Source organism: Bidens hawaiensis, unplaced genomic scaffold, assembly GCF_021521415.1.
Source record: "Bidens hawaiensis isolate Kalapana, Puna unplaced genomic scaffold, B.hawaiensis_p1.1 tig00002186_1, whole genome shotgun sequence".
NCBI classification, from domain to species: domain Eukaryota; kingdom Viridiplantae; phylum Streptophyta; class Magnoliopsida; order Asterales; family Asteraceae; genus Bidens; species Bidens hawaiensis.
In genome coordinates, this window is record NW_027491117.1 from 1,875,598 (window position 1) to 1,947,686 (window position 72,089).

General features: G+C 34.1%; 1 protein-coding gene across 1 annotated transcript; it reads right to left on the reverse strand.

The window, feature by feature from the left end:
- Positions 1–30,031: 30,031 nt before the first annotated feature.
- Positions 30,032–30,841, reverse strand: LOC143609900 (uncharacterized). Its single transcript, XM_077084526.1, has one exon. The coding sequence runs from the start codon at positions 30,839–30,841 to the stop codon at positions 30,032–30,034; it is 810 nt and encodes a 269-aa protein (XP_076940641.1).
- Positions 30,842–72,089: the final 41,248 nt, after the last annotated feature.

Consider the following 72,089-nt stretch of genomic DNA (forward strand, 5'->3'; position numbering starts at 1 on the left):
GACGTGATCATCATTTTGGCGGGTCAAATATATTACTCGGGTTTTAAAATCCCGTGATGAAGAGGCCCGTTGGATGTTGAGCCGCAATCGGGTCAAATATATTACTCGGGTTGTACCCGTGGTGGAGAGGCCCATATCACGTGCTTGGATGTGTGAGCCGAGACCGGGTCAAATATATTACTCGGGTTGTACACGTGGTGGAGAGGCCCGTATCTCGTGCGTGGATGTGTAAGCTGTGACCGAGTCAAATATATTACTCGGGTTTGACCCGTGGTGGAGAGGCTCGTGTCACATGCTTAAGTCTTACCGCGTCCGGGTCAAATATATTACTCGAGTCTTGACTCATGGTGGAGAGGCCCGTGTAAGTGTGTTCGACGATGAATGTATTACTTGGTAAATTATATTATTTATTTTATTTTATCCTCTCTATTGTTATAACTATAACTTTGAAAACAAGTATGAATTATTGTTTATGAAAACTTGAACTCACTCAGCTCAAGCTGACTTTGTGTGTATGTTAGATTGACTTTCAGGTTAAGAAGTGGATGCTACCGCTTGGACGTACTGGAGACTACTCGGAAGGTTGAAGGCATTTCTGGTCAAGGATTTCAAATAAAACGAATATTTTATTTACAATTGATTTTGGACACCTGTACCCGTGTTTTGGGATTTTTAATACTTAAACTTTTCCGCTGTTATTTACTCTGAACTGGTTTTAAATAAAATGAATTGTTTGGTTTTAAATTTTTGTGAAATTGTGGATGTGATTACCAACTGTAGGATTCCCAGGATTCGGGGTCTTACAATTGTGGTGATTTGGGTGAGAATGAGTTGGATGAGAATGATTTGGTTTGTGATGAGTTGGTTGAGATTTTGGGTTTGCCCGAAATTATGGAAGTAAATGAGATTAGTTGTGAGACTGAGGCGGGTTCTGTGGAGAAACCCACTCTGTTGGAGTTGAAAGTTCTCCCGTCGCACTTGGAGTATGCTTATCTTGATGAGGGCTTGAATTTTCCCGTTATTGTGTCTTCCAAGTTGACGGAGGAACAAAAGTCGAAGTTGACAGAAGTGTTGAAGTTACATAAGGGGGTGATTGCATAGAGACTTTCCGATATTCAAGTTATTAGTCCCGCTTATTGTACACACCAAATTCTTGTGGAGGATGAGTACAAACTGGTGGTGCAACCACAAAGGCGACTTAATCAGAATATGCAAGAGGTGGCAAAGAAAGAGGTACTAAAGTTGATGGATGTCAGGATGATCTACCCGATTTCTGATACTCTATGGGTGAGCCCGACCCAAGTTGTCCCGAAGAAAGGAGGTATGACTATGGTGATGAATGAGAAAAATGAAATTATCCTTTCGCGTACGATTACTAGTTTGCGTGTTTTTTATAACTACTTTCATCAAGTTTTTAGTAGTTTTAGTTAAGTTAAAAGTCTAGAATTTATTACTCAATGCCTAGGTTAGCGTGCTTTTATATAACTACTTTTAGCACATCAAGGGGTGTTTTACATATCTTGATAGTTAGAGTATTTTATATAAAAAAACCAAGACTAAATCGAGCGTCTTGAAATAAAATTAATGATCGATAATAAATTTATTAATTTGATTTAAAAACAACATACCGAAAAATAATATTTTAAATGGGTCAGGTTTTAGGGTCCGAAATTTAACGAATGTTACAGAGATGATAGGAGAAGTAGTTATAGAGGCGGCAGGGGCAGTATTAGGAGCGATGGTAGAGGTGGTGGTGTGATAATTGAGGAATTTTTTTAGTACTGTGTAGCCTTTCTTGACAGATGATTTGTGGGTGGAAGTGGTGTTTCAGACGAGTTTAGAGAAGATTTTAATGAGGCGACATGTGTGGATCGATTTGTTTATCGAGGATGTAACACCCCTAGCTTAAGCAGAAACGCCTAAGTGTGACATACAGATTGTTGAAAACACATGTGACACTATTAAGCGATAATATTATCATTAATTCATTTGTACTTCAATTACACAAGTTCAAACAAAGAAAATACATTCAATAAAAGAAAAACAGAAGCAACTTGTCCATTATTTTTGTAACCTAATTCTAGTGTCTTCTTTGTACTTCAACCTCTAATGATTAAACCTGTAACATGTTGTCACACCCCGTTAACCGATTTGCGTAAGCGTAAAACGGAATTTAACAGACACCTCTCGTATCAACCACATTGTTTATAAAGAACAATATAAACTAGTTTACAATATTTTACATCGATCTAACTTTGTTTACAACTAGATGATACGAACTAAATCCAGCCCGTTAAGCGGCTTTACTTCTTACTAGCACACTTGCATCAATTCACCGAGCATTGATCGCAAGTCAAACACGTAGCACATTGACTTTCTAATCCAAGTCTGGTATACCTGAAAAACATGTTAAAACGGGTCAACTATAAATAGTTGGTGAGTTTCACGAGTTTAAGTAATTAGTTGTGCGTACAACAATCACAGTTTGTAAATACGCAAGTATGTATGTATGTACGATCACAAGTACTTTTATGATGTAATTATGCTAAGCTATAGTGAAGCCTTGACTGTTTGTGCTGCGTGCATCCATTTCCCACGCTCAATCAACCACTGTGGCCCCCTTTCCGCCCACAACATGCCCCGAGTAGCTATGTCTAACACTACATAGCGTGTTTGTATAATTATGGTCATGTGCAAATGGGATAATGTCTTAACAAACCGTGCTGGCCCCGCCTGGGTTTGTCAAACTAATAGTACTATTCACAAGCCACCGACTCGAAGTTAATCACTGTGTTAGTGGGGACTTTTGTTGTTAGCACTTAGATAATTTCCATCATCAAATAGTTCAGAGTATCTATAGATATGTATCGACATGTTTTTCATCCCAAAAGTCGGTAAAAGCACTTTAAAAGTGGTGTCGTGAAACTCACGGTTTAATAGGATTCAGTATAGCGTCAGCTTGTAGCTCGTTTGACTCGTATCACTAACCACTTTAATCAATATTATAATAATATTAATATTTTAATATTATTATAATCATTATGCTAGACTGGGCTGTATAACTAATCTGAGTATAGCTGGTACGCCCAGAAATTGTCAATAGGCTTAGATTGTGATGTTGTTCAATGTCTAATACTTAAAACCGAACTTGGCCCAGTTTCCCTGTTTTCCCAGCTTGGCCAAGTTGTTCGTTTACGCGTTCAGAAAACAGTTATGGGGAGTTAAAATGATTAAGTTATAAAGAAAGATCACATATTGGGGTTCTGGATTCGCCACGGGGCTCGTTTCTGTTTAATCAGTTTGATTTGAAGAAAAATGCGCACAATTTATCCAAATTGTCCACGTTTCTCATAAAAAGTTCGTTTTCACTTAATTAATTCAAAAAAATGATTTTTGATCATTCTTGGTATTCTGATATTCCAACAGGTTCGTTAATCACAAACTCGTCGGTTTTTATCAGAATTGAATTTGTTTAATCTTTAAATTAGCACAATTAATTATCCGTTAATCCTTAAATTATGAAAATTTAGCCACTTATCAATTAAAATATGTATATTTTTAGAAAAATATTTTTGTAATTATTTACTGATTTATTAATTTATAAAAATTTATTTTATCTGCTATATTTAGCCCGAAAACCGTCCGTTTATACCAAATGATCACCGAAAAATCCGCCAAACTTTTTGAGTGACCAAAATATATCCCAAAACAACCTGGGAAAATACCAATCTCTAAAAATCTTGATAAATATCATTTCCAAGCCAAAAACAACTATGAAAATTCAAATAAACGTAAATGCATAAAACATACTTTAGTTTTCCAAATGACCCCAAATTTCATATGTGATCATAATATACCAAATCTTAGTTCTCCATAAACTTTCATAATTTTTCAAGCATATTAACTATTTTTCCCAAATAAACGCCCTAATTCGGTAATAAATTCGCCAAATATTCTCGGATGGTCGAAAAATTACCAAATTTAAACAGGGACTCAATGATATGGTTCCTGATGACCCTGCAAAATTTCATGACCTAACAATATTCACATCATAATCGAATCCTAAACAGCCCGTAATCGAGCAATTCGGCATTACATTTGCGGTTTTCGTCCGTTTTCGCTCTCCTAATCCAATTTCCGGGTTCTAGTGCTCCTATATAAGCTAAGTACAGGTCCTATATCATAAAACAAGCTTGTTTCATCAACATGGCAGCCTTGGAACTTAGGGTTTCGGCTAGGGTATTAAACCGAACTTTTGAACCGTAAAAACGTCGTTTAAACCCTATAATCCGTGTTTATGGCCAAAAAAACTATTAAATGAGGTTCCTAACCATGTATAAGATCAAAGTATACTCTTAGACCATTTTTAAAGTTTTTACACGGATAGAAGTAATATTTGGAAATCAAGTTTATATAAATTCAAACATGTTTAAATATGTATAATTTGATCAAAATAGGACCTTACCTTATTTTTGTGAAAATGGATAATAAAAAGCAGAAGGTTCATGTATTTTTTCTAGAAAATTTTATCAAGAACAAATATCTACACATCTTATATATATTTTATATATATTAAGTAGTATAATGATAATAATAAACTAAAGGTGGCGGCCGGAATTTTCATGGGCCACCCCTTTTGCCCAATTTTAACCCATTTCATCATTTAGCGTGCCCGGACATGAAATGCCAAGTCAAAATTTATTTCGGGTTCGGTTTTTTGCGCGAAAAATATATCGGGTACGACCAACAGCGCGAAAACGAGTGTTGTTCGGTCATTTTTGTGTAAATTTATAAAAACATAATATTTGTTTGTAAAAATCGAAAATATTTTTATGGATCGCTTAAAACATTTCAAATAAGTGTTTGGCAGGTCTTTTTCGGCTTAATAGATGATACAATGCTTGTTTTGTAACTATCTTTCGCATTTAAATCTATAGTGGGTAGTTAAACAAGGATGTTTTCGTTTAACTTGTTTGCTATCATACTAAGGCTATAATACTAAAATCAAGTGTGAACTCGATTCTTTAGATAGTTTATTCATTATGATACGGGTTTAATTTTCGAGACAATCTCGTACAGTTCTATGTATGTTGATGTCAACGTATCAGTTTTCTCAACTTAAATAACAGTTTTCAAAGGTCAACAATTCATTACGTACGTCGGTATAGTTCTTTTATGAGTCTTATACGGCTTTTATTTTGTTTTTGAATTCTACGAGTTTTATCTGTGGTTTCTGGAATCAAATTGGATTTTGCATTTTGAGTGTTGCTAACTTTTGGCATATTACGGTAACGATTTATATTCTTTCTCATATCGTACCAGTTATAGAGTCGCTCATATAATATCATGGTAAGGATTAGTATACGAGGATTAGACTAGTGGAAAATTTTAACCTTAATTTCCTCCAAGATTTAATATACCGTTGTAATGTAATTATCCCAATGTTTGTATAGTTCGCCCAGGTCGATCTTTTATTTGGGAATAACAGGTCGTGCTTAAGCCGATTCGGTTTCTTAAGTTTGTTAGGAAATAAGAGGCGAAATGACTATCTCGGTCCGAAGTAATCGAATTAGACATACCATGACAAGATATGATTTGCGCGCCTTTCAGTTGTGTAATTGTTATGGGTTGGGAGAAAATATGCAATTTAAGTTAGCCGCCCAATTAGTACCGGGCCATACTATGTTCTCGGAATGATTTACGAAAGTGTGTTGTGAAGCTCATTATAATATATCCCCACTCCTACTGGGAGTTTCCGGTTGTTATAACATCACTGAGGGTTTTTGATACTCTGCTTTAATTCTAGCATGATTCAGACATTCTGATCACCAATAATATTTATTTGAATGTTTGTGCATATTATCAGCACCTATAGGAATAGAATCTTTGGACTTATGTGCTTCGTCCATGATCAGGTCACTTAGTTAAACAAAAGTTGGAATCTAAACTCGGTTTGTTGGAGGTATAGAATTTCATCGGTTTTCCTTTCCAAAGTTCTTATCGTCCTCGTACAAAATTTTGTTTTCTAAATGTTATGATTTTAGGGCTTTCTTTTGGGCGATATGAATATGCCCGATAATGTTTGTCTAAACAATTATTTCAAATACCCGTACTTTCCAATGTTTAACTTTATCCCTTCATCTTGAGGCATCGGTTTTCACAATTTCAAATTGTTCCACAACTCTACTCGTCTTCCTTACCCCATATCTAGTTTTGTTCGTTAAATTCTAGGTCATAGGCTTTTGTGATTCCTGTAAATTGTGCATTTAATGGCATATAAGTAGTATTCCTATGCCTTAGGTGTAAAAGCAATCAGCCTGTACTTCGGGTCAAGGATAGTATAATTCTTTTCGTGCACTTTTAACTGTCGAGAAACATACGCTATAACCTTTTTTCTATGCGTTAGTACGTATTCCAAATCTTTTCGGGATATATCACAATAGATTACAAGTTCATCAGTCCTTTCTGGGAGACTTAGCATAGGGGATTGACAAAGTTTCTATTTCAGCAATTGAAAAGTCATCTCTCATTCCCCCCCCCCCCCCCCCAATTATAAACATGGTCTTTTAGGGTTAAAAGGGTTAAAGGTTAGGCTATACTGGAAAAGTTTGCAATAAAGCACCGGTAATACGCAACGAATTCCCAAAATTTGGCAATTTTCTCTTGTTGACTCTGGTGTTTTCCAGTTTTGGCTTGGGTGTATGTGAATTCCGTGTCAACTAATAACGTGTCCTAAGAATCATACTCCTTGTAGCCAAAATTCTCCTTTGGACAACTAGATATACTATTTATCCTGTCTCAACATGTCAAAGATTGTTTATAAATGTTGCTCGTGTTCCTTCTTGGTTTTTGAATATATCAGGATGTCATCAATAATGTTATAATGAATCTGTCGAGGTACGTTTTACTAACTCGGTTCGTAAGATCCATGAAAATTACAGGTGTGTTAATCAGTCCGAAAGTCAGAACTAAGGTTCATAGTGATCATACCGAGCTCAAAACACCAATTTAGAAACATTTTCCACTTTGATCTTAACTTGAAGATAGCCGAATCGGAGGTCAATTTTTGAGAAGTACTTCGCTCCCTGGAGTTGATTGATCAATTCGTCAAATCATGAGAGGGGATATTAGTTTTTGATAGTGATTTTTGTTTAGTGTTCCAATAATCAACACACATCCTAAGCCTCCCTATTTTTTTTTCCAACACCACCGGTGCTTCCCAATGAGGATAGCTAGGTCCCATAAAGCCCTTATCTAATAATTCTTGTATCTGTGTAATTAGTTCTTATATTTTGGAGATTACTAGACGATAAGGTGCCTTGGCATTAGGAGTTGCCCTTAGGATTAGGTCAATTCGGAATTCAACTCGTCGGATAGTGATATTCCAGGTAGTTAACATTAGAGTATTTGAGTACTACAGGGATATCTCCTATATGTTTCATTGGGGGTTTTATGGTTGCATTTTCCAGAAATGCCATACACCCTTGGCGTAAACGCTTTAATACTTTAAGATGAGACCTTAGAGGTGATATTGCACCAAACTTCTCTCCTTATATCATAATAGCTTCATCATCCAAGAGAGAAATTTTAGCTATTTAGTCATCACACACAATTTCCACCTTGTATTAAGCTAACCAGTCCGTACTGACAATTACATCGATGCTTCTTAACTAGACCGGGAGTAGGTCAATAAAATGGTTGGTTGCTTAGGATAGTAAGAAAGTTTTGGAGTATTTGGTTAACATTTCTAGGTTTACCGCTAGTGAAGTCTATAGCATAAGGATCTATTAATTAACTAACCAGTACATTTCCCAGGGATAAGAAGTTAGTGGGAATAAGTCTTCTATATGTATCTATATCAAACAAAATTGAAGCATATTAATCAGAAAATACAGATGTATCCTTTACCACATTTAAGTCTTGTCGTGTTTTATCTGGCCCAATTATTAAACGAGGCCTCCATCTGACTTAGACATCGATGTTTTTTCTTGGTTAAACTTGGGACAGTTCCTTTTGGAGCGTTTCGTACTTCTATAATCATAACAAGCATGAGGGTTTGTCATAGGTTGTGAGCGAATTGGTTACGATTGGGTTAACTGGGAAGGGTGAGGTTTGAACGGTTGGTTTACAGTGCTCGTAATGGTTCTACAGCTACAAGCATAGTGTCCAATCTTCCCGCTTTTATGATATACCTATGTTAGACATTCCCTCATAATAATTACATAACCACACTTTGGCGAAGGTTCATTATATACTTTTCTTTCGCAACTAAAATTGATCGCAGTATCGTTTTGAGTTGTAGGGCGCGTACGTTTAAATTGTAGTACCTCTTGTACCCCTGTTTCTCGATCGGTTCATTTTGTACTAGATAATTCCTTGGGCATTCTCAACGTACCATTTCAGCCCAATTCAAAAGCTACCACACCGGCTGGTGTCACGGCATTTTTAAAGATTTAGTGGTAAACTGAATTAACTAAAGTTCCTACTTCTGAGGCTACTAACTATGGCACCAGTCGAGCCAGATCGTTAGACGGTTCGTGCATCCCAATTAGTCCGCACTTTTGTTTTAAGTTTCCCCGAGTTCGTATTCTAATTTCTAGATTTCATTTCTTGGACGAAGATGTTTTAATAAAAGGGTTTTAAGTTTTGTCCAAGTCATACGGTTGGTTGCCTCTTGTTTCCGAATTTGTACAATCATTATCTATCACATATGTGATGATCAATTTCTGGTATTGATAACAGATTTTATAGCTTCAATTCATTTTGCTAACCCATTTACTCATTTAGCACCACTAGAATTTATAGGTTTGCACAACGTAATTTATTTAGACAAGTATTCCCGTTGTGAACGATCACCGTTGTTACGACTAGTATTCGTGTTCGGTAAAAGATTTTTTTTTATTGCCAATGGCATTTAGTGGGAGAAATTATCATTATCGGTAGTAGCATTAGTTCTCAGTTGGGGAGTATTATTAGTGACAATGTTCGTATTAATCAAGAAAATAGCATTTATAACTGCATTAGTATTGGGCGGCGAAATAATATTCGCGGTTGTACTATGTTTGGCATTTGATTTGTATTCATTATCGTATTAATTCCGGAAGCGAATCGCGCTGCGATTGTCAGAGTTACTATCTGCAGTTGCTGAACAATCATTTCGGCCACAATTGCCTCAAATCACGTGTTTGTTTTCTTCGGGCCATTCTATAATGATAAACAACTAAACTTCACATAATAATAATTTTCGCTATAACTAATTGAGCAGGGAATCACATTCGCTAACATTCAGGTAATTCAAATAGCAGACACGTATTACACATACCAAATCTCAGGATAGCACATAGATTTAGCCTAACAAGGCCATTTTATGAATATATACATCGAAAATTGTCATCCCGTGACAAGTAAGTCTAACCTAGTAAGGGTCAATGTTTATACTAATAGATCCAAATCGTCTCCCATATCAGCATAGCACGCTAGCAAATGCTTGCATGGGGTATCGAAATTATACACAACAGTGTCATACTATCCTTGTCTATCCGAGCACATATTATAACAATCACGAATAATTCACAACTTGTACAACAATTATTCGGATGTAATCCCACCATTGGATAATTGTTTTATCATGTCTCTCCCGTAAGTAGGCATTTGTTCATTATGAGTTTAAATAGTATGTTGTAGTCGAGAGGCATTTGTATACTTGTCTTGACCTTTGGGTGCTATTAAGTATAATTACAGAATATTCTTTCATCGAGTCATTCAGTATGCGCAAGTGTGCGGGGTCTACTAAAAGTGGTAATCTATTAATTGAGAGTAAGTATGTACTCAGCCAAGACACATCATCGGTATGCAAGCGTGAGGGTTCTCCTTTATGATAAACTGATCGGAGTGGCAATAATATGGGAGTGGTTAGAGATACTCATGCACAGATGATTTGATTAATTTATTAGTTAAGAAGGCTCATTAAGGTCGGTGGTACTGGTGAGGTATGGAGGAGTTATTATTTTCATAACTGGTGTATGATATGTGTAGATGGTCACGGTTTATTATATTATTAAAAATTTAATAGGATAGCTGTTATATTTATAATTTGATAAACCATTCTCTTTCCTAAGTATTTTCTTGAGAGTAGTGTTTATTTTTTTAAACAACGGAAGTGGAAAGATAAATAAAAAGCAATTCACTTTACTGTTAGAAACTGGTATACGAGATAAAGATTCGGCCCAAATCGAGAAGTGTTGTGTTCCCTTGAGATGGACGTACGTATATCATACCTTCCACCGTTCCTTTCTAGGCCTTGAATTTACGCTCGATCTGTGATTTAATCATACAACAAGGTTTAGTTTGGACTTTCTAAAACGTCCTTGCATTTCCATTTACAGGCAACATCAATTCTCATCCGATATGAGACTACCGATTTCAACATCTTTCGTTTTCACAATTTGTCATAAAAATAATATTTTTCAATAATAGGAATCAGAGTAGAGAATATTATTACTTAAGGCCAAATAAAATATTTTATTTGTTATGGTCAGGTAAAATATTAATTATGATAAAATATAATATTATTTTTAATAAAATAAAATTTTAAATAAATATTGAGAATATAATATTCGTTACACAGCGACTTAATATTATCAACAGTACAGTACGTACACGTATTTGTACACCTTGTTCCAGATAAGCTCGTATGCGTGTTATATATACATACATACATATATATATATATATATATATATATATACACGTACATACTCAGCATTACCTTTTATACACATATGTTGCCATTTTTACCTACCCGTACGTTCCGCGACTTCTCCCCGAATTCTATCGTACAAGCAAGTCTGTTATTATGTTCCGGACCACAATAACTCACTTGCCCTACAAGTTCATCTCGGCATCTATCAGTATATAATATTAAATTATTATTTATTTCCTAGAGTTAATCGAGCCTATGGTTATATTTTAGGTACCCTAAGGGATAACCTAATCCTTTATAACCAATGGCTCTGATACCAACATCTGTCACATCCCGTTAAGCGATTTGCGGAAACGTAAAACGGAATTTAACAGACACCTCTCGTATCAACCACAGAAAGAACAATATAAACTAGTTTACAATATTTTACATCGATATAACTTTGTTTACAACTAGATGATACGAACTAAATCCAGCCTATTAAGCGGCTTTACTTCTTACTAGCACACTTGCATCAATTCACCCAGCATTGATCGCAAGTCAAACACGTAGCACATTGACTTTCTAATCCAAGTCTTGTATACTTGAAAAACATATTAAAACGGGTCAAATATAAATAGTTGATGAGTTTCATGAGTTTCAAGAAATCAGTTTTGCGTACAACAATCACAGTTTGTAAATACGCAAGTATGTAAGTAAGTACGTTCACAAGTACGTTTATGATGTAATTATACTAAGCTACAGTGAAGCCTTGACTATTTTTGATGCGTGCATCCATTTCCCACGCTCAATCAACCATTGTGACCCCCTTTCCGCCCACAACATGCCCCGAGTAATTAGGTCTAACACTACATAGCGTGTTTGTATATTTATGGTCATGTGCAAACGGGATAATGTCTTAACAAACCGTGCTGGCCCCGCCTGGGTTTGTCAAACCAATAGTACTATTCACAAGCCATCGACTCGAAGTTAATCACTGTGTTAGTGGGGACTTTTGTTGTTAGCACTTAGATAATTTCCATCATCAAATAGTTCAGAGTATCTATAGATATGTATCGACATGTTTTTCATCCCAAAAGTCGGTAAAAGCACTTTAAAAGTGGTGTCGTGAAACTCACCGTTTAGTAGGATTCAGTATAGCGTCAGCTTGTAGCTCGTTTGACTCGTATCACTAACCACTTTAATCAATATTATAATAATATTAATATTTTAATATTATTATAATCATTATGCTAGTCTGGGTTGTATAACTAATCTGGGTATAGCTGGTATGCCCAGAAAGTGTCAATAGGCTTAGATTGTGATGTTGTTCAATGTCTAATACTTAAAACCGAACTTGGCTCAGTTTCCCCGTTTTCCCAGCTTGGCCAAGTTATTCGTTTACACGTTCAGAAAACACTTATGGGGGAATAAGCTTGGGTAATTGTGTTGGTCGATAAAATGATTAAGTTATAAAGAAAGATCACATATTGGGGTTCTGGATTCGCCACGGGGCTCGTTTCTGTTTATTCAGTTTGATTTGAAGAAAAATGCGCACAATTTATCCAAATTGTCCAAGTTTCTCATAAAAAGTTCGTTTTCACTTAATTAATCCAAAAATATGATTTTTGATCACTTTTGGTGTTCTGATATTCCAACAGATTCGTTAATCACAATCTCGTCGGTTTTTATCAGAATTGAATTTGTTTAATCTTTAAATTAGCACAATTAATTATCCGTTAATCCTTAAATTATGAAAATTTAGCCACTTATCAATTAAAATATGTATATTTTTAGAAAAATATTTTTGTAATTATTTACTAATTTATTAATTTATAAAAATTCATTTTATCTGCTATATTTAGCCCGAAAACCGTCTGTTTATACCAACTGATCACCGAAAAATCCGCCAAACTTTTTGAGTGACCAAAATATGTCCCAAAACAACTTGGGAAAATACCAATCTCTAAAAATCTTGATAAATATCAATTCCAAGCCAAAAACGACTATGAAAATTCAAATAAACGTAAATGCATAAAACATACTTTAGGTTTTCCAAATGACCCCAAATTTCATATGTGATCATAATATACCAAATCTTAGTTCCCCATAAACTTTCATAATTTTTCAAGCATTTTAACTATTTTTCTCAAATAAACGCCCCATTTCGATAATAAATTCGCCAAATATTCTCGGGTGATCGAAAAATTACCAAATTTAAACAGGGACTCAATGATATGGTTCCTGATGACCCTGCAAAATTTCATGACCTAACAATGTTCACATCACAATCGATTTCTAAACAGCCCGTAATCGAGCAATTCGGCATTTCCTTTGCGGTTTTCGTCCGTTTTCGCTCTCCTAATCCAATTTCTGGGTTCTCGTGCTCCTCTATAAGCTAAGTACAGGTCCTATATCACAAAACAAGCTTGTTTATCAACATGGTAGCCTTGGAACTTAGGGTTTCGGCTAGGGTATTAAACCGAACTTTTGAACCGTAAAAACGTCGTTTAAACCCTAAAATATGTGTTTATGGCCAAAAAAAACTATTAAATGAGGTTCCTAACCATGTATAAGATCAAAGTATACTCTTAGACCATTTTTAAAGTTTTTACACGGATAGAAATAATTTTTAGCAATCAAACTACGTTTATATGAATTCAAACATGTTTAAATATGTATAATTTGATCAAAATAGGACCTTACCTTATTTTTTGAAAATGGATAATAAAGAGCAGAAGGTTCATGTATTTTTTCTGGAAAATTTTATCAAGAACAAATATCTACATATCTTATATATATTATATATATTAAGTAGTATAATGATAATAATAAACTAGGGGTGGCGGCCGGAATTTTCATGGGCCACCCCTTTTGCCCAATTTTAACCCATTTCATCATTTAGCGTGCCCGGACATGAAATGCCGAGTCTAAATTTATTTCGGGTTCGGTTTTTGGCGCGAAAAATATATCGGGTACGACCAATAGCGCGAAAACGAGTGTTTTTCGGTCATTTTTGTGTAAATTTATAAAAACATACTTCTTTTTTGTAAAAATCGAAAATATTTTTATGGATCGCTTAAAACATTTCAAGTAAGTGTTTGGTAGGTTTTTTTCGGCTTAATAGATGATACAATGCTTGTTTTGTAACTATCTTTTGCGTTTAAATCTATAGTGGGTAGTTAAACGAGCATGTTTTCGTTTAACCTGTTTGCTATCATACTAAGGCTATAATACTAATATGTTAGCTTATATTAATCGTATATCACTTATAGATGGCCCCTCCGAGATATCTGGGTCATAACCAGACCCGTTTGGCTAATCATTTGTTCGATTAGCAATAAGCGGTTAATCGCTTATTCGGTTTGTAAATATTGAGGTGTAACCGATTTTGTCATGAATATCACACATTTATATAAAATAAAAGGTCAACTAACAAGTAGTTGGTGAGAATCACACAGTTTGATATAAATACGTAAAGAAATCTTACAATTCGACGAACATGTGTAAGAACGCAAGTAAGGTCCCTTCCAGTCGGTAATAACCAACGTATTTAGATAAACGAACAATGCAAGTAAGGTCCTTTCGAATTGGTAACAACCAACGTACTCAGATAAACGCACAACGCAAAAAAGGTCCTTTCGAGATGATAACAACCAACGTACTCAGATAAACGCACAACACAAGCAAGGTCCTTTCCAGTTGGGACAACCAACGTACTCGGATAAACGCACAGCGCAAGCAAGCAAATAAACACACAAGTCCATAATATGAATTGTGGTTTGAATAACGAATAACTAAGTAAACGTTTGAATACGATATACATGCTACCACCAAAAATATAAAAACGTTAAAAAGGGGGTGTAAGAAACTCACCTTTGAAATAGATGAACAAGAAACGAAATCCGAAAGCGCATTAACGAAACCGAGCTGATCGAACTTCATGAACTAACTTTAAAACAAAACAAAGTCTAACTAACGGGATTATAAAAGTTCAATAGTTTGGTTTTAGGGATTTCCATTATTTTAATTTATTTTATAAGCATTTTATGGCATTTTATAGTATAATATTATTTTTTAAGATTTTAACCAAATTTTAACGATCTTATATTATTTTAATATTATTTAATTAAGAGTTTTTACTAAATGAGAAATATGTTATTTACGAAGCACGGGTTTTATCGGAATTTTATCTTGAAAATCATCAATTTAGCCTATTACAAAGTTAACGAAATAGAATTATAATATTGTCATGCAAATTATTTAAGTATTATTTCAACTGATAATTTATTATTTTATAAGAGAAATATGATATTAATGAAATACGGATTTTAAGGGTATAGTTTTTATCTCGCAACCAAATACATTAGCATTTTATAAATACTAACGAAAAGGAATTATAAAGTCAACGGAATTGAGTTATAAAATAATATTATCGGGTCTAACAAAACTTTAACGGCTATGAAAGAGTTGGGTTTTTGGATGGAAAGAAAAAAATATAATTTATAATTGATTTTTATTAATTTTAAATTATTTTGGTTTCATTTATAATGATTTTTAATAATTTATTTTGATTTAATATAAAAAGATAAAGGTTAAAAAAATACAAAAAAATAATGCTATGACCCGGGTTCAAACTCGGATCCTCATAGTTGCAAGCTAAAGACCTAACCATTGGATCAAGTTGGTTTTTTGTTTAAAAAACAAAGACAATAATATATATACAAAATAACCATGTTCATCTTTCACATAAAAACCATAGATTTCAAGTTCTTAAATTCATTCCATGTTTGAAGAAATTAGTTTAGGGGTTTAATTAGCAGGCTAAAAATGATTAAAAACCATATAAAGTTTACCTGTAAACATGATGATTTGATGGCGAACGAGGTTTGGCCGAAAAACTATATAGATGATTAATTTACTGATTTAGGGAGTGTTTCAGATGAAAAAGATTATTGTAGTGAGTTTAGTTGAAGATTATAGTCCTATTTATAGGGCCAATTGCAACGTTTGATGAACAAATGATCATTATTGGGTTTTAAACAAATTTTCGGCGGTTCTGGAGGTAGCAGAATTAAGAATGCGCTAATTAGTTGTTAAAACGTATTATTGATGATGATTATACGTTTTGCCGTTATAGTCTAAGAGTTTTACGAGATTTAATTAAATTAATACGCGTTTTCTAATGTTTAATTGGACTCGCCGGAATTTTCTTCGCCAGAAACGGCATACTGGAAAAATGGCCTGGAGGTTAGAGTGACGACAGGGATGATTTTAATATATTACAATTTAAAACAAGTTTACATGATAGGACCTCTAGGTTTCAAGATATGGGTTAGGTTATAATAGGAAGTATGATTTTTCTAGAAAAGATAAGAACTAATCTAGTCTATTGATTTTGAACATGGAGGGTTGAGATTAGTTTAGGGGGAAATTAAGTGTGAAAAGAAGAGGAAGAGCATAAAAGGAATAAGAGCATTCTCATCCCACTCCCTATCCCTAAACCAAAAATTACACTAAAACTCATTACATTTTCTCTCTCTATTTCAATTAAATAATATTTTTTATAACTTTTATCATCACATTTTCTCTTTCCTTCACTTACAACCACTTTCAAAATATATTAAAAAATTATATGGGGTGAACAGTAGCTTTTTAAATATACAGAAAAATCACTACTTTTTCTAAAATATAAAAAGTCTCCACTCACAACACCCTGAATCACTCTCTAAATTATAAAAACACCCCTCAAATTAAATGAGGGATTGGATGAGAATGCTCTAAGAGCATTCTCAATCTGGTCCCTAAAATTATGTGAAGGGGATTTGCAAATTATATAGTATGGTTATAAGTGGTGAGTAGAGAAGAGAGAATTTATATGAGAAAGTTAAATTTGGGGTTTCACTGTAGATACTGTATAATTTTGTAATATTTTCAAAAAGTAGTTCTGAGTGAAAAAGAGAGAAAATATGATGATAAAGGTATAAAAAATATTATTTAATTAAACAGGAGAGAGAGAAAATACAATGTTTTTATTGTAATTATATGATATATATGGATATAGGGTAGGGAAGGGGCTGGGAATGCTCTAACACATTTGTTGACTTTCTCTCTCCACATGCAATGCACATGCCCAATTCTCTCATCATTTTAAAATGTCCGTAATTTTTTTTACGACATTTTTATTGAAAAACAAATTAACCATAATAACGACTGTCTTTTTATCTTTTATATGAGTACCATATTGCTATATAAAAATTAAAAAATATTAGTGGGGTTTTTTACGTATTGTGTTTTACCAAAATTGTGTTTTACAAAATTGTTTTATACAATTGTATTTTTCATTATGTTTTTTCTATTGTTTTTTCCATTGTGTTTTTTACATTGTGTCATATAATTGTGCTTTTGATTGTGTTTTTGTCATTGTGTTTTTTTCATAGTGCTTTATTCGTTGTGTTTTTTTTTCATAGTGTTTTCCATTGTGTTTTTTCGGCGACCTTTTTCCGATGATCTTTTCTAGCAATTTTTTTCGGTGAAATTTTCAGCGATATTTCCAAGGAAATTTCTCGGGGATTGTTTTCCGATGACTTTCCGACGACTTTTTCGGTGAAATTTTCTGGTGAAATTTCCATAGCTTTTCCGGCGACGTGGCGGCAGTGGGTGACGGTTGTGGTGGCAGTGGAGTGGTGGACTAGTGGTAGTTGTAGGAGATAAAAGAAGATGTAAGTGGGTTTTTAAAATTAATATAAGTGAGTTTTGAGATTAAAGTAAGTGGGTTTTAATTTTAAAGTATTAGACTAAAATACCATCCTTTCTAGCCTTCTTAGGAAAATCAAACTTCTTATTTGAACCTAACCCTTCAAGATATATTAAAACAGATTTTAAAATAAATTACCAAATGAACCTTGTACTTTGAAATGTTTTAAGATAAAAAAGATTAAAATTAGTTACACATTGGATCCCGAACTTTGAAATGTGTTATAACCGAAATAATAAGTTATGAAGCTTGGATGCTAATTATATTATACTCGGATAGTTTGCATATAGATTAACTTAATAAAACTCTAAATCTCGGAGGTTTGTTAATCGAACAAAATGAACATAAAACGAATGAACAATAACTTAAAATCCTCGGGAATATTATATTAACGATGAACGTCAAACACGAATACAATGAAACGACGAAACGGTTTGGTTTAACGAATACGAATAAATAAAGATACCAAAATGACAATTTCACATAGAAAACGTGCAACGAAAATTAATTAATAACATTATAATGTGTGTGTGTGTGTATAAACAAAACCGAAAATTCAAAATGGGTTGAGTTTTCGGGTTTGAAAAGTAACGAAAATTAATTAATAACATTAGAAGCTGTTGTATCTTTCTTTGTTCCTAGGTTTTTGCGAACGGACTTTTCTTTGTTAGGCTGTTTTGCTTTTATTCATTAAACATTATTCTTTATTTCTAAATATTAAGCTGGTTGTCTTTAATTTTCTATATGTATGTTATAATCTTGTTAGTATCTCAAGCTAAGAAAAGTAGAAAACTATATCTCCTACCCTTTGTCCTGTTTCCTGTAGCCAAACTACATATTCTTCCATACTTTGTATACGTTATATCTATTTTAAATTGAAAATTGTGCATTGGTGGTAACATAAATGTCTTGGACGTTATATTTAGAGCAAAACATATAACCCGAACTATTCACCATCCGAAAGTTCGCCAGCGCCATACTGGAATAGATTTCGCGGTTTATATAGTTTGTTAGTAATCAAGAACAAATCCCAATTCAATTGAATAGAACAAGAACAAGAAGATGATACACAAGCAAATTCTTGAATTAAAAATACTGAATGTGATTGTTAATAAGGAAATACGTTAACATTATTTGCGTAACATCATTTCCTATTTATAGAATAAATAATTACATATTAACCCTACTAAATACAATAATTACAATAAGACCCCTATACCTAATATTAATATTAATAAATTTAGTTTATATACTAATACTCCCCCTTAAACTAAACTTAGTTTAAGTGAGGACTTCATTTCTTCAAGATCCGGTTGCCATCACAGTAGCGTTAGTTCGTCATTTTCCTCCCGGATCAGGTTTGCTTCCACTCTTTTCTCCCCTTTTGGACATTCATGTTTGAAATGTCCAAGTTCATTGCAATTAAAGCATCTTATGTGATCTTTGTTTTGATAACCGTGCTTCCCACCTTTATTTTTCCATGACTTCCAATTTTTGCCTTGACCACGTTCTTTGTTTTCCAGCTTTGAACTTTCGTAACCACAACCTTAACATTTATGGTCATTGGCTTTTTTCTTTCCGTCTTCTTTGGAGAATAAGAGCTTGTCATGCATGTCTTCCTCCTTGATTTTCTTCTTGGTGCGTTCCTCGAAAGCCTTCAATCTTCCAACGGCTTTTTGGAATGGCATTGCACCAAGATCAACAAACTGCTTGATTGCAGCAACAATCTGAATGAACTTTTCTGGCACCGAACTAAGTAGTTTTCGAACCAGTTTCTTGTCATTCATAGTATGCCCAAGATTGCTTGCTTGTGATGCAATCTCACTAATTTTTTCGGCATAAACATCGAGCGACTCGTCTACACCCATTTTTAGAGACTCAAAATCTGACTCGAGTGTTTCTAAACGCGCTTCTTTAACTCTGTCAACTCCAACATGCCGAACCTTTAATGCGTCCCAAATTTCTTTGGCCGAAATAAAAATAGCAATTTGTAATACCATATTTTGGTTCGACGGCTTCCCAAATTCCATGGATATTAAAGATCGATCTGATTTTTATAGCCCAAATGGTGTAATTTGTGGAGTTTAACACAGAGCATTAAAATTCATGGGTGTCCCTCCTTCCTTTGAAGTTACAACTTCTTTATCTTTGGACCCAACCTTTTTCTGAGTTTTCTTTTTCCCAATCTTGACAAATTGACTACCACCGATTTCGGATCGACTTTGATTTCAACTTTACTAGTATCGGATCAAATCGATATCAACCTTTAATAACAACAGTTCACCGGTTTTTTGGTTTCCTTACTACTTAAGACAAATCAAAACCAACTGTTAGTTCTACAAACAGTATCCGGTTTATAAAACCAACTGTTTCAACAACGGTTTACGGGTTTTTCGGTCACAAAATGAATCAAAACCAACCGTTTTATACCGAGAGTAGTAAACGGGTTCCCCAAGGCAAATCAAAACGAATTGTTCGTCTCAACCGACAACAATACACGGGTTTTTCGGTTGCCAAAATAACTCAAACCAACTACTCTAAAACACAACGGTGTTCGGGTTTATCGGTCACCAAGTGAATCAAAACCAACCGTTTCGACCAAGAATAGTATCCGGGTTTTCGGTTGCGAGGCAAATCAAAACCAATTGTTCATCTCCACCGACAACAATACGCGGGTTTTTCGGTTGCCAAACAAATCAAACCAACTATTCTTAAAACCTTTTTTTTTTGTTTTTCCAAAACAAAAACAGCCCCTTCTTGAAACAATATTTCCAATAACCGCAATTTCCTTTAAATACCTTCGGATTTTGTCCGAACACAACACAATATTTTGTATTACCAATTGAGATCCCAAATCAATAATCTAGTGGGCTTTCAATTTTCGATTATGATTTCTTAAAAATCAAGAAAGAATACCCCCTTGCTATCTAATTTGCAATGTAACATGGAACCAAAAACCCAATTTGGTTCTTAATTAAATAGCACAACCAAACAAATTGACAACCACTTGATCAATTTGACGATCAAATTTAATCTGTGTAATTGATTTCTGTAGTCCCTTTGTTGGGTCAATTAAAAGAAATCCTTCGTTCTTTTCCTTTTGCTTCTGAACCAACAAAAAAGGATGCAAGACAAATTCCATTTTTAATTTTGATTCCTTCATTCTTTTCCTTTAGATTCTGAACCAACAAAAGATGCAAGACAGATTCCAATTTTGAATTTTGATTAAAAGATTTCGCCTTCTGTATGGGGTGTTCACAAACAGATTCCCTTGATCGATTCAACTAATCACACAGATTCTCAACTTATCGATTAAAACCTGGGACGCCCACAAACAAAATTCCCAAATCGATTAAAACCTTGGCTTTGATACCATTGTTAGTAATCAAGAACAAATCCCAATTCAATTGAATAGAACAAGAACAAGAAGATGATACACAAACAAATTCTTGAATTAAAAATACTGAATGTGATTGTTAATATGGAAATACGTTAACATTATTTGCCTAACATCATTCCCTATCTATAATCTATATAAATGAAAACCCTAAAATCTTACGTGTCGCGATGTGGTCGCTCCCCCCTTTATGGAAGCCACCAGATTGCTTGATTTTTAAATAGAGACCTCTCATTGATTTAACTCAAATTCATGGGTATGGGTCTTACCAAAACCAGATAGCTTTTAAATGGGTTATAACATCTCATTAAATTAAAAATTAATCTTACCAATTATTTGATATGAAAATCCTATAAAATAGGGATATACTAAAATTTAATATCCAATTTAAAAAGAAAAAGATATTATTATAATTAGTTAACAATTTTATAGTAAAAAACATAAGCGGGTCATGGGTCACCAAATCCAGATAGCTTTTAAACGGGTTATAACATATCATTTATTTATGAAACCTTTTCATCATCAAGCCCTAAGTATATTGTTAACTTTCTTACAATAAAGAAAATTAAAATCCAAAAATAAATATTAAAAAACGAAAAATGTAAAACAAAAGGCTTCTCACGCATTTGACCCGAATTCACGGGTAAAGGTCTCACCAAACTCAGATAGCTCTTAAACGGGTTATAACATCTCATTATATTAAATATTAATTTTATCAAATATTTGATATGAAAATCCTATAAAATAGGGATATACTAAAAATTAATATCCTATTTTATTTAAAAAAAAAGATATTATAATTAAGAAACAATTTTATAATAAAGAAAATAAACAGGTAATGGGTATCACTAAACCCAGATAGCTTTTAAACCGGATTATAACATATCATTTATTTGTGAAAACATTTTATTATCAAACCTCAAGTATATTAATTATTAATTTTTTGTACAATAAATAAAATTAAAATCCAAATATATATATATATATATATATATATATATATAAATATTAAAAACAAATAATGTAAAACAACGCCCGTAATACGGGGGATAAAATCTAGTTTATATAATAAATAATTACATATTAACTCTACTAAATATACAATAAAACCCCTATACCTAATATTAATATTAATAAGTTTAGTTTATATACTAATATAGTTCTCATGGGTTTTTATTTAAATTTGGTTCTAAAATGAAAGTGTCATATATACAACGGAGGGTTGTTTACTGAACCACAAATTTCTATTTAAAATTATATCTTAATAGAAAAACTGTTGAATGACAATATTTCTATTTAACTCTTTTAACCAATGTTTTAAAAACCGGTATTTTATTCATACTGGATTAGACTAAAAATGGTATAACCGGTTGAACCAGGTTGTACCGGGAGGTTCAACCAGATTGTATAATTTACCTTATAATTTCATATAAATACAACTTTAACTAAAAAAAATCAAAAAAAACATAATTCCATAATAAAATATCATTCAAAAGTTAATTCATGTTCAAAAATCAATACAAAAGCACTTGATTTTCAAACAAAGTTATTTTAAAATAAAGATGCATAATAGATTTATGCCAACTGAGTGTTGCATGCATCGAGTTCACAATCGCTTAAAAGATGAAATTCACTCTCATCGCATTCCTCATCAACAAGAGTATAAGGATATTCATTTCCAACAATAATAAATATGAAGTTTTAGTTACCTATAATCATAATATACAAAAATTACATGAAATAAGTAACATATTCAAAAAAAAGATTCATCTTGCCCTCTGAAAAAAATAGAACTTTAAACAAAATTATTTTGATTCAACCATCTCTTTCTTGACTTGATTACTTGAATCGTATATTTTGAATACCAACTAATCAAATTCTATTCCTTGTTATTTTTATCTCTTTTTTGAGATTCAGAAATAGTAACCGATTCGATAAATCTATGAAGGTTCCGAAATGAAATAAGTTATTTATCTGGCCAAAAACTTTAAAAATCTGGTAGGGTTTTAAACCGGTTTATAACGAAAAAAGGCCAAAAACTTAAAAAATCTGGTAGGGTTTTAAACCGGTTTACCGTTATAAACCGGTTTTTTTATGAAAACCGGCCGGTTTGATGTTCCATAAAACCGCTCAAATATATCAGATACAAAAGGCCAGGTTGCTCACCGAAATCCGGTTCAACCGGTGGAACTGGTCGGTCTAAACCGGTTTTTAAAACACTCCTTTTAACATTTTCGATAACTTTTCACTTTTACATAAATAGTTGGGTGATATTTGAAAACGTAATAATGTCAAATTTATTTAATTATATCGGTTTTGAAGTCGGGATTTTCGTTGAGACATGTAAAAAAATGTTTACTTAAATCAATATTTGACTCACTAATATGCCACTCCAAACAGATTATGTCATACAACCACAACAAACTTTCCTACGACGCTGGCTCATTAAACGATTTAAAAAATTAATAAAGTAATATTATAATAACAATTTTCTAAATCATAAAACAATTTAGAAAATTAGTTTTTTAATAATAACAAACTTTAGCTATTCACAAATCGGTAAACCCGCTTTACTTCTAACTTTTAACAAAAAGACGTATTTAAGTATTTGCCTATTTATAAGTAAACGGGTTTGAATTGCTATTTATGTTCTCTTATACCTGGAAAAACAGATGGTTCAAGTCGGTTGAGGACGGGTTTGGTTGGTACGAGTTCGAGTCACGAAGGGTTGTGAAAAACGATAAACATATCAAGGGAAAAAATAACTCTATAAACAAATGGAGTTATTCTCTTCCCTTTACTAAGTTATCTTAAATTTATAAAAGCATACCTGATTTAGTTTTTGATCAAAATGCTCTTAGATACAAACCTGGGCTAAATGTTCGTGCATTAAAATTTTAAATGAACAGTTCATGAACGTAAACGAACATAATTTAATAAAGGTAAACGAACATAATTGAACATCGGTTAACAAACATAAACGAACACAAACAAACATAAACGAATATAAATAAATACACTTAAATGAACATAAACGAATAAATATAAAACATTAAGTAGATGATTCATTCAGTGTTCATCTAAAAATGAACATAAACGCTCATAAATGGATCAAAATAAGTCCAAGCATATTATAAACTTTCTTACAATAAATTAAATTAAAATACAAAACAATATATATTTACAAAATTAGAAATCACAAATGTTAAAAACCCCATAATACGGAGGGCTAAAAGCTAGTTTCTACATACATACATACATACGTTTTTGATTTTGAAGATACATACATACACTTATAAGTATATTTACAGATTATATTTGTATGTGAGGTATAAACATAAGTTTTTATTTAACATGTAGATAAGCACGGTTCTCATCGAAAAATTTTTGGGGCGCAATCAAATAATATACATGTAATGGGATATATTATATAATTTTATTATTTGATTATTAATGTTGTTTATTGGAAGCATTTCACAATGTGAACCTCTAGATTTTGGTTCAAATCTCGGAGCGACACTTTTTAACTTTTTGTATATTTTATTATCTTTATTTTAGTATGGACATGTAGTGTAGGCCCAAAAGAAGATCATTTTTCTTTGGTGGCCCATAATAGAAACTATAAAATATGACACAACACTCCATACAGAATCATATACCTAATTCTAATTTTCCTTTCAATACATTATTAGCACCACAACCGCCGCCAACATCTACAACCCTAAATGGAAAAGTTTTGTTGACAATGTTAGAGGAAAAGAAACATCATCACATGATAAGCATTATATAGTTTTTGTTTTGTTACTTTTATTTTTTATATCTTGTTTGGAGTTATTAGTGTGAGAGCAATCCGTTTTGATTTAATCGCAAGCTTTTGATTTTTTTCATGAATCTAGTAGACTTACTTGTAATCGGTTTCATGATGCAGGGTAGTGAAGAAGACATAAGCTCTAATAACATGTTGATCGTTCATAGCATAACAAAGCATCAGGTACAATCTAGTGAATATGGTAACACTGTTTAAAATTCTGAGATTTGATTTCAGCTCTCTCTTAGTATATGACACAACATCACTTGTTAGGTTTCTTGTATGTTTGTCTCTTCTCGATTAGTTTGACACGATAGAGTTGTACTACATATTTTAAGAATTTTTCATGCGTATTTCATGAATCTCTTTGTTTGTAGAAGATGGAATTTGAAAAATTAATCGACAAATTGAAGTCACTATAAACTTGATGATTAAGGGAAGTATTTTTTTTTAGAACCGCAAACATATAGAAACGCTTATTTAAATCTCCACCTAAGTGTGCATAATATGCATCAATACCCAAATTCAGTTAATGTGTGTTTTTATAAATCCTAGCATCATCATTTGGCTAATATGGTAAATCATAAATTAAGAATGTGACTTGGATTAGTGCATTTATTAAAGTTAAGAGATCATTTTTTTATATATTTTTTCTAACCTGCTGGCTATTCAATAATGTGTATCATAAGATTCAGTTTTTGAGTCCTAGTCTAATATACGATCACACTTTTTAATATTTTTTGTTGCCAAATTTTAGGTTCTTTATAGATTAGGCGTTAGTATTAATCGTCATGTTCCCTTATCCTTACTACCTTTACGTTATTACTATAATCGATACACTGAAGGCAAAACCAGTTTTGGCGCAGGTGTGTGTAAGCTTGGTAAGATTCTGGAATTGCCGAAGGAGAAGATTCCAAAAGGCATCAATGATTTCTTTCACATCACAATGAAGATGTGTCAATCTAGATTTAATCTCAATCCTAGGAGATTAACTGATCTTTCAGGTAACTACGAGGATAACGAAAGGAATTTGCTAATCGATCAACGTAATGAATGATCCTTGCTCACCATTGGTTAACCATCAAGGAAACTAGGCCCATGAATGTAGTTATGAAGTAGGCTCATTTGCAAGTGCTGTTAATAACAATCGTGGATCGTCTAGTGCACCTTGTGACATTCATCAAATTTTGAATTCGTATTTGTATTTGTTTATCCAACTCGCCTTTTGTAATTCAGATCTTGATTGTTAATAAAATTTTGTATCTTACTATACTATTAAAGCAACATATCTTTTCCACATATTATTTAACTAGGTTATCCACATAGGATGTCAAGTATACAAGTTCTATAAATAAATTATCCACCTAATAAACAATTTAATTTTAAACATTAGCTCATAAGTTAGAGAATATTTCAAAATAAATGGTTATAATCACCATTTATTGAGTAGCAAATGCAATTAATTGTCTTCATTGTTATTTTCTAAAATTTTGAGAATTTGCTATTTTATTTTTATTTTTTTAGATTTTGGGAAATTATTTATGAATGTTTCGACTTGATGTATGGATGTTTCGATTGCAATAGTGGTTTAAGTCACGAAGTTTGGATTTTATTGTTGCTTTATTAAACGATTTAATCATTATTATAATTGTTATATCTCATTGTTATATTCATATTTGTAGCATTCTTTATGTTGTGTACTTATATGTTTTATAATTTCAATAAAAAATAGTTTTTATAGCACACAACTTATGTTACAACATTTACATGTTTACGATTAATAGCTTACAACATATGATTTCAGTACATGATGAAATTTTAATTAATATGCATTTTTTTATTTCATGGCATAAGTTAAAAATATGTTTTAAATTATTATTTATCTCTATTTTTCTTTGTACAGTAGAAACTTTATAAATTAATACTCGATTATTTAATAAACTCTCTAAGATAATATTTTTTGCTGGTCCCGACTCAGGGATAGGGTGCTAAATTAATAATTCGCTAAAATTATAAGATAATACATTTTTGATAATTTCTTTAGACCCCATATAAAATATAAATTAATAATTCCTTATATATAGCATATTACATGAATGATTTATAAAGGTTTCTTGAAAAATGACTCAATTGTCTTTTGTTTTTTGTTGAAATCAATTTCCCCTTGAATCTCGTCTCTAATTTTCCTTAGCATGGTAAGAACTTCTGGTGTTATTTTCTCATAGCTCAACAAGAAATTGTTCAATGTGATTGCCGCTTTAATAGCTTCGTTTCGCGAAGGGGGCTCCATTGTAGAACTTTCATCATCTTCTTCATCGATATCATCTTTATTAATTCCAATAACGCTTTCAATAATTTCTTCATCAGTCAACAACTGTGCAACTACATTTTCTTCTAGGTGAGTCAGAACATTCTACTATAAATTAATAAAATATTAATTAATATATAAATTAATAATTATTAATTTATCGAGTAATTAATAACTCTTTTAATTAATAAATTTTGGTGGTCCCAAATGTATTATTTTATAGAGTTTCTACTGTATGTTGGATTTTTTTTAATTAAAACAACAATGTGATACATTATATTAAATTATTAATAATGTTAGATTATCTGTCGTTTACAATTAATTAAAATGTATAACACATACATATATATACATATATATGTATATTTGAAGTTTTATATATTTCCATCCGTATTTAACACGGGATCTAACCTAGTTGATTAGTATTTATTGGTGTTTATTTATTTTGTATTATTATATTGTTGTGTACTTGTTAACAATCCTCGAAATCGTTTATTTTATGTCATTATTTCAATTAATCGAAGTTCATTGACTAAAAGTGTTACAACCCAAAGTTTTAGAATCATGAAATTGCCCGCGTCGTAATGAGGGGTATATCCCCAGCCTTCATGACATGCAAAGGAGGCAAAATTCCATAAGGTTCCAAGGACGCCGCGCATCGCGACACCCTAGGGTCTGCTTCTCCGTGACATGCGGCGAGGTGTAATGCATACCAGTTTTGTGTAGTTGATAGTTTGGCTATTTCGTGCAACCGATTTTGTGTGTCTTCGTTGTTAAACGACTAGAATATGCTTAGGCATCATCCCTGGTATAATCCTTCGAAATCTTGGAGTAGGGATCAAGTATCTTAACCAATTTGTTTACTTTTGCTATTTTCGAGATTTTTTTCATAATATCTTAATCATAAAAAATTTCTTATTCTCCAAGCTCATGGATGCTTATATATATACTCATTACATCTGCCCTCATTCGTTGCTCAACCTCTCCCTTACTTCTCTATAACCGGTTTATGGTTTCTTGGCTATTTTGACTTTTAAAGTTAATCTCACGCCTTTCTTCTTCTTCTTCTAATCAATCCCGGGCAAAATTAATGTTATATTCTGTTCTATTACATGTTTGGATCGAAATCCCTCATCTAATTTCAACGGATTGAGGGATTTTCATATCCAACTTAGACCAATCTAGTTCTAAGGTTTATGTTAAGTTTATTTTGGGGGGTATTTCAAATTAACGTATCAAACTCATTAAACTTTATGGTTTTTTTTATGTTTTCATCATTTATATAATATTATGGTCATGTCGGAACCGAATCCGATTCAATATCGATTCGGACCCAACATGAACCGAACCCAACATGTATGTTTGTAAACCATTTTCTTGTTTGTTTCTCATTATAAGTTCATGCATAGTAATCATATTGGTAAAATACTTAAATATGCATATACCAACCCTAAAACCGTTAAAAAGCTAAAAGAGGCCGTCTAGAGCTCACCTTATAGTCTTTTACTTAGTGATAGTATGCACCTGCTTTGCTTCAAATAGGCCGGCTCCTATAAACATAGTATCTAATTCAGATTCTTTATCACTTATGTTACTATTTACGTAAGAGTTCGAGTTGATTGATTGAGTTTCAAGTACCAGGCTATGTAGAAACTATATAAGTTGAAATGAACTACATACTATGGTAATCAACGCGTTATGAACAAGAACAACGAAACAATATTTGGCTAACACCCAAACTTTATTGATCAAGAAATCTGACTCAAAAACTTGATAGTAGTTGTCCCATACCCTAAACACGGTATTTATAGCTAACCTAACACGTTACACTATAATCAGGATTCTAATTAATCAATTCCATAATAATCATCTTCCTAACATGCATCAAATAGGAAACCAGATAATCATCTATAAATTGATTAATATTATTTAATCATTAATTTGCACGCCAAATTAATATCCTAGCCGCCCCACGCCCCAAGCCACGGGCCGACTCGGGAGTTCCCAACAACCACCCCCTGAATTTCTGAGTCGTACATGGGAGATCTTCCGACTTTTGAAAAGCTTGCATCTCCTTGAATTTAATCCACGCGAGAGCAACTAATAGCTTTATCTTCTCGATTTGTGCTTCTGGGGAGAACATTTCATCATAGTCAATCCCGGGATGTTGCACGTATCCTTTCTCCACAAGCGTTGCCTTGTGTTTGTTTATCGGATTCTGTTTTACTTTGAATACCCGTTTTAAACCGGTTGGTTTAACTCCTTTTGGTAACCCCGTTAAACTTCGCATTTTCTTTTTCTCGATTGAATTGATCTCGGCCTGCATCACTTTCATCCACTCGGGTCGCTTCATCAAAACTACTCAATTCATCATTCAATAATACTAGCAGTTCTTCGAGTTCTTCATTGGAATTTAACTCGTGATCACCAATATTATCGGGTAAGATCAAAGGACAAGTAGAACGTTTAACCGGGGTTTGCACAACATTATTCATGGCTGCCTTACTGCAGTTTGCGGCAGGAATTGTGCTGTTAGCGACACTTTCATTGCTGTTATTGCAGTTAGCGACAGATTCTTTACTGGTAGCGACAGTTTTGTCGCTGTTGTTTCTGTTTGCGACAGTTTCATCGTCGCTATTGCTGCAGTTTGTATCAGACTTGTCGCTATTGCTGCTGTTAGAACCAAAGCCGTCGCTATTGCTGCTGTTCGTTTGGGCTGGGTTCGGTTTCACTGGTCCAAACCCGAAATCGATTGGCTAGTAAACACCTGAGAACATACCAAGTAACTTTGTTTTCAAACAAGTTGGGTTCCCAACATTTAGTCGGATTTTATAAAGCATCTTGGCGTTCCTCATGACCTTCATTAGTAACCTTCCACTACTATCGTGCATCGTTAAGTAGTTACTCCTCATCCGTATATCATAATCTGACGCGGTTGCTTGACCCAAGCTAATCACATTACCCTGAAGACCCGGAATATAATAGATGTCGGTCATCAATTTATATTCTCCACTTTCACCTTTAAAAACAATCGAACCCTTCCCTTTGATCGGTACACACGAACCATCCCCGAACCTTACTCATCCGACTATCTGTTTGTTTAATTCCGCAAAATATTCACGGTTTCCCGTCATATGGTTAGTTGCACCATTATCTAAGTGCCACATGTCGACCGCACCCGAATCGGTATCGTACTTCGTCGGAATTACTTGATCTTCGTTAAGGTATACGGTTTCCTGGACACCTTCCATCATGAAAAACGAAGCATCAAGATCTTTTGGTTCACGCTCGTCCGTTCGATTCAGATTTGCTTCTTCATATTTCCGAAACCGATTGGGGCACCTTGAGACAAAGTGTCCGAATTTATCGCACCTGTAACATTTAATGTGTGATAAATCTCGTTCCATACCTTTTCCTTTCTTATCAACATGTTTCTTATTATCATCTCGACCGCGTCCCCGTCCTCTTGAAGCATAAGATCCTCGACCTCGACCCCTGCTAAATGAATTAGATTTAGTGAACATTAACTGACCTTGATTGCTCTCGGTTTGAAGATTGTCTTCTTTTATCCTCTCTTTATAGGCTTTTAATCGGCCCACCACATCATCAAACCCAACCGTCTTCAAATCTAAAACTTGCTCGAGTGATGCCACAATATGAATAAAACGTCTCGAAAGACTCGTAAGGAACTTTTTTACCATTTTTTCTTTCGGGAATATCTCTCTGAGTGTGGCGGCTTTCGATGAGTAGCTCGATAACGTGGCTGCATACTCATCAATCGTCCCTGTTTCTTTCATCTTCAACCCGTCGAACTCTGACGTTAGGGTTTGGAGCTTCGCCTCCTTCACCCGTTCAGCACCTAGATGTCGGGTCTTTAACGCTTCCCACATCTCTTTCACCGTGCGCAGATTACCGATTTGTAAAATCTGTGCTTCGGGGATCGACTGAAAGATCAATGCAATTGCTATACTGTTTCTTTTCACATCGCCGTTTCCCAGGTCAATTGTATCCACACGCCATGCACGTTCGTCGGTACCCGCATGTGCATAGCCCAAACCGTATAGTTCATTGTTGTTAGTTTCGGGCTTTGAAACGAATTCGGGTTCACGTTCGTTTCTTTGGCCGGTTGATCACCCATCGATCTTCGTCAAACCTTAGCCGCGAAAACAAGTCGTACTGTTGAACCTAGAAAAGAATTAAACCACCTTTTTTTTTGTTCTTCGTTAGCAGCAACAAAGAGGAAACAAAACTAATTTTTAGCTTTTTTTTTCAAAGAATAAAACTCCTTTTGACTTTTTTTCTTTTCTTTCAATTTTCTCTTTTACGTAGCCTACCTGTCACCTATTCACCTTTTGTGACAAACCTTTATAGCCACAAAAACAATCTCACGTGACCTTGTACGTGAGTGCAAAACCAAAAGAAAACCACAGATTCCAATCGAAGACTTAAAGGAACCTGCTTTTTCTCCAGGATCACCATCGTCGAACAGAAAAGAACAACCCTGTTTTCTTCCGGTTACCAAATCTCATCCTATCACCGACCCTTGTCTCGATCGCTGACCCTTTCCTTAATTATTTGATCACAACTCTCCTTACCGATCACGACTTTGATCGATAAACACCAAGAGCTTAAACCACTCTGATACCAATTATGGTAATCAAAGAATGAAATCGACACAAACAATATGGTTAACACCCAAACTTCATTGATCAAGAAATCTGACTCAAAAACTTGATACAATTTGTCCCATACCCTAAACATGGTATATATAGACTAACCTAAACACGTTAGAATATATTTAGGACAGAAAAAAATCAACACGATAATTATCTCCATCTAAACCAAAAATAGATTTTCCATAAAATAATTATCCATAAATAGCCCGATTACTTGCACGCCAAGATAACCGGTTCTTGCATCCCAAGTCGCTTCACGCAATAGCCATAAGTCGACTCGGTAATTCCCAACACCATGTATTACCGATCAACCTTCTTCTAGGTTTAGAACGAGATCGCAATGAAGATAAATTGAAATCAGTTTCTCCTATGTTGATTTGTTTCTTGTTTTGATGAAAAGATATAAGGATATAGTAAAGAAATCAATTAATAAGAGAATCAAGTCACTTTGAAAAAATTGATCACTTTTAGACGTTCTAAGCTTTCACTTTCTATTTTTTTAAAAAGCTGTCATGGAATATAAAATCGAGCTCTGAACAAACTATTCGGAGCTAAAAAAAAGTATTTACATCAATAAGAGAGGATTCTTAATCCACTCATCCGAAGCGACTCTAGTTTTTCGATTTCTACTGGTGTACCAAAAAAAAGAATATTGAACAATATTCTCGGAAATCTCTCCACTTCTAACCTTGTTCGGCTAAAAAACAATCTTATTTCTGAATCTCCAAAGAGTCCACCAAGTTGTAAAGCAAACCACTTCAATTACTACTTTTTGTTTCAAACTAATTGCGAGCATCAACCAATAACATCAACAAAGTCTTCGGATTCGCCGAAAACCAAAAAGTTTGTCTTTAGCCATATCGCCACTAGCCTCCAAGGCTTCTTTGCAACATGAAAGCGACCAAGAACATGACTAATGGTTTCCATTTGTGACAGACAAGTTGGGCACAATATGGCAGGGATATCAAGCCATAATTGAGTAAGGTTTTCACGTGTTGGTAACATGTTAAGAAGAACATGCCAAACAAAAATGTTTACTTTTTTAAGGACGAACCTGTTCCATCTAGTGGCATTTTCAACTCTAGGAAGAATGGCACGATCAATACTCTTCCTAACCTCTTTAACCAAAAAAAATGAAGAACCTTCCAAATTCCAAATCCAAGAATCCAGGCTATCCGAGATAGGAGAATCAACCAAGAGTTCGATAATACCATTGAACTATGACATCTCAAACCAACCCCCCCCCCCCCCCCAGGGGCCTACGCCATTCCCACCTCCAACAAGCACCAGACCTCCTATCGAGAACAGAACAATCTTTGTTGGACTCAAGTTGAAATAGACGAGGATACATAGAAGCTAAAGTATTCGTTCCCATCTACTGCTCCTTCCAAAATTTACAAGAAGCTTCATCACCGATCTTTTACTGAGTAACCTAATGTTTAATAATATCTTTTTCATGGAGGCGGTTAATAGAAGAAAAATTTTTACTCCAAATACCAATGGAGTTGGAATTGTGAATTGAGTCCATTGATTCCCCAAGAATAGCAGTAATTAGCTTAGCCCAAAGATCACCAGAGCTATTAAGAAATCTCCGCTTCCATTTGTATAATAGAGCTAAATTCATAGCTTCAAGACTTCCAAATCCAATCTTATCCAATAGAACCAAGTTTCATTTAACCCAAGACATCGCTCTCGTATTCTCGATACCACCCCAAAAGAATCTTGAGTGAATGGATTCAAGTTTATTTTTCACTATAACTGGAAGACGAAATAGGGAGAAAAAATACGTACCAATCACTACTAAAACAAAAGTAATCAATGTTGCTCGACCGCTAATAGATAAAAGATTACTCTTCCATTTAACCAAGCGTTTCTGGAATTTAGCTATAATTGGCTCCCACCCTTTAAAACGAGCCATATTCTGACCTACAGAAACACCCAAATAGGCAAAAGGTAGAGAATCTGCTCGACACCTGACAACATTAGCCAATCTTTTAACCTCGGAACTTGGAATACCAATCCCGAAAAGAAAGGATTTATGTCGATTAATATATGCCCATACGCTAGAAAAAAAGCATTTTAACGCTAAAACAACATTTTCCGTATTACTATCGTAACATTCACCAAGAAAAATAACATCGTCTGCCTAATGTAACGCCCTCATCTCAATAAATAAGTAAATAAAGTATTACGAGTTATTTTGGTTATCGTGTCGTTTGGCGTTGGATTAAATTAATTAAATAATAAGAAAGGATGAGATTATTAAGGTTAATGGATGATGTGCGTCGGATAACCCTATAATAATGACCCTCACAACTAAGCTTTAAATATAAAATGAAAATCCTAAAACCACACACAACCAGCAAGTATACCGATCGCAAGTAGTATAGACCTAGGAAGTCTGAGTATCGAACACGTGGACACGTAAGACGCTAACGATTACTAACCCTAGATAAGACCTACCTTAGAATAATATTTAATTCATTTTTGATTTTTAATTACTTAACTGAACTAACCTAACTGACTGACAAAACTTACCAAAAATAGAAAATTTAACGGGGAACTAACTGTGTTAACTCAGGATGGAGAAAAATGTCTACCTAGGTCTGAATCAAACTGTAGACCTAACAAGCTAATGGATTGGATGACTTCAAGACACCGGTCCCTAAAGATGACATAACTAAGGATCGTTCGGGCTTACTGGATCACCTCTCGGTCTCACTCAACAAACCCTAACTACTCTTAATCGGCTAAAACGACCAAACCGGGAGACAATTGCTAACGTGTTCTAATGTTGACTCACCTCTTGGTCTCACCAACACTCGAACCTAATGGTAATGAATACTACAAAACCAAGGATAGAGGAACAATTCAACTTAAACCAAAATAGATCAACTAATCGCTCAAAACACCTAAACCTGACAAGAAACGAACTCGCTCTCGCGCAATCATTATTCTAGCATGCAAAGGTAATGAGACAACCCTAACTTCTTATCACCTCTCGGTCTCAAAGAAGGTGCCTAACCGCTGTACTTTAACCTCAAATTCATGCAACAAAACTGTACGGTTGTTCCTACCGCAAACAAACTCTAAACACAAAGTCTAGAATCAAACAATGCACCGATTAATCAACACAAAACTAATTAACCGACACAAGGGGTTTAAGCAATGAATGACCAAAATTTCCAGCCCTTAAACACAACCTATTTCATTTCTAAATCAAACTTTAAAATAACAATTAAAGTCTATCAATCAAACAATCCATAAAACTCATCAAACATGAACAATTATCATCATTCCTAGGTAGAACTAACAAGTTTAGCCTAACATAATGTTTGGACAGCAGCAAATACTCAATAAAATCACCCTAAAACCCATACCAATCATCTCAAAAATCATTCAACAATCAATACTAACCAATAACAAGTCAATCATTAAAGAAATTGCAAAACTAGTTAACAATTCAACAAAAATAAGAAAGATTGATGAACAATAGTTTAAAGAAAGGATATGAGATGGTTTTCGGCTACTCTTTGCTGCTGTAAAACTGATGGTAAACGATCACCGACACTTGTTCATGCTTCTTCTTCCTTCCTTAGCCGCCACACTCCAAGACCTAGCCTCCAAAAAACTTGTTTTCTCCTTCTTGTTCCCTGCTGCAGTTCCGATCAGCCAGCCTCTTTGGCTTAGGGTTTTTAATTTTTTTTTATAATCTAATATAATGTAAGACTTGGGCCTCCATGATGCATATGGGCCGGGCATTTAGCTTTTTCTTGAAATCGTATGCGTAAAAGGCTCGTATGCTCCTCGAAAAGTCCGATTTTTTCAATCTTTAACACAAAACCTATAAGATAATTAAAATTACGTAAAACCTATATAAAACAAGTAAAAATACACAAAATATAATAGAATAACGTAAATAAAAGGCGCGGAAAATATTTTTGGGTGTGACAATGATTGGGAGAATAACGTATATAGAATAAAACCTATATAAAACAAGTAAAAAAACACATCAATGGACTTAAACATATTTTTCGGCCTAAAGGCCTTTGGGCTTTGCCAATTTAAACCCCTAAACCCTAATATCCTTATCCTCATCATCTCATCATCATCCTCCCAATCATTGTCACACCCATAAACACACACACAAATCTCCTGAACATCAACATTCCAAGATCTAATTTCAAATATACAAGATCTAGTTCAATCGACTAAAAAGGTAAACAGTTTATTCGTTTCCTATTTATTTCGTTCACTTTTCGTTAAGAAAAATCACAAGTGAACAAACAAGCTTGAGGGTTCAACACAAACGAACCAAACCCAAACGATTCTCATAAACCGTAAGGGGACCGTTCGTTAACCAATCAACCTAAAAGAACCTTAATCGAACCAAACCAAGATGGCATAAACGAAGATCGACCAAACCGAGTGAGAAGTCGGTCATGGTTAAACAAACAAACATCTTATGAAAACATAAATACATATACTTGCATACAAATTAGAACCTACATATACAAATGGGTATAAATATGAACTGAAGAGGAAACTGGATCTAAATTCCTGTAGGGATGGTTCTAGTGAACCATGTTCAGGCACGAAACCCAAGGTGTACTCCTTAAACCATATCCGAACCCACCAAGACGGTGCGACTAAGAGAAACCAAAACCCAGATCTAACCTATTTCGCGCGAACCAGAATCCTATGCGAAGCGAAGCCGTGCGACGCGAAACACGTTTGACGCACCACCCATGCGAAGCGAGGTTCCGAGCGAAACGAGATCGCGTGCGAAGTGTCGGATTTCGCATTCCGTGCGAAAGTGTCGGATTTCGCATTACCGTGCGAATCATTCTTTTCATACGACTTGTTCTCGTGATTGGAGTCGCACGCCGTGTGACTCGTCTGAGATTCCGTGCGATTAAGAACTCGTGTGATGCTCAAACTAACATCCATACCCCTTGTCTTGAATGGTGGCCGAAAGTGAAGATAGGAGATGACGGCGGCGGTAGCCGTGAATTGGGAAGGAAGGGGTGTGGTGGGTGGGAGCTTTTATATAATAATAATAATAATAATAATAATAATAATAATAATAATAATAATAATAATAATAATAATAATAATAATAAAATAATAATAATAATAATAATAAGTTGGTAGTGACGTGAGAACTTGAATGAAGCCCGAACTCGAGACCCGACTCGTCTAACGACCCACGGCCGGCCTCAAACATGGAATGGAAGTTGAATGTGAAACAAACACAAGAACCTACTTGTTAAAGAAATGAAATTATTAATGGAGTTAAATGAAGACCCGGCACGAACAGAACTCGCCTAAGGAAACGTTAACTTATGAATGCGTTACGGACGTAAATTAATAATAAAGGAATAAGCATAACAATACATATATAAATATAAAATAATAATAAGAGACCCTTAATAATGCAAACTAATGAAGTAGGTCCGCGAGTAAAATAAGGTTAAAGTATATTAAATTAATAGAAACAGTTAAAGAAAAATACATGACGGTCACTAACTTAGAAGTTAACTCCGTTAACTTAATTTAGAGAATAAATAATAAGCAATTATAGAGGATTAATTCGTGTATGTTATTAACAGTTAGTCGGGCATAGTTGAAGAAATGCATTACTATTAATTCGAAGAGGAATCGTCTGCAGGTGAGTTCTAGCCCCCCTTTTCCTTTAAACGTTTTTGGGGCTGTATGCATACTCCTATGTGAAAGAATAGATATATGTGACTTTAGTTAATGATATATATCTTGTAAGAAAATGTTTATATATATTAATATTAATTTATTAATACATATATATATATATATATATATATATATATTTGAATGCTTGAATGATAGTTAGAATAGAAAGAATTAAGAAATATATCCTATTAAAGCTTGTGTAGAATGTTATATGAATATCAATGAGTATGAATGCTATGTATAGAAGAATGTGTATATGCGTAGAGCCTTCGGGCCTCATGTATGCATAATAAGTTAGGATGGCAAATCCCTCTAACTTTATAAGGCTCGGTTATGAGCAAAGATAGGAGGCTCAGTTACGAGCAAGGAAGGCTCGGTTATGAGCAAAGATAGGAGGCTCGGTTACGAGCAAAGAAGGCTCGGTTATGAGCAAAGATTGAAGGCTCGGTTACGAGCAAGGAAGGCTCAGTTATGAGCAAAGACAGGAGGCTCGGTTACGAGCAAAGATGGCTCGGTTATAAGCAAAGATAGGAGGCTCGGTTACGAGCAAAGATAGGAGGCTCGGTTATGAGTAAGAGTAGGAAGCTGAGTTACGAGTAGGCGTATAAGAATATAGTTATGAAATGATTGATAGACAGACATAAAGGAAGTAAATAAAGAATTATAAACGTTATGCTATATATAGATGTATGAAAGATGTTATTTGCTTATAAATCGTATGTGATGAAAGTAAAGAACCGTTAGAACTCACTCAGCGTATAGCTGACTTTTAGTGTGCATGCAGGTATTGTGATGACGTGGCAAGCTCGAGGTGCGTATGAGGCTATCCATATTGAAGATTTGATAGGAAAATAAGTTGTTATGTAAAAAGTTTTAGTTTCCGCTGCAAATTAATTATGCTTCCGCTATATCAAACTGAGTTTATGAGTAAATCCAACACCGAATGTAAGGTTACCGGGATCGGGGCCTTACAAGTTGGTATCAGAGCAAAAGTTTGAGAGATTTAAACATCCTTACATGCTTAGACTCAAACAGAGAATGGGACCAAAGAAGAAAGACAATATGGATAGCCGTATGCCACTCAAGCAAGCTAAATACGTAAATTTCCTTACGAATAATGTAGGGATAAGTAAGAAAGTTATTTGAAATTGTTAGAAGTAGGATTGTTTGCCTATATTTGAAATGCTTGATTTTCTAATTGCTTTAAGTAGAACCAAGCACAAGTAGATTCACGAAAGGAAGTGTATAGGACACGGAAAGTAACGTAAGCAGCTAATCCCAGCTGGCCACTGTTATTACCTGCAGCCTTATTATCCTTGTACTAAATAGTTTCTCACGTGACGATGTTTGTGTTTTTCCTTTAGAATTCAGATGGCTAGTACTAAGACTACTGAGCAATGAGGGCACAAGGGACGCCGTGGTAGGCCACGTATCAACCCAGTACCCTCTGAGGAGCCAATTATTGAGCCTAGTGAAGACAGAAGCTTGACTGTACGTGAAGAAGAGTATCAGCTTGATCCTGCTATTCAAGCTGCGATTACTCAAGTCATTGCTGCTGCGGTGAAGAATCTCCAATCAGACAAGTTTACTGAAAGCTGTACTAAGACTGGAGAGAGTAGTGAGGAGAACACTGAGATGGAGGTTGAGGCATCAAGTGAAGATCGTTCTATGAAGATGAATGATGGTAAGAGAGGCCGAGGTGGTTGCAAGTATAGAACCTTCAAAGGTTGTGACACATACACACACACACACAAATCTCCTGAACATCAACATTCCAAGATCTAATTTCAAATATACAAGATCTAGTTCAATCGACTAAAAAGGTAAAAAATTTATTCGTTTCCTATTTATTTCGTTCACTTTTCGTTAAGAAAAATCACAAGTGAACAAACGAGCTTGAGGGTTGAACACAAACGAACCAAACCCAAACGATTCTCATAAACCGTAAGGGGACCTTTCGTGAACCAATCAACCTATAAGAACCTTAATCGAACCAAATCAATACGGCATAAATGAACATCGACCAAACCTAGTGAGAAGTCGGTCATGGTTAAACAAACAAACATCTTATGAAAACATAAATACATATACTTGTATACAAATGAGAACCTACATATACAAATGGGCATAAATATCAACTGAAGAGGAAACCGGATCTAAATTCCTGTAGGGATGGTTCTGGTGAACTATGGTCAGGCACGAAACCCAAGGTGTACCCCTTAAACCAGATCCGAACCCACCAAGACGGTGCGACTAAGAGAAACCAAAACCCAGATCCAACCTATTTCGCGCGAACCATAATCCTATGCGAAGCAAAGCCGTGCGACGCGAAACACGTGTGATGCACCACCCGTGCGAAGCGAAGTTCCGAGCGAAGCGAGATCCCATGCGAAGTGTCGGATTTCGCATCCCGTGCGAAGTGTCGGATTTCGCATCCCGTGCGAAAGTGTCGGATTTCGCATTACCATGCGAATCATTCCTTTCATGCGACTTGTTCTCGTGATTGGAGTCGCACGCCGTGCGACTCGTCTGAGATTCCGTGCGATTAGGAACTCGTGTGATGCTCAAACTAACATCCATACCCCTTGTCTTGAATGGTGGCCGGAAGTGAAGGTAGGATATGACGACGGCAGTAGCCGTGAATTGGGAAGGAAGAAAGAAGAGAAGAAGAAGAAAGTAAGGAAGGGGGTGTGATGGGTGGGAGCTTTTATATAATAATAATAATAATAATAATAATAATAATAATAATAATAATAATAAAAAGTTGTTAGTGATGTGAGAACTTGAATGAAGCCCGAACTCGAGACCCGACTCGTCTAATGACCCGCGGCCCGCCTCAAACATGGAATGGAAGTTGAATGTGAACCAAACACAAGAACCTACTTGTTAAAGAAATGAAATTATTAATGGAGTTAAATGAAGACCTAGCACGAATCGAACTTGCTTAAGGAAATGCTTTACATAGGAGTATGCACACAGCCCCGAAAACATGTATTAACTATCACATAGGTGTATGCACACAGCCCCGAAAACATTTCAAAGAGAAATGGGGCTAGAACTCACCTGGAGTCGATTTCTCTCGCCGTTAATGGTAATTCCCTTCTTTAGTTATGCACGGCTAACTGTACAATACATTACGCGTGTCAATTATCTATTACCATAACTTCCTACATCTAAATTTATGAAACCCTCAACTAACGGGGGTCCGGGGGCAGCGCCCCTGTTAGCGCTAGGGGCTGCCCCTAGCAGGGTCCAAGGGGCAGAGCCCCTGGCTGGGGTTGAGCTGCCAGGTCAGCTCGGAAAAATTTTATTTTCGTTAGCAGTCCTTTAACAAAAACGCATCAGAAAATGGATCGGGTCACAACTTAAACAATTTCGCATGGGAGGTTTCGTTTCACTTCGCATGGGAGCGTTTCGCTTCGCATAGCTGAGCGAAGCGAAATGCCTGTTTCGCTTCTCAAGGCTGAGTGAAGCAAAATGCCTTCCTTTCTTCGTTTTTACCATTTTAAAGCCATTTTACTTCGTGGCTCTTCCTCAGGACCTGATTTTTACTCTTTCCCAACTTTCGACACATTCTGACCCCATGCACCTGATCCTGAACCCATCTCTCAAAGTCCAAACACCACCTTTTTATCATAAAGTGCACCCAAGAGGTTATAACTTACCAAGTTTATATTTTTCTTACATTTTACAACCCGATCTATCATTATATCTGTTTGCATGACGATTCTAACCATAAAACTTAATCATTTAAACCAAAACCCACCTTTTGCTTCGGGTTCGAGTTCAGATCTGGACAATACGTAGATTTGGATGTGATTCTTGTTGCTTGACGATGTTAAACACGAGATTCCACCCTTCCTTGGCTTGGATTTTAAATCCGAGTACTAGAGAGAGAGTATGTGTGTGTTTCTTGAGTGTGTGTGTGTGTTTGTGTGTTTTGATGAGAAAAGAAAAGAAAAGGAAGAAGTGGTTGGGTTTAAATAGAGGGGTGTTTCATGGGTCCCACCACCCATTCCCAATTCCTACTCCAAATAATATCCAAATACTTAACACACGACTAACTTAACGACACACAGTTAATAACAAACTTTCTATTATGTATTATTTAACAAAAGTTGGATGTTACAGTTTCGGGATCGGTACGGTACTGGTACCGGTATGGTACGGTACGGTACCGTATTTCCTGAAATTTACGTTAAATACTGGTACCGGTACCGAACCGATACCTAACCAAACATTTCGGTACCGGCACCGGTACCAAAATTTTGCGATTTTCGGGATTGGGATTTTTGGTACCGGTACATGTCGGTACCAAGCTCATCCCTAGTAGCAACATATCATAAACATGTAACATTCACATAGGGGTTTGGTTTGATCCAGGGCCGTCTCAACGTTCTTGAAGGCCTAAAGCGAACTAAAATGTTGAGACCTTTTTTAAAAATAATTCGGTACAAACCCTCCTCCTTTACCCGGGCTTGGGACCAGCAATAATAAACTATCAAGTGTATAGGACGGGGTTAAAAAGTTTTCTGTTTCTTTAATATTTTAGAATGACCTTATTCAAATTTTCAAATTCTATTTGGCAATATAAAAAATCTAAGTATGTAACTATAAATATTCTAAAATTCTAAGTGCCAACAAATAGCAAGAAATTCACAAAAGGTCTAAGTAGCAAAACAGTAGAAACATAAATCAAAATACAAAAATTATAAACAAATTCAAAATAGAAATTAGTAGGTAGTAGCGTACCTTTAAGGATTCAAAATAAGTTCAATAGGAATTGTAGTCAAGCCTTGGTACCTGATGGCATGGGTACCCCTACCCACGAGCTAAAGAAGCTTAAGAATAAAGGAACAGCAAACACAAGCTCTTAAGCCAAGGAAGCTTAGGAACAAGAAAGCAATAAACATAAACTTCTAGATAGGAAGCTTAACACTTGCCCAGCAAGGTTCCTAAGTTGACCAAAAAGCTCCTGCTACAGTAATGTCAGATAAAGTCATAAGCTGACAAAAGCTGTTGATTGCTATAAAGCAAAAGCAACAAGAAGATAAATAAAAGCTTAACAAAGCTTATATGAAAATAGCATGCATCCAGCCTGCACAAGTTGAAAGGAAAACTGACATTTTCCTCTTAAGAAGCTTTGGGTCCGACTGCCTATATAAGGAACTCTTCACCAAAGGTATTATCATTCCATCTTCATCCATAAACTCCTAAAACCGTATAATCGTATCGTATCACTGATTCTCACGCCGGAGGTTGATCGTAGGAGACCCCCTCCTACGGTGAGACTAACCGGTCGTGTTCTTTGTTGTTGCTAGCAGGTATAGAAGCTCTGGTTCAAATATACTCTTGGACGGCCATATCCTTGTTGTTAACTACCACCTTATAGCAACATAACCAAATTAATCAAATTAAGAATTGGGGCTTCCGGCTTCAGATCACACCTTTGAATTAGGGCTTCCACCTTAATGATTTCATATTTCAAAAATCAAAATAAGCCTTAGAATTAGTGAATTTCATATTCAAGTGCTCAAAATAAATCTTACAATCGATTTGGGGTATGGGGAATCTAGAGAATTCTTCATCTTTAATATTCAACAACACAATGATAAAACTAAAACGTTGAAGACTTGGAACTTGTAATCTATCGGCTGCTTCAATTTCTTGCAACCCTAGCTTCTGAACTTCTGTCCATCGGTCCGTCCTTTTTTCTTTTTCCCTACTTGGCATTCAGCGTACATAATCAAAAGAATTGGGCCTTCATTTTAGTTTGTGGCCCATTTTAAAACATATGTTATATATATGCTATAATATTTGGAGGCCTAAAAAAGTTGGAAGCCCAAGACGATGGCCTGACTTGGCTGGCCCATGGGCCGGGCCTGGTTTGATCGTGCTAGACATAAGTCATCCTTAACTAAGTCACAATTTAGTATTCTAGGTCCATGTGTATCATTCGTTGGTGGTAAGTTTAGCCTTAGTGTAAGTAATCATGCAAGTTTCTAAATAAAGAAAGTTTATTTAATCAAGATTTGGTAATCGACCTTTATGATACAAGTTCTTCATGCTATCACAAGTAGAGTCAAATTATTCTACAAAGGAAGACAAAAATGAGAAAGATGAGAAGAATTTATAACCACACAAAAAAAACCCCTCAAAAAAAGCTAAAAAAAGATTAAATAAAAAATCATAACTTAAAATTTAATAAAAAAAACAAACAAAGCAAAGACACAAAAATGTTTTCACTCTCTTCCTCGTTCTAAAAAAAAAGACACAATGTTGAGGGAAAAAGATCATTGTGCCTTTTTGTTTATCATTGTGTTTTGTGTTTATTTTTGTCATTGCTTGTGTCTTTTTTCTTGACATTGTGTCTTTTTTTCTTAATATTATGTTATATTACTTAACATTGTGTTATATTTTATTCGGAATTGTGTTATATTATGCGATCTATTGTGTCTTTAATTAGTTAAAATTGTGTATTTTGTTCATTTTCGTCATCGTGTCTTTTGTCTCTGCATTGTGTATTTTCGGCTTTTTATTTTTGAACTGGAATGACGAGGGAAACATTTTTGTTTTTTTTTTATTTTTTTCATTTTTTATTTATATTTTGAGTTATGATTTTTTTATTACTTTTTAGAATTTTTTTAGGGTTTTATGTGTGACCACAAATCCTTCTCACACTTCTCATTTTTGTTTCCCTTTGTGTTTTAACCTTTCCCATCACAAATAGTAATAACTAGTCATGGATGAAGATAGAGGTGCACAAATCGGGTATTAAAAAAACCCGGGGTTCGGGTATAATCGTGTATTGGAAAATTGGGTATTAGTAATACCCTGGTAGGGTTCGGGTCCGGGTATTGGCTTGAAAAACCATACCCTATTTGGAAATGCATAGTCTCATCGATACGAACTTCATCGAGAGGTATTTGGAAATTACCCTCGGCAAGACACTTCTTCAAATTCGAAACGTGAAATACCGGATGAATATTTGAGAGTTCAGATGGAAGATCAAGTCTATAAGCAACAGGACCAATACGCTCAATGATTTCAAAAGGACCAACGAAACGAGGAGATAACTTCCCTTTCTTTCCAAATCTCACAACACCTTTCCATGGAGATACTTTGAGTAGAACACGATCACCAACACTAAACTCAAGAGGTTTCCTACGCTTATCCGCATAACTCTTTTGACGACTACGAGCAGCGAGTAAATTTTGGCGGATTTGAGCAATACGATCAGTCGTTTCTTGAACTAATTCCGAACCAATAACTTGAGATTCTCCAACTTCATTCCAACAAATAGGAAAACGACATTTGCGGCCATAAAGAGCTTCGAAAGGCGCCATACCAATGCTAGAGTGAAAGCTATTGTTATACGAAAACTCAATAAGCGGTAGATGAGTATCCCAATTGCCCCCAAAATCGAGGACACATGAGCAAAGCATATCCTCTAGGGTTTGAATCTTGCGCTCAGATTGACCATCAGATTGCGGATGATAAGCAGTACTAAGATCCAAACGAGTTCCCAAAACGGATTGGAGAGACTTCCAAAAACGAGAAGTGAAACGACCATCTCTATCGGAGATAATGGTTAACGGAGTTCCATGATGACAAACAATCCTTTTAACGTAAATATGTGCCAACCGATCAACCGAATACGTTTCCTTGATGGGAATGAAATGAGCAGACTTCGTCAAACGATCAATGATTACCCAAATACTATCATGTTGCTTTCCAGTAGAAAGAAGCTTAGTGATAAAGTCCATAGCAATATCTTCCCACTTCCATTCGGGAACGGGAGGTTACTCGAGCAAATCATAAGGTCGATGATGCTCGGCTTTGACTTTAGAGCAAGTGAGACATTTCGCAACGTAGAGAGCAATGTCTTTCTTCATTCCAGGCCACCAAAAGACGGAACGAAGATCGGCGTACATTTTATCAGCACCGGGATGTACTGAATACCGTGACTTATGAGCTTCGTCCATTATGAATGTGCGAAGGTCATCACGATCGGGAATCCATAAGTGATTAAGGAAATAAAGCAAACCACTGGGCTTGGTTTCCAATTGAGATTTCGCACCACACAACATCTCATCATACATGTTGTCTTTGGTGACGGATTCGTGTTGCGCGATAAGAACACGCTCTTCGAGATCATTTTGAATAAGAACACATGTAAGAAACATGGATTTGACTTGTTTCTTACGGCTAAGAGCGTCGGCCACGATATTCGCTTTACCGGGATGGTGGCGAATCTCGCAATCATAGTCGCTAGCAACTCGGCCCAAGGATGTTGTCTCATGTTGAGTTCCTTTTGATCAAAAATGTGTTGGAGACTCTAATGATTGGTAAATACTACGCATTTGGTACCATAGAGATAATGTATCCAAATCTTCAAGGCGAATACGACGGCACCAAGCTCGAGATCGTGCGTCGTATAATTCTTTTCGTGAACCTTAAGTTGTCTCGAAGCATACGCGATAACCTTGCCTCGTTGCATAAGAACACAACCGAAACCTTGATTAGAAGCATCACAGAATACAATGAAATCTTCACTACCTTCGGGAAGAGCAAGAATAGGAGCATTGCAAAGCATGTCCTTTAGAGTTTGAAATGCTTCCTCTTGCTTTGACCCCCACTCGTAAGGTTTACCCTTATGTGTAAGAGCGGTGAGGGGCAATGCAATCTTCGAGAAGTTATGAATGAAACGACGGTAATATCCCGCCAAACCAAGAAAAGAACGAACTTCTGTGGGAGACGTCGGTGTCTTCCAATTCTTGACGACTTCAATCTTTGCAAGATCGACATGGATACCTTTGTCGTTAACGATATGGCCCAAAAATTGAACTTCCTTAAGCCAAAACTCACCCTTCGAAAACTTGGCGTACAATTATTCCTTCCGTAGGAGGTTAAGGATAGCATCTAGATGCTCTTTGTGATCGTTTTCGGATTTCGAGTAGATCGAAATGTCATCGATGAAAACAATTACGAATTTGTCCAAGTAAGGTTTACACACACGGTTCATGAGGTCCATGAAAACCGCGGGTGCGTTGGTTAGCCCAAAAGCCATAACACAAAATTCGTAATGCCCATATCGAGTACGGAAAGCAGTCTTGGGTATGTCATCTTCATTAACGCGAAGTTGATGATAACCCGAATGGAGATCGATCTTTGAGAAACAAGCGGCTCCTTGAAGTTGATTGAAAAGATCATCGATACGAGGGAGCGGGTAACGGTTCTTGACGGTAAGCTTGTTGAGTTCACGGTAGTCGATGCATATGCGGAATGATCCATCCTTCTTCTTCACAAACAAGACAGGTGCGCCCCAAGGAGAAGAACTCGGGCGAATGAAACCCTTATCGGAGAGTTCTTGCAATTGGCTCGAAAGCTCTTGCATTTCGGACGGTTTAAGACGATAGGGTGCTTTAGCAACGGGATTAGCTCCAGGTACGAGATCAATACGAAACTCAACTTGAAGAATATGAGGAAGTCCAACAACATCATCGGGAAATACGTCGGGAAAATCACGCACAATAGGAACATCTTGAATTTTCTTTTTCTCTTTATCTTTCTCCACCACATGCACCAAAAAGGCAATGTACTTTTTACGCAAATAACATTGAGCTTGAAAGCACGACATAAGGTTTAACTTAGAAGTAGGCGTGCTACCGAACACTTTAAGAATACGACCATCTTGAAGAGGTATACGAAGGAACTTATCATAACAAACAACCTCAACGTGATTCAAAGTCAACCAATCCATCCCAACTATGATATCAAAACTCCCCATTTGCATCGGAATAAGATCTATACGGAACTTGACCTTATTTAGAACTATGACACAATCCCGAATAACCGAATCGATAGTAATCGAATTCCCATTAGCTACTTCTACGGTAAAAGGCTTAGACAACCTATCCCAAGGGTTATCAATAATGTATGCAAAGTCTAACAAAATAAAGCTCTTATCGGCACCAGTATCGAATAACACGGAAGCAGAATGGTTATTAATAGAGAACGTACCATTCACCACATCACTTGAGCTTTGGGCTTGATTCACGTTCATCATGAAGGCACGACCACTCGAACCTTGAGGAGTTGGTGCAGCTTGATTGGTTGGAGGGGCTTAAATAGCAGGGACTTGAGCAGTAGCAGTCAGCAGAGCCATAAGTTGTGGAACTTGAGGAGCATAGGTGTGAGGTGCAAAGCTTTGAGGGATCAGGGGTTGGTAAGTTTGGACTTGATAGGCTTGGCTAGTGTAAAATGGTGCAGGGACAACTTGTGCTTGAGGAGCATAGTAAGGGGGAGGCATCACATGGGCTTGATTGGCATGGGCTAAAAATGGGCACATATTACGGAGATGACTAGGATCTCCACAATGGTAGCAAGCACGGGTATTTGGAACACCGGCTTGAGCTTGGGGGTTATTAGCAGCTCGAGGAGCAGACGGTGCGGGTTGTTGAGGAGTGGCTCGTGCATTTGGAGGTACACGACAAGTATTGGCAAGATGCCCATAACGGTTACACGAAGTGCAAAGACAGCAAGTGGTGGATGCGGGATGATGGCAGTTATAGGTTGAGCACAGAGGGTGCGGTCCATTATACAACTTCTTGTTGGGTGCATTTTGGTTTGGGGCTTTGTTATTGGGTTGGTTCACAGCATAGTTTTGGTGTTGGGTTTTGCGTTTTTGGCCATTGTTGTTGTTCTTATGGTAACGATTAGAGTTTTTGTTTTGGGAAAGTTTAGGATCGGCTTTGGCATCGGTAGAGGATTCAGCTTTACTCTTTTCAGCAGCAGACTTGGAGTCCTTTCGGGATAGCGTACCATCTCGAACGTGATCATCAGTCCAGGAAGCAGCAAGGGCTATGGCTTCCTCAATCGTGAGAGGGTCTCGACGGAATATAGTAGGTAGTCCACGAATATACTTGCGGATACCGCGGGACAACGGGGTTACAAGATGAGGTCCCACCCCGTTAAGTTCCTTGAATCGGTTCGAGTAAGTAGAGTTATCACCACCAATTTGCTTCAGCTCCCAAAACTCTTTCTCGAGCCTTTGCATTTCATGCTCAGGACAAAACTCTCTCTTCATAGCTTCCTTTAGCTCCTCCCAAGGCATGGTTAATACTTCATCAGCATCTTGGAGGTCCTTGAATGTGTTCCACCAAGTAAGGGCTCGTTCCTCGAAGACGCTTGAGGCAAAACAAGTCCGTTTGTCATCGGGGCACTCACAGTGGATAAAGATGTTTTCCATCCTCTCAAACAAGCGGAGGAGTTTGGTAGCTTCCTCCTCGCCGAGGTAACAAGGGGGTTTGGCGCTTGTGAAATTCTTGTAGTGGTAGTTGTTTGTAGGAGCAGCCGAAGTATTGGATCCACTCGGGTTGATGTTTTGGAGTTGAGCCACAACCTCGGGCAAAGCAGCAGTGAACTCCTTCTTGATACGAGTAGCCAAACGGCGATCATGAACAGATGAAGTGCGACGCTTGGTACAGCGATGAGTTTGAGAAGACATTCTGCGGGGACCAAAAATGATATGTTATAAGGATTGGGTAAGTTGTGTAAACGAGTCCATGAAAGACAATGAGGAAATGTGACTAATACATGCTAGTGATTTATCTTGACTTGCGAGCAAGTCGCGATTTAAAATAATGTGATTAACTTTTGGGGTAGTTAATTAAATAAAATATTTGTTTCAAGTTAAGGTGTACAAGATTATCGGGTTGAGCTTTCCATGGGCTTCCCATGGCAGCTCAAAACCCAAAACAAATAATGAATTAAATCAAGTGAGTTGGCCTCCCATGAGCTTTCCATGGCAATTTGAATTGTCCGACTAAGTTATAAAATCAAGCTTCGGGAATTGGGCCTCCCATGAGCGTTCCATGGTAGTTTAAATGACCCCAATTACATAGCGGGACTTATATATTGAGAATTGGGCTTCCATGAGCGTTCCATGGCATTTTATTGGCCCAATTAAATAACGATTACCAAACAATTTGAGTTGGTCGGCCCATGAGCGTTACATGGCATTTTAACTGACCCAACTAATTAACGAATTATCAAATCAATGGAGTGGGTCGGCCCATGAGCGTTACATGGCATTTTAACTGACCCCACTAAATATCGAATAAACGAATAAAAAAATAAGTAGTTGGAGTATCTCGTGAACCACCACGGTGATATCCCCAACCAAATATCGAACTAAAACGGGTTGTGAAATGAATAGTTGGAGTGCCCATGGGTTGTCATGGATTTTCCACCCAAACATTTTAAAATAATTAAAACGCAATTTTGGAAAGTTACCGAATTTAGCCACGAATCACCGTGAATTCGGTTTATAAAAGGAATTCAACCGTTGATCGGTCACGTTTGATTCACTTAAGGTCCGGTTGTATGACATATTGTTCAGCTTTGGCCTAGGGACTCGAGTACTGTGGCCGGGTTATCCTCCAGGTAAGGAATAGCGTATTACCTTTGGTTCTCGAAACCGTTTTGCCAAGGCCCAACTCACAGTTCTCTAGTCCCCTACGGCTACTAACCAAACATGACATACCCCTATGCCCTAAGGAGAGGGAGTAAAAACAAATATTGGAAATTCTTAAGGAATTTCCCAAATTACGAAAAGCAATCTACTAAAGTTTTAAAAGATTTTTTAAAGACTGTGAAAATATTTTTGAAAGTGAGGCATAGCCTCAGATTTGGTGTGTGCAATATTTACTAAAATAAAAGATGATTTCCTAAATTAAAAGATATAATTGCTGAAAATAAAAGATACAACTAACAAATTACCTAAGATAAAAGATATTACTAATTACTTTCCTAAAATAGAAGATCTAATAAATATTAACATAGAAAGAAAAGATGTGATACAAACTAGTTACCTAAAATAAAACATATAGCAAATAATTACCTAAATCAGCTATAAACAATTAGGAGCACATAATGCAGTTCAGATAGGCACGTATAGGGTTCCTAACATATGACTAGGACATTTTCTAACCACCTATCTTAAACCTTCGGCTCTGATATCAATCTGTCAAACCCCAACCTAAGGTGGAAAAGCCAGGGCGTGAGCATGATTACTCATAGCTCGAGGTAACGATCATACAATAATGGTGGCAATATCTAATAATCAATTTATTCCACTTAAAACAATAATATCCAAAAATAGCAAATAAAACCCAAAAAAATAATCCACGACAAATAATGAAATAATCCTGCTTAAAATTTAATTATATTGTCTTTATGATTTCATAAAGTCTCGACTAGCAATCCAATACTTCAATTCCTTAGTTCATGCGATCACCTGCATATACGTAGAAAATACAATATGTTTGTCAACAAATATGTTGAGTGAGCATGCCATTAATTTTGCAATGATATATAAATATATGAAAAGTAGCAAAACGTAAGTAAAGCGGTAAACAAACCAAACTAATGAGCAAATAAGTGTCAAGTGAGCCATTGCCAAGCGAATCAGACGCCGGTTAAAACTAGACGGTCGTATGATCATACTATAATGAGAATATGGTGGACCTCTCCGAATGCGCAAATTAAACAAGTAATCAATTTAGCAACTATGTTTAGTAATTCACACACAATACCACGTTTGCTAATGTTAAGATATATATAATATGAAATACTATAAGTATGTATACGCCCCCAAAACGTTTGAAAATATGTGAAAACGGGGGAATGACAAAACTCACCTTAAAATAAGCAAGCTAATAATAATTAAGAATAAAAATACAAGTCTTCCGATTAACGTGCCGAACGATGGAAACCAACATAACCTAAAACTTAACAATATGAAAGTATAAGTAAAAAGGAATCTAATTCCACTGGAATCAATCCAAACGGATGAGTAGAACTTGAGTTATGTTAATTTTAATAGTTAAACGAGTCGAATCTGACCAGAATCCGAACTTCGTGTCGGAAGTCGGGTTTTGGTCATAACCCTTAAAATTTTATTACGAGAAGAAAAGTCTTCTGGACCGAACGTTGAATCCGACAAGAAGTATGTAGAAAACGAGAAGTCAAACAAATTGACTATTTTGCCCTTTTATCGGTTTTTAAAGCAATTGGCCAGCCCATACCCTTCAATCTCATAAATTGATTGAAGGTTATCGACTAGTGAATGTTTATGAACAAAAATTCAGTTTACAACTTACCCGGAATGTAAACAAACAACGAGATATAACGAGTCAAAGGTCCTTAGTCTTGCAAAGTCAACTGTTTTATGAACGGTTCTTCAACAAATCACCAAAAACCGAAGAGAAAACAAAATGGCAGAAGGTATGGATGGCTGAGAATGATGTCTAGGGTTGGTGTAAAGTTTGTGGCAGATGCTTTAAGGTTAGTTTATATAGGAAAAGCATAACCCGAACTAATTATGGGCTTTTTGGCCCATTTAAGCAAGTAAAGATGTGTTTTAAGATAATATCTCTGCATATATTCAAACAAAACGATATAGATCAGTAAGAAACGGTTTCGGAATCATATTGTATTTATTATATGATTCATGGGTCCTTACTTCTCTCAAATGTGCTTAAAATAATCGATTTTATGCCTTAAATGAGTTTACGAACGAGATTTAATGAACTGACTGTGCAGCTCATCCCCCGAGTCGCGCGACGGCGGTTCTGAGAACGGCTGCGCAGCGCTCCGGCGACCAGCAGGGGCAACTTTCAGCTGTTGTCACAAACAGCCCCTATACTTTGGTTTTCGATCGATTTATGAACATTTTATGATATAATTAGGAATTTAAACAAATAATAAACATGAAGGGCTTAAAGTGGATAAAAGAAACTTAATAACTTATAAATGCAACGCCTCATTAAAGATTAGGATCCGAATAACGTTCTTACAAAATAAACGAATACGACTAAACACCCGAAATGTTACAACCTTAATATATAAGTAAAATATAATTAAAAATACAGGCATAATTTAAATATAATTAAAACATAAATTAAAATATAATAAAAATTCAAAAATGTATATGATTAATAATTTAAAATATAATTAAACTTCTAAAACACGGTTAACTCATAATTAAAATGTGTAAATCCGAGTCAGTATCGTGCTCGTCTTCAAATTACAGTAGCTGTTATAGTAATTACAGTAGCTGTTATAGTAATAGCCTTTACACCAAAATAATCGTTATAAAAAAGACGTAAAAAGGAGTCGTTGTATTTTTTTTTTGAACGGCGACTTTCTCACTTAAGTGATAACACGACCGCATTCACGGCCCATCACCCTCGGTCCAGACTATGTTGACATTATCGGGACCCACGCTGGAACCTAAGGATCATTTGGTATTTCCGGTAAAACCCCCGCTCACCCCGCCCGAAGGCACGACAGGTTTTATGCATCAGAGAAAATCCGGTCGACATCAGAGATCGAACCCGGGTCTCCCCGTGTCTTCCCATTCTTTGCCTGGCCAACTGGGCTAGCTCAGCTGGTTAAAAAGGAGTCGTTATATAATTATTTAACCACTTAACTATGCAACTATTTTATTACTAAGTGTTTTAGTCACTTACTATTTAATTACTTATTTATTTATTTAAATAAAAAGATATAAATAATGTTGTTGTGGAAATAATTAGATTTTATGTGGAAATTAAGAGTGTTATTTGGGTCAACCTACTCGTGTTTCAGGTTAATAGGGTAAGATTAGCTAGGTTTCGAAAAAATAAAAAAATCTCCTTAACTCGTTAAGGTTCGGGTTGTCGGTTCAGGTAAGTTGGGTTTCGGGTTAATATGGCCAGGTTGATCGGGTTCCAAAATTCATGATTCGAAATGCGTTGACTATTACTCTATTTTATTAATATTAATAAATCAACTTCATAATATAATCTTGATCACATTACATAACATCTAGGAAATAAGAGTTTTAAAATCACTGAGGAAACTTCACACTCAAAATTGGATGCAAATTATCCCTTTATGCACCCAATCTATCAATTATGAACTAGGGCAAAACCATATTTAACGTAATCCAAAGAGCGTTGCATTGAATAAACACGTTGATTTTCCAAAGAGCGAGCGTTGCATCGAATTATCGAAACGAGTCAGGACTGCCACTAGCCGACGACCCTCCTTTGCTTTTGTAGATTCTTCATCAGTGTGCATAATTTTATATTTGTATTTACTCTTAATTCTAATGATTTTTTTAGAGTATTTTTTTTTTCTTTTTTCTTTTTAGCTTTTATTTACATTTATAGAAATCCCTTTATATTTTTCTATTTTTTTTATTTTAAATAAAAATATACCCGGGGAATATTTCGCCCACATAGGTTGCTAAACTCTATTGATGATCAATCGGTGAATATCCCACACTAATTCATTTGACGATCGTTGGTAATCCCTTCATTCAAGCAATAATCCATCGTTATATGCACTAGCCATATTATCTTACTGACAGGAACCACCGTTATCGATGATGTTGGTGGAAGTCATGTGATTTGTAGTGAGTTTATTGATGCAAAATGAAGTTAAATCCCGACAAACCATTTTACATCCACGCTATGTGAAATGGAGTTCTCCACATCAATTAAAAACACTCTTAAAATACAAATAAAATAGTCGGTCCTCTGTTTAGGTCCTTAAACCGTGAAGAAAGAACATTGCTATCTAAAAATTGAAGTCCACTTGTCCAAAAGAGAAATTATCTTATCTTACAATACTAATAAAAGAAAATGTTGAATTTTAGGTGTCAAGCTTACATTTCACATAATTCTTAATCTCTCATCTCATTCATTCTAGCTATTCATAGGTCATGGGTCAAAACATTTTGTCAAATGGGTTATAACATATTGTGGATTATATATATTATTGAATTAGGTGTCATTTTCATACCTAAAGTTTGACTAACTACACAACTTTAATACCTTTTTTTTTTAAATTTCTTGCAAATCAACATATGATGTTTACAAAATCATGTTATTGTAGTACTTTTCGTTAACCCTATTTGTTTTTTCCATTAAGTCTACATTAAATTAATTCACAAGTATTTTGAGAATCACAACTGAAATAGCAGGCCTTATTTATTTTTATCATTTGACAAAACCCGTATAATACACGGGTTTAAAAGCTAGTTCACCTCATATAGTGATTCTTCTTGTGTATACTCAAAATGCAATAATAGCGAGTTGTGCTAACTATTTAACATAGCCTGATATTTCATGAGAAACAAATATCCAAAACGGAAAATATCTTCAAATACTATATATCTAGAAGTGAAACACTAACCTTATACGTCTATCAGTCATATTCATACTCAAATTTCAATAATAGAAAATTTGTGCTAACTTTTTAACATACATAATCTTCATGGAAGCTCGAATAACCAAAATGGAATCATAATTTATTCGGCATTAATGGTTTGATTTAAATCCCTTAACAACTTACATGTTGGAAGGTTGAGAGACATAGTTAAGAGTTACCATACCCTTTTGATCCTTTGAAGAGAACAAGACACCTTAACATGTGAAAGAATACGTGATTTGAAAGAGACTTCTCTCCAAGTTGATGAGATTAGAATCTTTGCTAGGGCCACTAGGGTGGGAACTAGCCCCTAGTTATTAGGGGGGCGGCCGCCCACCTTAAAAACAAAATCTAGTGTTATACTAGGGCCGGGTGTGTTTTTTAACCGTACTCGAATGACAAACCCGAACCGAAGCGACCCGAGACCCAAATAACCCAACCCGAATTCACCCGAACCGATTAAACTCCTAACCCAAACCCGCGATAAAATATTCGGGTCAGTATTTGGGTTGAAATACCTAGATTCGGGTTGACCCGAATAACCCGAAGTATAATAAATCGATGCATGTATCCCTAATTTTGTAAGGTAGTTTAGCGGTGAAGTAGCACGGTGACCTTATGTATTCTTGTTCGGTTGTTCTCAAGACTCCAATTAATATTAGATCTATCACATCCCAATGTATTAATGACCATAAAGCATGCGGAGAATGTATCTTCAATTCAAAAACTTAAACAATATATTATTTAAACCAATATTTATTGAGCATGTTTCTTCAATCTACACAAGTATTGATCCACATGCTACAACACTCCTTCATCCCGTCTAATGCATTCTTGTATAATAAATTTCATGTTTTGCTAAATAATATATGCTATTGTTGAATATGGCTGTATATTATGGTTTTATATCGGTTTGGAATATGGTTTTTTAATTTATGATTTGTTAAAGGTGGATTTTTTTTAATTTGTTAAACCCGAAACCCAACCCGAATTTTCCCGACCCGTATAACCCGAAACCCGAACAAACCGAACTTATTTGAGTCGGTTCTTGGGTCAATTTGTTTTGAGCTCAAACCCGAACAACCCGAAACCCGAATAAATAACCTGAAGAACACCCCTATGTTATACGCATGTAACATTCCTGAAGTCCATGTTAGATCCTCGTTTGTTAACCATAAGAAAAACTTTTGGGCCCACTACTAAGGGCCACTCCTAGTAGGGCTGTACACGAGCCGAAGCCGAGTCGAATCGGACCGAGCGAAGGCTTGCTCGTTCCTTGGCTTCTTTACAACCGAACCGAATCGAACGACTAAAATTTGAACCGAGCGAACACCAAAACGAGCGGAAATCGAACCGAGTGTTTTTCGATCTAACATCGAGCGATTTTCGAGCATTATTTATTTCTTTTCCACTTTAAAATTTTTGATAAGAAACAAGTTTGAATATTGTAAATAATATATATATTTTTTCTAAATAGTATATTTTTTATGTGAAATAAATTTAAACTGAGATTTAATGAACATGCAAACAAACTTCTGGTGTTCTGAAAACTTGAAGTAAACAAATAAAACTATAAAATTGACGGAATTAGCAAAATTTTAAAGGGTTTAAAAAATTGTATATTTATGTTTATGTGTTCTGTCTATATATTTGTTCATATATAATTATATATAAAATAAATTAAAAATATATGTTCAAGTCGAAGCGAACCGAGCAAACCCTTGCTCGTTGCTTGGCTCGTTTACAAACCGAACCGAGCAGAGCGGCTCGTTTACAATCGAGTAAAAAAACGAACAAACATTTTCCAAGCAATTTTCGAACGAGCGACTAGTTTGAGCAACGAGTGATTTAGATGACCCTAACTCCTAGTGACGTTATGGTGCTGCAGCTGCTGCTGGCACAACCATGACAAAACTTTTGTTTGCGTGATGAAAGTAGTTAACATGGTTAATTTTAATTAATTAATTAAGTAGTTGTTGGTTGTTTTCCTTTTTTTCTTTATTTTATTAAAATTTGTACACATGGAGTGACAACGTAGAGAAAACTTTTGTCTTCATGATGGAAGTAGTTAATAACTTAATATATATGGTTTTAATTAATTAAATGATTGTTTGGTTGCTTTTTTATTCTTTATTTAAATAAAAGTTGCAGACATGGGGCGACACCTGAAGTAAGATCAGATGGAATAAAATAATGAACATATGGATCTTTTGGTGTTACAATAGAATAAAAAAACACACTTGTAAGTGTTTCTTGAATTACATATATTTTTTTTATTCTATCATAATTAATATTTTGCTTGTGCAAGTGACATGTGTATAGGATTGAATGTAAAGAATGCATGCATTTGTATATATGTATGCATCTACGTATATGCCAACATATTCACTGTTTAATAACACACTAGATTGAGTTGATACATCAACCATGATATTTGCGAAAAGATAAGAGATCGTCGAACTTAGATGGTTGCATTTGTTGTAACACATATTTATTAATCACATCTATCATTGCCAACACAATAGCATGTTAAACAGAAGAGCTATAAAGTCGGAATGCATTCAATAGTATGCATGGTCGATTTTACTACGTCCCTTTCACAAGTATACCTTGTCCTCTTATGGGTTTAAATGTCGATTTGTTTGGCCTTGTCTCACATGATTCTCTTTCACTACGGTTTTTAGCTTATGTAAAAGACAAGGAGAGCATAATTATATATCACCATGGTTAATAATAGACCGTGTGAGGAAGACATAAAGTTAAAATGTTAATAATAGACCATGTGAGGATTTGAGGGTCCCTTTCGCATTTGCAATTGTTGTTTCTTTCTAATAATCAAATCATGTGACTGTTGTTTCTAGAGTGAATTTAGGTCTTGTCTTACTGTTCATATGGACCAAGAAACTAAGGTAATTGGAAAAACAACGCAATATCGCATTCACAACTAGGCGATTTTAGGGTTTTAGTTTAGATGTAACATGTTTGTCATATATGTAACAATTAATACTAACCCACTCTAGACTTTTAGTAGATATTTAAAGACTTAACTATGTCCAAATGCACGTTAAAAACTTTGAAAATTACATGTGAGTGATCTAGTCTCGTCTAACACGTCAAACATCGATTAATGGAATGGTCCAATAACTATGAATACAATAAATCGCGTTTAACACGATTTAAGTGTTGTTATAGTAGTCTATAACTCTGGACTTGAGGTATGCCTTATAAGATGTTCAATGGTTTGGTTCCCCCTAGCTTGGTTGAAGTTTGTTGCTATGAAAGTCAAGTACCACTATCTATTTCCTAACACATTTTCTTTTGGCTTTATTATAGTTTTTATGAATAGCTTGTACACGACTAGCGTTCTTATGGTAGTTACTTCGTGGGACTACTTTATGTTCAAAAGAACATGTTTACGTGCTATATGTTTAACTAGAACATGTATGGTTACAATCGTTCATATTCATGCTGAACTGGAAAAAATTATAGATATCAGAGATTCAGAGTGGACGCAATATTACTGTTGACCGGATGTTGACCGGCTCAATCGGGAGTCTAATATTGAGACAACTTATTATTTCTTGATGCAAATCCTCCTAATATAGTTTTGAACTTCTACAGAATGTATGCTTATTAGTTATTTTACAACCACCAACGAAAAAAATTATTCAAGCTAATTATATTATTTTATTTAAAAAGAAAGTTTCAACCTTTTAAAAATGACCTCATTTTGTTTAAATTGATAAGAGATTTGTGTTATTTAATTACTTTAAATTAATATATCGTAATTCAGTGAATCTCCAAAAGTTACATCATAAAAGGTGACGAAGATGGTTCCAACAGAAATAATTGAAGAGAAGTTATCCTAAAAGAAAAAGACAGCTTCTTTGCCTGCAAAAAGAGACAGTCTCAAACCAACCTATGATTTCGACTTCTCCTTCTTCTTTAATCATTACTAATAGACAATAATAACAAATACGTACATATATACAACATATATATACATGTACATAGAGGGTTTGGTTAATACGAAAAGGATGAGATGATGGTTAAGGCTTGAGATTCTTGAGGTCTCAGGTTCAAACATGACTCAAGGGGGTTGTATCACAGTGTTGAGTTTCCTCTTTGATGTATTCTTGAGTGAGTTAGGCTTGAAATGCCAAAATCTGTATGAGCTGTTGACATCCTGTTTCAAAAAGGCTTACTCAGGTATTGGAGGTAGTTCCAAATGTTGTTAGAAAAAAAAAGAAAACAATTTCTTAGTACGGAAGGTGCGAGAAAACGTTTCAACCAATCGTAAATTTTCTTTGTTTTATGATTTATATAATTATGAAGCTATATTAATAACTAAACAGTTTTAGTTTTATCTTTGGTAATAAAATACTAATTATTGGAAAATAAAAAAAATCATGTTTTTCTTATTTTAATTGTTTTTAATTCAGTCTTTTATTAGATATTCTTGTTCGTCGCAAATCGTTATTACAAAATCGAATATCATAGTTTAGATCCCAGATCTTTTATCCAATATTCTTGTTCTTATTCAACAAGTATCACATAATAACAAATACAACACATAATACAACACACAAATTTATATAAACAAATTTCTCTTCACAACGTGCTTGTTACCTACACAATTTATATACATACATAGACTATATATGCCTATATAATACAACACGTATACATAGACTACATATATACATACATAATACAACACATAATACATCATACAAATGGAACTACACAGTACAACACATAGACTACATATTACTACACAAATGAACAAAACGGTACTACACATAGACGACGTACATATACCTACATAATACAACACATATACACACACAACTGGAATGTTGCTACACATACATGCACATCTAAAAAGATCCCTACATAGTTCTATATGCAAATAATGATATTTCTTCTCGCAGTAAATTGATTTCTTACATGATCCTTCCTCAACGCATGATACTAAGTGGATATTTTTAAAATCAATAATATGTTAAGAACTATAGATTGTGATATAAGTGGATATTTTTAAAATCAATAATATGTTAAGAACTGTGAATACAATCTAACATGTGAACATACAACATCAATTGAAAACTATGAATACAATATAAGCATGTGAACATATATACAACATCAATAAAAAATATAAAATTGTAAAAAATGATTTATTTCTCCCACCATGCTATTTCTTTGATTTTTTTTCTTTGGTGTATCAATATATTCATAAACAAAATACTATAAATACCAAATTCTAAGAAATAAATGTTAAACATAATAAAATATACACACACATTATGTTTAGTTTATATAATTGATTGTGAGGGAATTCTATGTCTAAATCACCTTTGATTGAAAATAAAGGTTTGTATTATTAAAAATAAACACTTGAAACTTATGTCAAAGCCTTACTTTTGCATTTCTTACTATTCTTAATATATTATTAAATGTGAAAAAAAATATCTCTATAATTTAATTAACTAAACCAATTAAATATGAGGGAAACATTAAACCCTACAAATATATATTTTTCATTTTGATCTATGTAATTATAAATATCGCCATTACCGTTAATAGTTTGTACGCTGCACAAGTTTGGTCAAAAACATGAATAGACTTTAAAGGTGTCGCTAAACATTTTCAGGTTACATTAGATATGGCTGTTCTCTTATTATTTTTACGGAATGCACTTTTTTCTTGTTCTAATCTAATCACATCCATCTACATTACTTAAGAGCATACGCTTAATATATATATATATATATATATATATATATATATATATATATATATATATATATATATATATAGAGCACATATAGACAATACATATTTAAATTATGTAAGATAAACTTTGATTTAGAACTATGATCTTATAATAATAATAATAATAATAATAATAATAATAATATAGCAGTTATTATAATAAAATCTTTCTTATTAAACTTCTTTTTTTATCGCAAGACGAACACTACACCATTGTTGAATATGCTAAGCAACTCAAACCGTTTACAACCTGAATCATATAAACTAAACCTAAAACTAATTATTTTCGTTGCGGATTCTTTTCGTGTCGAGAATGGTTACCTTTATAAAAGACCCACACCTAAAATCTAATTATTCTAATGTCTTGCCATGTACTTAAAAGAGATGAATAAATTACCTTAGTAAATTTACCAAAGTTATTCCAACTAGAAATATGCTTCGATCTTTATGGTATTGTCAGTTTTTATATCTCAAGTATTCAGCTTTTGTCCATGGCCGAGTCTATTCGAAGATGTGCATAAACGAGTGGCTCTTAATTTTTAAAATATGTATGTGCAAGAAATTCTTGCAGTTCTCGATACTTTACTTGTCGAGAGTTTTGACAACACCTATGACAAATTTACTAAAGTTATCCCTGCTTGAAATATGCTTTGATTTTCTACGGTATTATTAGTTTTTATAACTCAAGTATTTTTCTTCTGTCCATGGCCGAATTATTCGTAGATATGCATAAATGAGTGGGTCCTGATTTTAAAATATGTATATGGCAGAAGTTCTTGCACTTCTCAGCAGTTCACTTGTCGGAAGTTTTGACCATTCCCATGACCAATTCAATGCATGAGGAAGTCATTGACCCTCCATCGTAAATGAGATGAAATAGCTAGCTCTTGAAGATAACCTTCTGGTCCAATGACCCCAAGACTTAGGATCTTATGGTCTTAGGTTCGAAACCCAACTCAAGGGAGTTTCCTCCTTGATGGTTTCTTGAGTAAGTCAAGCTCGAAACGTCAAAATAGTACAGTTGACATGAGGTATCAGGAAGGCTCATTCGGGTATTAGGAGTAATTCTACGTCATTAAAAAAAAGGCAAGCTCTTAGAAAATCAAGATGTCACGTGATTGATATATATGGGAGATTTCAAATGAGAACCCCTTTGAGTTTTAAGAACTCGAAAGAACTCAGTAACAATTTTTTTTTCGAATTTTTTTTTCACATGCGTAATATATGTATAAGTTACATACACGTAAAAAAATTACAGAATTTTTTACGCCCCAAGTCAACTTATTACACATGTGTAACGGACGTAAAAATTAGTGTAATCACTTACAACTTTATTCTCTCTCATACTTTGATTTTTAGTCGGATTTAATCTCAACCACACAATTCAATCCATTTACTAAAATGTGTGGCTAAAAATTGAGTTCTTAAGTTCTTAAAACTCAATATGGTTATCAAAATATCACTCCCCTATATATATATATATATATATATATATATACGAAAACCCTAAAATCCTATGTGTCGCGATGTGGTCGCTCCCCCCTTTTATGGAAGCCACCAGATTGCTTGATTTTTAAATGGAGGCCTCTCATTGATTTAACCAAAATTCATGGGTTGGGTCTTACCAAAACCAGATAGCTCTTAAATGGGTTATAACATATTATTAAATTAAAAATTAATCTTACCAATTATTTGATATGAAAATCCTATAAAATAGGGATATACTAAAATTTAATATCCAATTTTAAAAAAGATATTATTTATAATTAATAAACAATTTTATAGTAAAAAACATAAGCGGTTCATGGGTCACCAAATCCAGATAGCTTTTAAACGGGTTATAACATATCATTTATTTATGAAACCCTTTCATCATCAAACCCTAAGTAGATTATTAACTTTCTTACAATAAAGAAAATTAAAATCCAAAAAATAAATATTAAAAAACGAAAAATGTAAAACAACCATTCTTTCAAGCCATCAGATTGCTTTATTTGTAAATGAAGGCTTATCACGCATTTGACTCGAATTTACGGGTAAAGGTCTCACCAAACTCAGATAGTTCTTAAACAGGTTATAAAATCTCAAAAATTAATCTAATAAAATATTTGATATGAAAATCCTATAAAATAGGGATATACTAAAAATTAGTATCCTAATTTATTTAAAAAAAGATATTATTTATAATTAAAAAACAATTTTATAATAAAGAAAATAAATGGGTAATGGGTATCACCAAACGCATATAGCTTTTAAACCGTATTATAACATATTATTTATTTGTGAAACCATTTTGTCATCAAATCTCAAGTATATTAATTATTAACTTTCTTAAAATAAATAAAATTAAAATTCATATATATATATAGGGAGATGATCAAGAGAAAACTCACCTTTAGAGAGAAAACTAAAAAACTCCTAAAGAATTATTTTTAATTAAAAATAAAAAAGTATTTTTAAAATTCTGTTTTAGCCATTATTCTTATATTTTCTTATATTTCACTCGAAAAAAATAAAAAAAAAACAAAAAAAACCCGCTGTAATGCACATACGTATTACTGTGCGATACCGTTGTATTACACATGTGTATTACCATGTATTTTTGAGTTTAATAGTGTTTTATTGCATATATTCAATATTTGTGTATTGTATATGTGTAGTGGTGTTTTATTATATGAAAAAAAAATAATAATAAAATAAAGTCGATGTGGTGCACATGTGCGTTAATGTTGTATTACACATACGTACTAATGTGTATTCGATGTGTGTATTAGTCTTATATTGCATATATACAATAGTGTGTATCAAATATGTGCAATAGTTTTGTATTCTATGCAATACAAACACTTTTGCATATATGCAATGCACATTATTACACATGCGCACTATACTGACAAGGTTACCGGCAAGTTTTTTTTTTTTTTTTTGAACCAATAACAACATATAAGAATAATGAAAAAAAAAGAAACCTCAAAAGAAAATTTTAAAAAAAGTTAAAAATAGTTTTTTAGAAGTTTTTATGAGTTTTTAAGTTTTCTCTTTAAGAGGAGTTTTCACTAGAACCCACCCCTATATATATTATATATATATTAAAATGAATAATGTAAAACAACCCCTTTAAATACGGGGGATAAAATCTAGTATATGTATAGGTTTAAGTTAAGGAGATAAATGATATTACTGTGAGAAATGTGAGAAATGAATATGGAACACTAGTTTTATTTTAGGTTTTAAATATTTAAAAATAAATGAAAAAAATGTAAATATAACAATAAATGTATTTTCTCTCTTCAATTAATACAACTAATATAACCATAATAAATCACTCTCTAATTATGGATACACATATCATATACGTGTGTAGGTTATATGTTTTTCGTGTGTAGGTAATATGTTTTCTTATTCTTAGAACAAATGTATGCTATATGTTTTTGTTTAGGTTGTATATTTTTTATTGACATTTAATGCTAACATATATAAGATAGTTTTTTGTATTAGTAATCACAATGTACCCTACGTGTTGATTGATAGTGATATATTGAGTTGGAAGAAATTGGTTTTGGATAGAAAAAAAAATTTAATATATGAATAAATTATATTTGTGTAGAATAAAATTTTCGAGTGTAGGTTATATGTTTTTCGTGTGTAGGTTTTACGTTTTCGTGTGCATGTGTAGTTTATTAATGCTGAATTTTGTGTGTCGGTTATATGTTTTTCGTGTGTAGGCTATATGTTTTCTTATTATTAGAACAAGTGTAGGTTACATGTTTTTGTGTATGTTCTGTACTTTTTTGTTGATATTTAATGCAAATACGTGTAAGATAGTTTTTTGTAATATTAATCACAATGTAACTACGTGTTGATGGATATTAATATATTGAGTTGGAAGAAGTTGGTTTTGGATATAAAGAAATTTTAATGTATGAATAACTTGTACTTGTGTAGGATAAAAATCCAAGAGAGAAAAAGTAAGTTATAAAAATAAATGAATTCTTATTATTTTTCAATTATAATAATTTGATTAGTTATATTAATTGAATAGATAACTATTATGTTTATTAGTTATATTAATTGAAGAGAGCATGCATTAATACTTTCATCATTTATCTTTAAGCATTTAAAACTAGTGGTCTATATTCATTTCTCACATTTTTCACAGTAATCTCATTTCTCTCCTAAACCATCCCATATATATATATATATATATACTAGTTTTAGAGCCCGTGTTACACACGGGATAATTCAAATTATAAAATTATAAGTAAACAAATAATTACATAGCGTACATGAAAAAAAAATGTATTACATCTATGCTTGTATCTATACAATGTGTACATAAATTGATTTTATTTATATCATAAAATAATTTTCTTAAATGAACTAAATAAAAAAATGCCCGTGCAAAAATTGCTTCTTTCTAGTGAAAAATTCATTCTCGGTGACATATATGTATGAAAGAATTTTGGTTATGAACTAATTTCGGAAACAAGACTTCTCATACGATAGTAGTTCTAACCATTCAGCCTAAATACAAAAGAAGAGTTACCTTTAATCATATATTTATCAATTTACCACCCATCAAAGGAAAGTAGAACACTAAATTGTAACAATGGATGTTTTTCAATAACTATGTTTTTCTGAGCTACACCATGAAAAATATTTTAATAAGTTTCCGAGGGCTTCTCGACTTTGTCATAATGACAACATAAAAAACATGTTAACCCATTAATTTTGTGAATATTTTGTTTCATTTGAGCATAGTTTAGCATGTCATGCTTCCCATACGATGTTCTGATCACCATTGAAAGAAAAATTAATGTTGACATAGATATTTCAAATTTGATAAAAGTTAAGCATTGATAGGCATGGGGGTGGCATGTCGAAAGTGTTCGCAATGTTTTCTAAAACTTTAATAGTTGATGGGAAAATAGTCAGTTTGCCAAATCCCGAACCTTTTGATTATTTTAAAAAATGCCCTTAAAAATAAATTTGAAACTCGAATCATGTTTAAAATTTTAACTTTTATACTTTTGACATTTTAAAGTTAACACTTTAAACTCATAACAAATTTGACGATAAATCTATTTTGCATTCTCAAACTTTTAAAAATAATCCAAATTTTCATTTTTGACCCTAACAAATTTTGACCAAAATGTAGTTAACTTCTACCAAACAATCTATTTACCAACTTTTGACCCATAAAATCAAATTTAAGTTCCTCAAAAAAACCCGAAACAATTTTTATTTGAGAAACATGATTTGTTGTTAATTTTTGGAATTCATCAAGTATTTTGAATATATAGTAAAATAATATGTTAATAATTATATTTATAAAAATATATAGATATCATATAAATAGTGTAAAAGGAAAGTGAATAATTATTGATTTATTACATATATTAGGGTATATTAGTTTTGGAGGGAAAAAATTATGAGAATTAACCAAAACATGACAAGTGTCCACATTTATTTTACTTTATTAGAATAGGTAGATATATATATATATATATATATATATAGGGTGGAGTTATAATAAGAAGTGAAGTGTGTCTAAAAAGTGTACGAAGTAATCTAGTGCGTTAGATTTAGTGATCTGATGGTTTAAGTGGAAAGTGTGTTTTTTAAGCAGTTTGTTTTATTTTAATACTTGGTTTATAACACTCTAAGAGCATAATTGTCTAGTGTGTTGTATTATATATGGAAATAAAATTAAATTACAACACCAAAAACACATCATAATCTGTATTATAGTGTGTTTCAACACCAAATACTAATCCATATTTAGAAACACAACCTCAAGAACACCAAAAATAAAAACACACTTAACAAAAACACACCAATAATTAAAACATAATTAGTATTAATAACTACAAAAAATATATATTAAAGCATAGCATATTAAGCCGGCGACGTTTCATTCACCTCCGCTGTCACCACCACCGCCTCCGCCGCAACCACCGCCGCCGTATAACCCCCACTCCACCGTAACCACCATTCACCTCCACCGTCACCACCACTGCATCCGCCGACATACACCCCCACTCCATCTTCACCACCATCCACCTCCGCCGTCGGTAAACCGCCGTGTTCCGCATAATAGTCGTGTTCCGCCACCTCCGTACACCACACCGCGGTGTTCCGCCATATTCTGGCCGTACACCACCGTGTTCCTGCACCACGCTTTTTCCGGCGGTAAAATCCGACTAAGAAAAATCCAACCAAGAACTGTCCAATAACTACCGTGTTCCGCCACCGCCGTACACCATATTTCGGCCGTACACCGCCATGTTTTCCGGTACACCATATTCCGGAGTATACCGCCGTACACTGTAATCCAAGATATGTAGATTAAACAGTCCGGAGCATGTGCCGCCATTGAATATGCAGTACCCGAGCACGAGCGGGTGCAACAGATTGCACGCAACAGCGACGAACGGCGCGCAGCAGGCGCGCACAACGGCTGTCGCAGTCGGCGTGCGGGGTTGGTGCCACGACACCAGATCGCGACAGTGGCAAACACACGGTGGCTGCCGTCCGCTTGACTGCGGCGGTGGCTGGTAATCGCTCGGAACGGCAGCGGTGGCCGGTGGCTTGTGCAACGGCCTACAACTATTGTCTTGTTGCCGTGAGTACGAGAGTGTTGACGGGATTATGGAGGTCAGCTCCATGTTGTTTTCCTATATTCTTGGAGTAAACTTTTGTGTTTTGTTATACGAAACTCAAAACTCTAAGGGCCGGCTATTGTTCCTTTCTTCCAAAACATGGAGTAAGAAAAATTAGGTTGTTATCTTATTATGATTATATATTAATTTTGTTGTATAAATATAATAATCTTAGTTAATAAAGATTTTAATTCCTAAATTAAAAAAATTTCAATTATGACCTTAATTTGATTCAATGGTCTTAATTGCTTCTTACACTTCTTAGGAAATGTTAACTGTTTATTCTAACCTTGCTCTCTCTCTCTCTTTATATATATATATATATATATATATATATATAAAGAGAGAGAGAGAGCAAGGTTAGAATAAACAGTTAACATTTCTATATATATATATATATATATATATATTACCCTTGTATATTTTGTATAATATTTTATTAGTTTTTGTTTGTTTTTATTTAGAATTTGTATACTACTAACATATTTGTGTAATATAGGTTCCGGGAGTTGAACGTGGTTAAAAAGGGTGAAAAACGAGTTAAAACAAAGAACCGGAAGAATCAGGATTGAATAGGAAAAGAACTTGGAGAAATAGCCGGTCTAACCGGTACGCCACGTTGCGCGACCATGGAAGCCAAACCTGGCCGCGTAGTGTGTAGAGACCAGATTTCCAGATTGCACACGAATTTGATCTGGTTTTAAGGCCCAATGTACTATATAAACACCCTTAACCTTAAACCTGAACGGAACCTACGAACTAGAGCCGTTTTAGATGAAAATCGGAGAGTATTGCAATATTTTGAAAGCTTTGGAGGCTAGGAATCAATCAGTGACATACTATTGAAGCGAGATCGAAGACTACGGGTTTTATCGCCTTTAATATATCGTTCTTTATTATTTTTCATTATGAATTCCATCTTTCTTGTTTTATTTGATTTAATAATGCTAGGCTAAACTTATTAGATTGCTTAGGCTCTATGATGAACCTTTGTTGATGTTTGATTTTGATTTGGATTTGCTTTTCATTATGGGTTTTATGAACCAGTAAACAGTTTGATATTATTTCTTTGATACGTATGTGTGCTTAGGATTATTTGGCGAGTTTTATTGTTTCACAGTTTTCTTGGTGATTGTCTGTCATATAATAGGATCCTGTTAGGTCATCTACTTTATGTTTTTGACTAGTTTGTGGTTAATATGCATTAAAACCACATAAACAATAATAATTAATCAAGTAGACCTAAGTGTGCTGCTAATCTAAATAGCTGTAAGGTGATATATTATTTGATAGATCTTTATTAATTAAGATTGCTAGATTTAGTTCTTCGTAAGGAGTCCATCTAAGTTTAATTTTTCAGCTTTGTCTATTAATGTCAATTGAATTTATTAGACTACCTTTGATTTCCGTGCTGTAAGGTATGATTTCGTTTAAAGGTACTCGTTCATAATTAATTAGGTAACCATAAGGAAGACTAATTTTAAAACTGGTGTTTTTAAGAACTTAATAGAAATCCATATGTGTCTTTTTGAGAAGGGCCAGGGGTCCTGTTCGGGTTTTCTTTTAAGTGCCGATTTTGTGATCCTAGTTTTATAACAAAGTATTTTTCGATTAACTGATAACTGAAACTTTGAGGATTCTAGCCTAGGTGGTTTATCTATCATATCTTAATTAAGTCCAAGTTCTAAGTTGAGTCATATTTAATTCTATTAATTAGTTTTAATTAGTTTAAATTAGTATTTTAGTAAAATCCCTCTCAAAATAATAATAAATAAATAGTCGTGTCTGTAGTTAAGTTTAATTTAGCTATTTTATGTAATTAACGAGTCTCGTGGGTTTGATATCCGGACTTACTTAGCTGTACTAGAGTCGCTCGGTTCACTTGCGGGTTAGTAGTTTTAGTTGAGTTAAGAGTCTAGAATTATTACTAAGTGTCTAGATTAGCGTAATTTTAGTTAATAAATTTATAAATACTTTTAGCACACCAATGATACACGTAAATGCATTTTTTTAAATCAAAATCTAATTGATCACCTAAATATATATATATTTTTTTACTTTAATCTATCTAATTGTAAACATTGCATTACCGGTTTTGGTTTGCACGTTGCACATGTTCGATCAATAACATGAACGAACTTTAAAGGTTTCGCCTAAAAATTTAAAGTTACTTTACATATGCCTTTTTTTCCTAATATGTTTACTGAATGTGCTTCTTCCCTATATTGACTTAGTTATATCATTTATCTACCTTACTCACTTAGAGGAATATGTATAATATATATTTAGAGCACACTTAGCCAGAACATATTTAAATTTTGTAAGAGAAACTCTTATGTAGAACTATGATTAAGTAATGATAATGACAGTAATAATATTAATATAGTAGTTACTATTAGTAAACTATCATACTTTTATGATTAAGCTTCCTTTTTTTATCCTAAGACGAACACAACACCTTTTTTGAATACGTTAAGCAGTTCAAATCATTTACAACCTAAGTATAAGCCAAACCTAAAACTGATTATTTGGATGCAGATTCTAGTTTTATCGAGAACATCTACCTTTACAAAAGACCAATGCCTTGTCATGTCCTCAAAGGGTGCTGCTAAAAATACCCCTTTCTATATCATTTTTACTGAATGTACACCCCTAAACTTATTAGATCAATTACTATTAGCTCTTAATATTATTCAGTGGCGACACAAGGTTTTTGAAGGCATCAATTAAACTAAAAAGTTGGGGCCTTCGATATAAAAGAAATTCTTATAAACCCTCTTTCGCCAAGCTTGGTAACAATTGAATTATTAATTTATTAGTGATAAATTTTTAACTATTTAACAAAGTTCAAATCTGTAATGTTTAAAGGTTCAAGTAAGAAGCAGATACCAAATTAACAATGTTCTAATCAGCATTAACATAATTAAATAGATAATTCGATTTAGATACCCTAACCTTGAAAGTTTGGCGATAGAAGTTTGACCCACAAAAGACATTAAATTTGAATTGAAGGCAATTGGCAATTAATACTGATAATTCCAATTTCCGTTAATTTCAATATCAATTAAATGTAATTTAATATGACAGATTATTAAATAGCAAATTTCCATTTTGCAAGATGTATCATTCACTTACTTCTCGGCATTTTGTTTTAGTTTTGCAAAAAAAATTAAGAAAAGAAAGAAAAACCCCTAATATAGTTTAATAAAATGAGGACCTTTTATTTTTGGAGGCTTCAAGCCCTAGCTTGACCCACTAAAACTATTGGGCCGGCCCTGATATTATTTATATATAATTAGTCCCCATATCATTTTTTTCACTTAATATATCAAATTAAAAAACTATTAAGCTATTATTATGAATTTACTTTTTTTAGTATTAATATTGTAAATATTTATAGCATCTTTTTTTAAAATTTTAATAGTATCAATACACACACATATATATAAAATAATGCATCGATAATGATAATAATAATAAATATTATTATTATGATCATGGACAATAAACACAAAAAAGTGAGAAAAAAAAAACTACACAGTTTTAATTTAATATTTTAAAGAGATACCTTAAAATATAAAAAAAGTGTTACATGAAAGTAATATATAAAATATAATTCTTAAAAAGAAATGAAAGTTCAAAAGAGATAAAAAAAAAAAATTGTAGTTTTTAATTTAATATTTTCAATGGATACCATAAAATACAAAAAAATGTTACAGGGAAGTAATATATTTAATAAAATTTTTGAAGGAAATGAAGTTCATGAGAGGGATACGACAAGTAGGAGGGGGGGGGGGAGGGGTACGTTTAGCCTAATCCCCTCAAAAGAGATGCATAAGTTACCCGAGTAAACATACTAAAGTTATTCATGCTTGAAATATGCCTTGATCTTTATGGTATTTTAGTTTTTAGAACTTTGAGTATTTTGAATCTGACCATGGCCGAGTCTATTCATAGATGTGCATAAACGAGTGGGTTCACGACTTTAAAATATGATATGCAAGAAGTTATTGCGCTTCTCGGCACTTCATTTGTTGGGAGTTTTGGCAACTCCCATGCCAAATTCAATGCATGCCGAACTCATTGAACCTCCGTTATAAATTATTTGAAATAGCTAGTTCTTGCTTGTGTCCAATGACATAGAGGTGATGGCTAAGACTTGGGATCTTATGGTCTCAGGTTCGAAACCCAACTCAAGGGAGTTTCCTTCTTAATGGTGTTCTTGAGTAAGTCAAGCTCGAAACGCTAAAATAGTATGTACAGTTGACATAAGGTCTTAGGAAAGCTCATTATGATATTAGGAGTAATTCTACGTCATTAAAAAATGCTAGCTCTTAGAAAATCAAGACACCACGTGATATACGCAGATGCATTTTTTAGAAATCAGAATCTATTTGATCACCCTGCAAATATATTTTTTTTCTAACTTTAATCTATCTAATTGTAAACATTGCCATTACCGGTTTTGGTTTGCACGTTGCGCATGTTTGGTCAATAACATGAAAGAACTTTAAAGGTTTCACTAAAAATTTTAAGGTTACGTTATATATGTCTTTTTTTCTATACTGATTTAGACATATCGTTTATCTACATTACTCACTTAGAAGAATATGTATAACTAGATTTTATCCCCTGTATTACAGGGGTTATTTTACATTATTCGTTTTAATTTTTATATATTTATATTTAGATTTTAATTTTATTTATTGTGTTAATAATTAATATACTTGAGGTTTGAGATAAAATAGTTTCACAAATAAATGATATGTTATAATCCGGTTTAAAAGCTATATAGGTTTGGTGATACCCATTACCCGTTTATTTTCTTTATTCTAAAATTGTTTCTTAATTATAAATAATATCTTCTTTTAAAATAAAATAGGATATTAATTTTTAGCATATTCCTATTTTATAGGATTTTCATATCAAATATTTGATAAGATTATTTTTTAATATAATGAGATGTTATAACCCGTTTAAGAGCTATCTGGGTTTTGTGAGACCTTTACCCGCGAGTTCGGGTCAAATTTGACCGGAGAAGAAAATGATCC

Bases quoted from the DNA above. Each gene is read 5' to 3' on its own strand.
- LOC143609900 (XM_077084526.1), bottom strand. From the start codon at position 30,841: ATGTGGGAAGCGTTAAAGACCCGACATCTAGGTGCTGAACGGGTGAAG.